This window comes from Tamandua tetradactyla, chromosome 5 (assembly GCF_023851605.1).
Source record: "Tamandua tetradactyla isolate mTamTet1 chromosome 5, mTamTet1.pri, whole genome shotgun sequence".
NCBI lineage: Eukaryota > Metazoa > Chordata > Mammalia > Pilosa > Myrmecophagidae > Tamandua > Tamandua tetradactyla.
This window is the reverse complement of record NC_135331.1, coordinates 79,955,331-80,027,419: the sequence shown is the minus strand read 5'-3', so window position 1 is coordinate 80,027,419 and position 72,089 is coordinate 79,955,331. Positions and strand designations below refer to the sequence as shown.

The following is a 72,089-nucleotide window of genomic DNA, read 5'->3' as shown; positions in this document are numbered from 1 at the left end:
AATTTTAAAAAAAGGCCTAAAATAATTGAAAAGGAGAATGAGAATGAATGTTGCTGCAGACATTATTTTGCTGGATAATTTTATATTTTTTTAAAAAATATTTTTATTGACAAATCATCATACACATACATTCTATACATGGTGTACAATCACTGGTTCATATCATCACATAGTTGTGCATTCATTGCCATGATCATTTTTAGAACATTAGCATCACTCCAGAAAAAGAAATAAGAAGAAAAAAGAAAAACTCATACATCCCATACTCCTTACCACTCCCTCTCATTGACCACTAGTATTTCCATTTACCCAATTTTTTTTTTTACCCCTTATTCCCCCCTATTATTTATTTATATTTTGTCCTTATTTTTTTCCTCATCTGCACATACCCTGGCTAAAGGAACATCAGACACAAGGTTTTCACCATCACAATCACATCTTACAAGTTTTATCAGACACAAGGTTTTCACCATCACAATCACATCTTAAAAGTTATATCGTTATACAATTTTCTTCAAGAATCAAGGCTACTGGAACACAGCTCAACAGTGTCAGGTACTTCCCTCCAGCCACTTCAATACACCATAAACTAAAAACGGATATCTATATAATGCATAAGAATAATCTCCAAGATATTTTGAAATCTCTCAGCCACTGAAATTTTATTTTGCCTCTTCCCTCTTTTGGTCAAGAATGCTTTCTCAATCCCATGATGCCAGATCCTAGTTCACCCCCTGGAGTCATGTCCCACATTTCCAGGGAGATTTATACCCCTGGGAGTCATGTCCCATGTATGGGGGAAGGCAGTGAGTTCACCTGCTGAGTTGGCTTAGAGAGGCCAGTCCACATCTAAGCAACAAAAGAGGTTCCCTGAAGGTGACTCTTAGGCATAATTATAAGTAGGCTTAGCTTCTCCTTTGCAGAAATAAATTTCACAGGAGTGAGCCCCAAGATTGAGGGCTTGGCCTATTGATTTGGTTGTGCCCACTGCTTACGAGAATATCAGAAATTCCCCAGATGGGAAAGTTGAATATTTTCTTTTCTTCCTAGTCCCCAAGGGGACTTTACAAATACTTTTTTATTCACTGCCCAAATTACTCTGTGATTTACTGGGGCATCGCAGTGACCTGGACAGACCAACAAGATCTCATGCCGTATTCAAGGTTCCATGTAATTATGGTGTTCAACTAAACTGACCATACAAGTTAAATTAGGTAATGTGTTATACAGAATATAAGTTTTGCACCAAATAAACATCTCTCCCTTTGGTCTCACACAGAAGTTGAATATTTAAAGTATGGACGATATGATCCTTTATCCTGTATTCTGGGTCATTTTACCTTAATGTAATAATTAATCATTAATGCAATAATTAAAACCCTTGGATTTGGCCTCGGATATTAGATGGTCTAAACAGAGAGCTTTATATGACAGTTTTTGATTGGCCTCATCTGATAGGTCACTGCAAAAAAATTGTTTTAAAGGAAAAATGAAGAGTTGACAAATCATCAACAGCCTCTCTAATCATTTATAATTTCTAAGCATTTCTAATTCATCTCTCAGCTCTTCAGTTTAGATTCTATGATGTAGGGTTTGCTAGCACTTCCCATAGTTTCAACAATTCTCAGGACTATAAAATTCTCAAGGAGCAGTTACAAGAAATGGATGGTCCTATGAAGAATAGTTAGTGCCTCATTGATGTCAGATCCTACCACTAAAGTAGCTAGGCAAACATCTTCATCTCTACCAGGTACCATCTATGCATATGTGTTTATGGCAAGTTCTCTTTAACCCAACATTTTGTGACTATTACATTTTAATTAAAGAAGCAGAACCTATTGGTTGAAAAATCCCCCAAAGCAATGTTAGTTCATTTGTGCATCACAACCAAAAAGTGCGCATGACAGCTGACATTTTATTATCAGGCAGTTTATCCACAGCAGCGCTGCAGGCCAGGAGCAGCCTGCAGATTGGGCATCTCTGGGAAGGTTCTGTGGCTCTGTAGCTGTTCTGACGTGGGGTGAAAGTTTAATGACCCCTGAGGCGATCAGAGGAGGTCTTTAGGCGAGAAAGGAGCTCACCGTCTGGTGAAGAGAGCAGGAGAGGATCACCTGGCACCACAGGCTCAAGGCCTGGCAGGACACAGGATGGAGCTCCCCAAGAAACCTGCCTCTTTGGCCTATTTTCTTTTCCTCACTTTTTGACAGAGACAAAGAATGCAAGACATATGTCACTTCCCTTCCTTCTTGGATTTAGGAAAAACAACAGAATGCCGCAAAGCGGCAGCATGCCTTCAGCCTCTGGCGATAACCTCGGGGACAGGACACTGGTGACTTCAGAACCCCTGTGCCATTGGATGTGGCCTGCACACTATTCTCACGAAGTACTGGGGACACAGTGGTCACAGTGGTGTCTGCTCATCTGTCTTTTTTTTTTTTTTTTTTTTTTGCATCGGCAGTCTCCAGGAATCAAACCTGGGTCTCCAGCTCTGCAGGCAAGAACTCTTGCCACTGAGCCACCGTCGCACCGCCTTCATCTAACTTTTTAGAAAAAGCTGGAAATCAAGATTTGAGAAAACGTAAACTCCTTTGTCAAATAATTCAAGAAAAAATAAGCGTTCTGCAGGTCAACAGTGTGTACATATTTTCAGATAGGACCTGCGCTTAGGAAACCTCTATGAAGCCAGTGGCTCTGTTTCCATGTTGGGGTAGTCGGAGGGCAGAACCTCTGTAATAACAAAAAATATAACTGACAAAACATTCTTAAAATAGCGAACCCTATTGTAAATGATGAACTATATTTAATGGCATAATTATAAAAGTGTTCTTTTATGAACTGCAACAAATGTAGCACACTAATGCCAGGTGTAAATAATAGGGAGGATAAATGGGAACTCTGCATTTTATGCATGATTTTTCTGTAAACATACAACTTCTCTAATAAACAATAAAATAAATAAGAAAGAGGAAAAAAAGTGTAACAGAAATGCTATCTTCTTCCTCCTCCTTCATTAACAAATTACCTCCGTACAAAATCTTTTGAATGGAGGATAGGAGCAGTCATTTAAGGCAGTTGACCTGAATTTAGAAGGACAGAAGGAAAAAATGTATCAGTAATCTCAAATTATTGCTTTTATAAAGACCTATTTCAATGCTTATATGTCCACCATGGCCCTCAGTGCTTTAAATGTGGTTCGAGTTTGTGAGAGAGAGGTCGTCACTAGGGCTGAGAATATCCTCCTCGGCTGCTTCGTAAGGAAGGGTCAGGCGTGAGTCTCATGTAACTCTCATGGTACTCATGTTTTCATATTAAATTCCTTGTTCAACAAAGCAGGCCATCGTCTCTTTTAACATAAATGTAAAGTCACACAGACCAATTGATTTGGAAAGCACTGGCACTAGTGCTTTAGCGACTCACAGTTAGAAGAGATTTTAAAACAGAAAGCCCCAAAGACTACATTAATGCTATCAAACAATAAGTAGAGCTTCAGTTACAGAGTATTCATTCGCCTGCTGTTAGTAATTCATTAATGTGCTGAGCTGTAAACCCATAATCCCTTAGGCTATTTCTTTCTAAAAAACTGGCCCACTCAATTGACAAGAGCATGTTTGTCCAACACTATGTCAAATTCTATTTTTCATCTCTTTCCTCCCCCTCCTCATCACCCTTTCCTCTTGCCTAATTGCCAGGGTTTTTGCTGACATGTCGGAGCCTTGTGATTCCCTGTCAATTTTCTTGGCTTGGATTTTTTTCTTTTACCTCTTTTAAAGGGGCATTGTGACAAGGGGGGGTGGTGGAGAAGGAGACAAACATGCTTCTTGATATCGCTTCCCTTAACTTTGCAGAGGCAACAATGTTTCAGTGGATGGGTTCCTATGCACCAGCTCCACCTGACTGCTTTCTTACCTGGTGCGTGACCTTCAGTTGAAAATTCCAGCAGCGTGCAACTTGTCTTTGGCAAATGAATTGTAAGGATGCCAGCTGCCAGATGTCTTCATTTTTAAAACACCTTCAAAACTGCTTCTGGCACAGTTCCATAAGCAAAACAGGCTAAGCTGTAACTGTAGTTTCCATGCTGTGAGCAAAAAAAAGAGGGGGTGGGGAAGCAGATGGAGGCAAGAGAAACTGTATTGCCTTCACATCTTGTTTCTATTTATTTATTTATTTTTGGGGTGCATGGTCTGGGAATCAAACTTGGGTCTCCCGCATGAAAGGCAAGCATTCTACCACTGAACCACCCCGTGCACCCTTGCCTTTACATCTTGAAAAACGAGTATAAAATGAAGATAATAACAGAATCCGGTTGCTTTTATCAGCAAATATTTTTTATGAAGAGTTTTCTGTGACCTATGATATATTCAATAAGCAAATGAATAATCACCTTAAACAATAAGATTATTGGAAATATTATAGTTTTATGAAACCAAAAAAAGATACATTTTCCTAAAAATGAGGACTTCTGGTTCTTAAGATAATAAATAAGACTAGAAAAAGCTATTAAATATCAAATAATCCTTTATTTTTTAGCCATCAGCCAAGCAAAATTTTCTTGCTGTCATCAATAGGATTTTGAAGTGGGGGAACTAACTGGGTGGCGAGAATAGCTCTCCAATTCCTACCTGTCCAAAGTCTGCTTCAAAACTTTCTGACAATTTAATTAATTATTTAATACACTATTTAAAGGTACAGACTTAGATAATATGGCACTCTGTAAACATTTAGAATGACTGACATTCCTAAAAATCTGTAATGTCCACATTACTAGGAAGTAACTGAAGACCATAAAATGTATACCAATTAGGTCAGATGATACAAGTCAGTAGGAATTAGTGAGAAAATAGTGGCCCTGAATTTGAACCTGATGTCTTCTATAAAACAAAAACATATTCATATCTGAGCCTAAAGCAAATTAACAACCGAAGTACAAGATAAATTATTTAATCATTATCTAATAGCTCTGATAATAGAAATGGTAACATTCTATATGAACTACCAGACGGAAGAAAATAAAAAGTAAACTGAGCAAGAAGAAGAAGAAAAGACATGCCAATGACTTATATTCTGCTTTCATTAAACACTGGGTAAATTGTGTTATCCATCTCATATTCACAACACATTAAATGATCCATAAGTGGGTTCAGGCAATGCACATAAAGAAATGGAAGACCAGATAGGAGAGGCATTGCAATGATTCTCAAGAAGGAAAAGAAAACACCTTTCTTCCCACCTATCAATGAACACAGAATTCTAAGGCCTGTTATAGTGAATCTCAACCAAGAGGCCTTATGGAATGGAAGTATGCTTTAGTTTTGTTTTTACTTTATTTATTTTGGAAGTATGCTTTTAAAAACACGAGGGGCTTAAGTCTTGGAGGTTATATGCCCCTGACAAAATCATAAAAAGGGTGGTTATGCTTAACTCTCAATTCTACAATCCTTCATGTATGTCTTTCAATTTAATCACATTCCCTTTACATGCCTTTCCTTTTCCTATCTCTGTGGACAATAATAGCATAAATACTTTTTTCCCTCTCAAACTATCCTTTCCATTCATATCTGTTTATTGAATTCCTGTCTGTCCTATAAGTTTTGATTCAATCGCAACCATGTCCATGAACTTTTCCCAATCTCCTCTACCTTTGTTGGTAGAAATCTCTTTCCTATATAATTCCTATATCATTGCTTTTTTTTTTTCATGTTCTTATCTGTCTGTCTGTCTAGACTGTGAGCATCTTGCCATGGAAATCATGTCTTATATGTTCTTAAAAACCACAGGACATTTACTACACCATGCACGTTATTATTCCTCAGTAAATATTAGAATAGACGAATGCCTTGTAGCCTTTGATCAGTCAACTCATGTCCTGTTCTCTCCCTATAGTACATCAGCCACTAGGCTTTTAAACTTAACTCCTCTAATAAATTCTATTTTTATTCCATTTGCTCTATCTTGTCCACTTTTAACTTGAGGATAAACAGGCATGATAATAGATAACAAGAAATGTGACTTCCAAGTAACGTATGTGTGATTTTAAAAGGAGCAAAGACTTTCAACAGCATCGAGTTAGGTAGAGGGATGAATTTTCTGGCCAGCCAGTGCTTTCAATTCATATCATAGACCAAATATACATAGACCTACATGCAAATATCTGTAGAGAAAAGAAATATTGATAGCAAAAAAAGGAATATTGAAAGTAAACAAAATCCAAAGAAAGTGAACTAAAAGATTAAATATATACCAAAATAATTTGAAAACCAAAAAGTATTCAAATATTTACCCCTTCCAAAGTTTCCTTCGAACTGAGAAATATATAAACTGTGTTCTTGAAATTGTGGCCTTTTTAAAAAAAAAAAATCAACCCTATTTTAATTTGGCTTCAAGTTTTCCAGAGGAGCCCTAGCACATCACCCTGAAACCTCATAAAAACTGCCAACAGGAGTTTGGCCTGAGCTTCCTGAAAGCTGCTCTAACTGATGGGACTGAAGGAGAACTTTGGCAGCAGCTAGAAGAAAAAAAGACACCCAGAAATTAAAATTGAAGTTAATTATAGTACTTAGGGATTTTCCCCAGACCTGATTCTTGATGTTCAACAAAGAAGAAAAGCTCTTGGTGTGACTTCCACATGACAATGCCGTCACTACACCTAAGCCTGCTCTTGGAGGTCCGGGGAGGGGACTGGGAGCTGTGCGTGTCATTATGGCTGTTTGGGGATGTGGCGTGGGGAGAGTATTTCTTCACCTGTAGCTCAGGACACAAAACAGATCAAGATGCTCTTTCTTATGTCCAACTGGATAGCTTTTATTTTCCAAACACCCAGAAACCTGTCTTGAGTTTTATTCTCCCAGACTTTACGGGAGCTCTGTGCTGGAGTTTTAGGTTCTTGTGACTAGTAGATAAACAGTGTTTGTCTTAAAAAAAAAAAACCTCATCAGACTTTTTTGTGTTTAATTTTGTACGGCTTAGGGTTTGATGACCCAAATCAGGGAGGCAGCACTCACCACTCCTAGCTGTCTGACCTGGGCAATTTACCTCCTCCATGAGCCTCAATTTCCTCATCTATGGAATGAAGAAGATTATGCATACTTCACATTATTGTTACGTGACCGCATAAATTGGCTATTTATTAATACCTTATAGATTACAAAATAGTCACAGTGACAACATATATTTACATTAGGTCACTTTAGCCACATGAACATGTATTTTCCTAAGAGTAGAGCATTTGATAAAATCGTGCTTTGACCTGTTTCCAAGTACATCACTAAGATGATTGAAAAAGCTTAGGAAATAAAATCATTCTTGACTTTTTTCTGTCCCCAAAAGAACTGATTGGTAAGGTGACATGGACAAAGTGGCCAAAACAATGTAGGATTTATTGGAAGCTCTACACCTTCCTACTTAAAGTGTGGTTTGAGGATTAACGATAGTCTGTCACCTGAGAGTTTGTTAGAAATGCAGACTCTTAGGTCCCATTCAGCCCTTCAGAAACATAATTTGAGTTTTTAACAAGATCTTCTTGTGATTTATATGTATGTTAATATTAGAGAAGCGCTGGCTTTAGAATTCATGAAAAAGGATTTTAAAAGTTAGGATACACGGGGTGGGCCGCGGTGGCTCAGCGGGCAAAGTGCTTGCCTGCTATGCCGGAGGACCTCGGTTCGATTCCCGGCCCCAGCCCATGTAACAAAAACGGAGAAACAGAATACAATAAAAACAAGAAAATGTTTAAAAATGTTTCCCTTTCTTCCTTCCTTCCTTCTATCCTTCCTTCCTTCTCTCTGTCTTTCCTTTAAAAAAAAAAAAAAAGAAAAAAAAAAAAGTTAGGATACAAGATGTAGATTATTCTATGGACAGAGCTCTTAACAGAAAGGATTGGTTCAAAAAGGCAAGAAAATACTCAAAACTAAGAAAATTGCCTATCATTGGAAGAAAAGAGATCAGCACCTAAAAAGTAGGAGAAGAAACAATATAGATATCAGGTCTCTCTGATGAGCTTCAAATTTTACAACAAATTTATAGAAGATGGAAGGAGGAGGAGGTAGTTTAAAGACGGCCATAAATCCTTTGCCACCCTTCTTACTGAGAGGTGAAATCTCATTCCCCTTCCTTATGAATCTGGGCTGGAGTTGGTGATTTGATTAAATTCCATGGAAGTGACATTCTGGGACTTCTGGGGTTTGCCACTTGCTGCTTAAGCCTCCTGGAATGATTGCTCTGTCAGAAGCTAGAGATCATGTAAGTTCAGCTGTCCTGAGATAGCCACACCATTAGAAAGCCTGAGCTTGTACCTGAAGCAGCTGCGTGGAGAAAGATGCCCGACCAAGGCCCAGTTTGTCAAGGCATCCCTGTCTCGGGGTCTGAGGTATGAGAAAGTAAAGTTTTCGTCTCCATGGAAAACTTTAGATGACTCCAATACTGAGCCATGAACGACCTCAAATAAGCAACACCCTGCTGGGCCAGTCAGCTGACAGAACAGTAAGAGGCAATGATAAATTGTTTCAAACCACTAAATTTTGGGGTGGCTTTATATGCAGCAATAACAAGAAACATAGATAAGGAGAGATCTTTACGATCTGCCCTGGTAAGGTGAAAACTGGGATGGAAAGAGTTGAAGTTTGCACAATACGTCATGGTCACTAAAAAGGGATGTTTTAAGTATGTAAGGAGTCAGGAAAAAGAAAGATGAGCTCACAAATGGCCAAAAGGCTTCTCAGGAGTTCACGTGCATTCTTCATTTTCAAGAAGAATGTTTTACACGCTTTATGGCATGGATCACACACTAGCAGCCCCCCGCCCTAATTCAGAGTCCTCAGATATGTTTTGTTTGGTTCATGTAGTATTTTAAAATTAATGAAATAGAGTTGATTAAACCATTATCCTAATTTATATCATGTTCAGTTCTCTAAAATTCCAAGGAGTCTATACTGAAAATCTGTATATAGATGTTACACTGTGATGATGTTTTATTTTTTAAATTTCAGGAGACATTTAAGAATCAGAAAACATTACAGAAAAGTCTACTGTGGAAGACTGAATCATGTCCTTTGCAAAGACATGTTCAAGTTCTAAGCTCTTGGGTGTGAACTCATTTGTAAATAGGACTTCCAAGGTCTTATTTGCATGAGGCCAAACTGAATCAGGGAGGGTGATAATCCAACATAGATGAAGTCCTTATAAGCAGAGGAAATTTGGAGGCAGTCAGTTAGGGGAAGCCAGGTGGGGGTGGGGGGAGGGAGGGAGGGATGGAGAGAGAAAGAGAGAGAGAGAGACATGTGACAGAGGCATAAATGCATCTACAAGCCAAGGAAGTCTAAACATTCCTGACAAATATTATCCTGACCTACAAATTCTGGAGAAAGCATGGCCTGGTAACACCTTAGCAGTGGACTTCTAACCTCCAAGACTACGGACAGTAAATCCCTGCTGCTTAAGCCAACCAGTTTGTGGCATTTGTTATAGCAGCCCTGCAAAACTAAGACTTCTATATTTTCACTTTCTTTTGAAAAATAGATCAGTAAAAGACCACACTCTTACATGGCAATCTACATCAGGGCAAGTATATATTTTCCAGTTTGCTACAGTTCCCACTGTTCCATATTGTTTATAAAGAAAGCTTATAATTAAGCTGTAATTTCTGGCAGTTCAGTTTTATTAGCCTACCCTTGTTTCACTAACTTAATTTTACTGCCTTAATCCTTAAGTTATTTGAATATGCAACATCTGCTATGGGGTATAAACATGATTAAAACAAAACAAGACAAAACACCTTTATAAAGTTAAAGAACATAAAACCAAACATTTTAAATGAGTTCAGGTCTTCAGGGCCATAAAAATTCCATTCTAAAATATTGTGGAAAAATGTGTAGGTGCCATTTAAGTTTAAACAAGGACCTTCCATTATGATTACTGTTAATCTGTTTTTAAAATTTATTTTAAGCTTGTTTGTCCATTTTCTTCCCTGGGGGCTGGCTTAGATCAGGCCTTATCATTTTTCACCTACAATACTGAAAAAAGCTCCTAACCAATCTCTCCACTGTCAGGCATTGCTGGCAGACCATTCATTCTAAGCGGAATATTGGTTCCATACACACAGAACTGATGAGCAAATGAATGAATGACCAATTGGTTCAATACACACAAAATGAATAAATGAATGGCCATTCATAAACTGAGTGTGCTGCTTTGTGAGCTACCTATTTTTCTGACATTGGAAATACTGAAGCACTGATATTTTTCCATTTCTTAAAAAAGAAACCATTTTAAGTCTTACTCTATTTTAAGATTTTAAGAGAACACACACATTGTGTTTACATTCTGAAAGGGGCTACCTAAAGCTATACATATTAAGCAAAACACATTTCTTTTCTCCACATCCTATGTAGGAATAACAGGAATATATGCAGAAGCGACAGGCAAAAACTTTATGATAAGTGAAAAAATTTGTAAGTTTTTTTTATTTTTGCTAATTTATTGCTTAATTGTGTTATTATTTTTGTTGATCCAATAAAATATTATAAAAAATTGCAAAAGAGGATGGAGAACCTTGCATTTCCCTGTTCTAATACAAAGTCTGCTTTCTCTATTGTGTGTATATACATATATGTACATGTACATATATGTGTGTGCATATATGTATATCTATTCCTATATATGTATATATATATTCTTCCAAAACTTATTCATATGCAGACATACATTCTCAGTTTGGCAGTGTATAATCTCAAATCTTGCTCTTACAGTTTTATCATGGTATCTGCTTATGAAGTTAACTTGGTTTGATATCAACTATTTGGTTTACCACAGTTTTACTCCCCATCTCTCACTTGCTAGACTTTAGGCTGCTTTCAGTTTTTCTAGTTAAAAATAAAGCTGTTAGGAACATGCTAGTGCTTAAAGAAATTTCAATCTCTTGAATAATGTTCTCAGGCTAAATTCCTACTAGTGGTATTAGTGGGCCAAAATGTTTCAACATTTAAGTCTATCCTGACAATTACATTTCCACAATTTTTTAAAAATAGGGCATCCATTTCAAGGAAACCTCAATTGCATTGAGTATTACTATGAAAAACTAGAGTTTTGCTAACTTGTTGGGAGGCAGAACAACCTCATGGTTATTTTTATTTTGCTTTGAATAAAGATGGGCATTGTCTCCATTTTTTTGTTTAGAAATTCTTTTTTGTGTGTGAATAGCCTGCTGACGTCCTGCTTATAGTTTTCTTCATAGACCATGCACTATTGTAAGGAATAAAAATCTACTGACACACAGCTACTGTTTGAATAAATTACTCAACTGATGAGTCAGTGGTAGCAGCTATGGAAATCCATGACTTACATGCATTCTGCAATCCTTCTACTGGAGGATGCTTTTCCTTTCTGGAGTGCCTAAGGTCACTAGAGATCAGGACCTGAGCTGGTCACCGAGTGTGCCGGTTTGAGAGTATTACATACCCCAGAAAAGCCATGTTTTAATCCTAATTCAGTCTTGTAGGAGCAACCATTTCTTTTAATCCTTATTCAATATTGTATGTGGAAGCTTTTGATTAGATTATCTCCACAGAGCTGTGAATCACCCAATTGTGGGTGTGACCTTTGATTAGGTAGAGATGTGACTCCACCCATTCCAGGTGGGTCTTGATTAGTTTATTGGAATCTTTTTTTTTTTTTTTAAAGAAACTACTCTTTATTTTAGACAACCCATTAAATTAAATTCTCACGTCTCCCCACCTCTTGCCCTTAGTCTTCATCTTTTAGTTGAAGAATAAAGCTTGAGAGAGGTAAAGGAAAAATAAAAAAGGGTAAACTTTATAGCACTAACAAGGCACTTTCATCAAAGCATAGCTAGTCATTTTCTGAAACTGGCATTTTACAGAACAGTCTTCTAAAAATTATTGATTGGGGTGAAGGTGGTGGGGAGAGCTCTTGAGACATCCATGCTCCAATGGTGTGAGAAATGGTGATTAAGTTTAGTTTTCTTTTACAGTAACAGGAATTCTCAGGGTCCTCAATATTCTAATGGGGGTTGGTCTCCCAAGAGGAGAAAGGGAGTATGAAGCATTTCCCAAGCTTTCTGTGCACTCTGTTTATGAAGCATACCAAAAATCATTTAAAGTATGCTGGGAAATATTATTTTGGAGGAAGATAAGTTAGAAAGCCTATTTTCTTCACATTTTCGCTCCCATTCTCTTGCCTACGCTAGCAAAAAAAAAAAAAAAAAAAAAAAAAGATACTAGAATTCAGACCACTAGTCATAGTAAGAAACCAAGGACAGGTTAGTTAAGGATGAAATGGAAAAAACAATGGTCTCCTCACTTTTTACTTCCACTCCCTCATTTTTCTTTATCTCACAGTCTAAGCTAAGCAAGATGTACATTTCCTCTCTTAAACAACCCTGCTTCTCTTTTGTGTCAGAGTGGCTAATTCATTACTACTTGCCCAGTGAAAATAAGTACGATAGAGGTAAGATGGTGGGCAAGTGAAATTTGTCTGATAATTGCTAAGACAACTCAAAAGGCAACGTATTCAAGGAGAGGACAGTAGCCTTAAGGAATCATACAAAATTTCCAGTCAGTACTTTTCCAACCAATGGTTAAATCTCTACCAACAAAGTTGAGAGTTTATGTAATTCAGGCCTGGGTACTAGCCTTTTCTCTTGGCTGAAACGTGGCCAGATTTTCCTGAGGCTCCATGAACAGGTGTTTGCCCTTAAGATTTATCTACCTCAGTGCTTCAGTTTGCTCAGTCTGCTGGGCGAGGCATAGTTCTGGCACTGATCTGAAACAGATTCCCTTCCTGAGACAGCTTGACCACATCAAAGGGTTGTAAAACAATCTCCATGGTTGTTAACTATTTAAACTTGCATTCAATACCATGTGGTGATAAGGATGAGGTGAAGGATAAGATTCATACCTTAGATCTTTCTTTGCAGGGCATGTTAGATGATAGGAGAGAAGGATTAGTTGCAAGGTGAATCTGAGCTCAGGCTTGGGAATGAAGGGAACTCTCTCCCATGTGGGTTAGTATTGCTAGGGGCTCCCTGAGCACTGGTATAAACTGCAAAGGTTTTACTCAAGGAAGGGGATGACATGGGCATCAAACCATTCTTTAGACAGTTGAAGATGGTCCCTTTCTGTAGCCAGGAAGACTGGCTTCCCTCCTTTGTCCATTTTTTTTTTTTTTTTTTTTTTAGCCCCAGGTGTTTCTGCGTGTACAGAGTAGTTTCCTGTAGGGGGATAGTTTCCTTGGCTTGGCCACTTCTGTAAAATCCAAACCACTCCAAATCCACAGGATCCACAATGGAATCATTGAGGAATTTCACCATCATAAACTTCCTCAGGGCCATCAGGTTTCTCTTATAGGACTCATTGACACCCCTCTCCTGATTTATATCTGCGGTTGCTATATACATTCCCTTTTATGGGCTCGTGCCAGTATTCTGCTTGCACCAGCCATTCTTGAACAGCTTTGGAGTAAGACCCAACAGTCAGTGTTTTTCTGATGAAGTCACAATATGTGAGCTCTCTCCTGGGCATGGCAGGAGTCCAAAAACGCCTTGATGTTGTCCTCCAACCAAGATCAGATTGATCATGGGAGGTAATGAACATCTCTGAGCCACTGCCCGCAGAAACTGACCTCCCTGGGAGAATCCCATAGCATTGTAACCTTGCTGCTATTTAGGATCCTTGGAGAGAATCTGACACACTGCTGTTAATTGGGAATTAACATTCAAGAAGAAGCTGTTCTCCACATCCTCCATCAAGGTTTCCCAATCTCCAAAGACAGGACATAAATTCCAGGTATTTTCTTCTCAACCATTTTTTAATAGCACCTATCCTTAAGGGGTTACAACAGCTGTCTCCCATCCCATGCCAGATCACCAGCAGAAGCTGTGTGGGTGGCTCAAGATGCCACAGCACCCAGGCAGCACAGGACACGGGCAGGAAAAAGATTACTGGAATCTTTTTAAAAAGGAAACACTTTGGAGAGTTAGATGCAACTGAAACAACAGAGTTTAGAGAAATGACAGAAGCCTCAGAGTTGACAGAAACTTCACAGAAGAGCTGACACAGGTACTGACACTTGGAGAGCAAGTGTTATGGATGTTTGGAGATGCTTGGAGCCCAGCTGAAGTTGCCAAGAGATGTTAAGCAAGCCAGAACCTGGAGAGAGCCAAGGGAGGCCAAGAGATGAAAGCCAGCCCTGGAGAAGCCAAGTGAGGAACCCCCATAGGAATAGAAGCTGAAAGCAATGTAGCCCAGGAGCAAGGGACCAGCAGATGCCAGCATGTGACTTCCCAGCTCACAGAGGTGTTCCTGACCCAGCGGCCTTCCTCCAGTGAAGATGACCTCTTGTTGGTGCCTTAATTTGGACACTTTCACTTCCTTAGAACTGTAAACTTCTAACTTATGAAATTCCCCTTTTTAAAAGCCATTCCAGTTCTGGTATATCACATTCCAGCCACTTGAAGACTAACATGCTGAGGTTACAACCCTCACCACTAACCTCCCCAAATTCCTATTCTATAAAGGATAGCTGCCAGGCCACCACTGTCCTGAAGGTCACCACCCTGGTCACTCTCTTAGTCTCCCCTGCCTTCAATCATTCTGGATCCCTCCTGTGGCCAGGCTTCCTGGGATGTTGCAAACGTATAGAGCTAACCTTTGATACAGATGTAACTAAACCACACAGAAACAGACACAACAATAAAAAGAGAGAGCAATATAGTGACCATGGCAAATGAGAGAGAAGGCTGAGAGAAAAAGAATGTGTCTAATTGTCTACCTCGCCCAGACCATCTAGCAGGTAGCATGGAACTCCTCTCCCTTCTACTCTCTGTTGGGCCCCTGTTCACTAAATAACCTAACTTTCTTGGACCTCAGGAACTGTAACAGATAATGTCTAAATTCCTTTCCTGCTATTAAATTCTTAACCCTAAAATATACAGAGATAATATAATGTATATGTTGATAAGAAATGATCCTATGTATTGGCATGATTCATTTATTAGCAAAATTTCTGGATAAAATTATATGTGGATTTTAAATTGTTAAGACATAAGAGAATTGCTCTTCTAGAAGTTTTATGCAAATTTGTACCCCCACTCTCAGTATTTGTAAGATCTTGCTTCTTGACGTGCTTTTGAACATTGAGTATTATGAAGTATCTTAATTGATGCCAGTAATATCACTGAAAGAAATTTACTCCACTGATATTCTGGAAAAACTGTGCCAAGATATGTGCATAAGCATATTCATTGTAGCATTTTCTATAGTAGCCAGAAGACAGACACAATCTAAGTATCCCCAAATAAGGGCTAGATTCAGTAAGTTATGGTGAAATCATAAAGAGGAATGCAATGTGATTGTTAAAATAATTAAATAAATCTATATAAGCTACAATAATGAGAGTTCTAACAGATATTAAGTGAAAAAGACAAGGTCCAGAAAGCCTCATGATCATATGGTATGACTCTATTTGGGATAAACAAAAAGGACATAGAGATCTGGTATATGATAGCTTTTTTTGGAAAGGATAAACAGAAGATACTATTAATTATAGTTATCTTTGGGGAGCAGCACTGTTTCTTGGGGTGGGGTTTGAGAGGGAGGTTTCACAATTAGTCTCTATCTCTCCTAACTGCTTGTGGTAGTTTGAAACTGTGTGTACCCCAGAAAAACACGTCCTTGAATTTAATCCATCCCTGTGGGTGTGAACCATTGTAGTAGGATGTTTTAATGAGGGTACATTAGTTAAGGTGTGTCTCAGCCCAGTCAGGTTGGGTCTTAGTTCTATCACTGGGGTCCTTTACAAGCGGATGAAATTCAGAGAGAGAGAGAAAGCCACAAAGGAAGCAGCCAGAAGCTAAAGCCAAGGGAACTTGGAAGAGAAGGGAGAGACCAGAAGAGGCTGCCATGAGCATTGCCGGGTGATTAGCTGAGGACCAAGGGTCCAGCAGCCAGCCCCAGAATGCCGGTCTTGAGGAAGGAAACACCGCCTTGATGATGCCTTGATTTGGACATTCTCTTAGCCTCACAACCATAAGCAAATAAATTTCCATGGTTTGAGGCAAACCATTGTGTGGTATTTGCTTGATCAGCTTGGGAAACCAAAACACTGCTTGAGCATTTTTATCAAGTGCATGGCTTATTTTATTTTATGAAAAGATACAATTTTTAAATGTAATGATTGCTAATCCCTTCAAATCGATATTTTGTTTTCAATGTAAAGCTCACTAAGTAACAGTGCAGTATAAATAAACTAAAAATATCCTCCATTTGCTCTGTCACCAAAGGAAGAAAATAGGAGAAAGAAATGACTCTATGGGAAGAACATTCTAAGATTTAGCATTACCTTTAGTATCGATTATGATTATACAAACATGAAGGATGTAGAGCATTCTGTTATTTTGTTGTTTTAGGGTTGTAAAGTCCTCATGAAGCCACATGTTTGATTTAGAAATATCTGGATTGCTCCGACTTATGATTTAGGGAGCAATTATTGATTTTTCAGTAGGAATCTTAGGTGTGAAATAGAATTAAGACCAGTGTTCTTCAAATAGCAATCTCCTCTAACATATTTAAAAGCGTCTGATTTGCAAAAATGTGTCCATACACAACTTAGTTCTGAAAAATGTGTGCCACACCTGTAGTTAATGCAGGAGATTACTTCTCCATGTACTGCACTTTGCTTGTTTTTCAAATGGGACCCAGATGTCATTATAGGTCATGGCAATGCACCTCACAACTTGTGAGAGCATACTTTAGGAATCTATGAGCCTCATTTCCAGGGAACTGCAGAATTTGGGGCAATACGTTTACTAGCTGATAAAAGTGGATTTTGAGACAGTACCTGATACCGATATCATCTTTGGATAAATGATACACTTACATATGACATACATTACATATTCTATATATTTATTTCCCCAGAGTGTGTGTATGTGTATGTGCATGCACACACATACCATCTATAAGAAAATCTGAAAAGAAACATAGAAATACTCCAAACTGTTAAAAGTGATTACCCATGGGAAATGGGATGGATGTAGTGGGCTGAAGGAGTAACTCGTATTTTACCATATAATTCATATGCTTTGATTTGTGTATTTTAAAAAGCAGTTGTTGCTTTTATAATTAAAAAATGAATAAAGATAAGCCAACAAATAACAAGATGGAGACCAAAGTTACGAAACTGAGCCCGATACCCAAATGTATCATAGAATATTGTATTGGTTGAGTTTGCACTCTTTTAAAGAGGAAGAAAAATATTTTTGGGATCCTTATGGCTAAACAAGTTCTGGTTTTATCACAAAACTGAGGTCAGATTTTCCAAGAGCAGGCTCAAGGGAATGGATGCTCTGCCAGCAATCCTTTACCCTTTACCTCTTTCCCGTAGTAGTCATTTTCTAAAAGTAGTGAGTGTACTTCCAGCAAAGCTCACCAACTGAGGAAATACACTATTGATTGTATTTTAAAATGTAAAATAATAAATATGTCATCATCACAGCCATTTTTTTTTCTAAAAGTCCTCTCCCGGGTAACAGGCATAGTTTGAAGAAAGAACTCTGTGAAAAAATACTTTTGGAAAATGGTGCATTTAACAATGTTAAACAAGTTTCTTTATAGCAGAACTGCTTTAACACACAAGAGCAGGCAGATGAAGTATACAGAGTTTTTCAGACTGTTTGATAACAGTTCTGTTCTTAAACTTTGTATCTCAGGCCAGCACAGGGCCTGCCTGCTGTGGAAGCCTCAGCTAAAGTCTGATGAATGAGGACATGGGCGGGAGTAGTTAACATGAGGAAATAGAACCAGAGGAGACTAGAATCTGGAGTGTGTCATCATTTTCCTGCTACTCGGAAACGCTGCACTGTCTGTCTAAATCACTGTAAATGAGCATTGATGTCAAAATCTAAATTTTGACAAATGGGACTTATTTCTACCCAAAATAGCCTGTGGGTTTTTGTTTTGTTTTGTTTTTGTTTTAATTAAGATAGATTCCCAAAGTCCTGACCCCAGGGATTTGATTCAGATGATCTGAAGTGGGATCCAGGAAGCCTATTTTCAACAAGCAGGTGAGTCTGACCCTTCTGACCAGGCATCAGGCTGATTTATGAAAATGAAATAAAAAATACTGATTCATGGAAATAAAATGTAGAGTTTTATCCACTGACTAAAAATGAAATGGGACAAATTAATTTACCCTGAAATGATCTGGACTTTCAAAGTGAAACACACAAATAGGAATCAATAAAATCTCAGAAATGGTTTATTTAAGCACATGCTATAATTCCAAATGAAAAATCAAACTGCTGAGGACCTCTCCTTTAGACTAAAATTTATCCTGCTCATCTTATGTACTGCAAACCAACTTACTGCAAAGCTTTCTCTCTTGGCCTGTGCTTGTCATTTTCTCTTGGTCTAGGGCCAAAGTTACTATTCCATGAATCCAGAGCATGTCAAAGTTAGTTCAAGTCTGCAGTAGCTTGAAGTGAAGTGGTCCAGGATGATATGTAAAACAAGGGTAGACCTTAACTCATACACACTTAGGTGTGCCTCCTCGTTCTGTTAGTTATTACTTGTATGATTTTGAATGTGTTACTGAATCTTTCCAGTTCTCATTTTCTCATCTGTAAAATGCAGTCTTATCTGTATTGATATCAGTTGTTGTGAAGATTAAATTAAATGAGGTGATATAGTAAAAGTGTATTAAGTACTAGCTGTTAGTTCTTACATATGCATTGATTTAACATCTTATGTATATATAGTATTTCTTTTCTAAGTTTTTTAGCGTTTGTTCAATATGCTAATGAACCCATTTCTTTGTCCTGACATACAATAAAGTTGAACAATTTTGTATTATTACACAAAATTATCTATTTTTTAATTTGGAATTTATTTATTGATATCTATTTCATTATTTAAATTAACAGAATCTAATAAACTCTCAGAAATGAGCCTGCTTTTGGAATATTCTAGAGAATAGTTTTTCTTTTTTATTTCTTTTCAATTTTAAAAAAAATTTATTTTATTAGGGAAATTAAAAGTTTATGTAAAAATCACACAGAAAATACAGATTTCCCATATTCTACCTTCTATTATCAACATGTTACATTAGTGAAGTGTCTTTGTTACAATTGATAAACAACTATTACTATAATTGTATTAACTATAGTCCTTAGTTTATATTAGGGTTCAATGCTTGTGTTACATGCCCTGTTTTTTTTTTCTAGTAACATACAAACAATTAAAAATTTTCCCTTTTAACCACATTCAAATATGCAATTCAGTGCTGTTAATCGCATTCACACTGTTGTTCTACCATCTCCACCATCTTTAACCAAAACCTTCCATTGTTTCAAACAGAAACTTTGTATATATATTTTTGTTTTTTTGGCTGCATGGTCCAGGAATTGAACCCAGGTCTCCGGCATGGAAGGCAGGCATTCTAATTACTAAATAATAGTAGTTAAAAATAAACTACCCATGCACCCCTAGAAACTCTGTATATTTTAAGCCTTAACTCCACATGGAGTCCACTGGTGATATATAGTCTAGATTCTGACTCTAGGAGTTTCCTTATTCTAATTTTTCACATTAGTGAGATTATGCAGTATTTGTCCTTTTGTGTCTTGCTTATTTAACTCAACATAATGTCTTCAAGGCTTATCCATGCTGTGAAATGTATCAGAACTCCATTTTTTATGGCTGAGTAATATTCCATGTGTGTATATACCACATTTTGTTTATCCATCGATTGGTTTATGGACACTTGAGTTGCTTTTATCTTTTGACAATTGGGAATAATGCACTATGAACATTGGAGTGCAAATATCTGTTCCAGTCTCTGCATTCAATTCTTTTGGGTATATACCTAGAATTGGGATGGCAGAGTCAAATGGTAATTCTATACTTACTTAATTTTCTGAAGAACCAACAAACTGTCTTCTACAGCGATTGCACCATTTATTCCTTGTAAATAGTAATGAATAAGTATTCCTATTTCTCCACATTCAGTTCAACACTTCTAATTTTCTGTTTGTTTTTTTTTAATAGTAGACATTCCAGTGGAGGTGAAACGGTATCTCGCTTTTTTGTTTTGATATGCATTTCCCTTAGCTCCTGAGGATGCTTCCCTATGTTTTCTTCTAGGAGTTTTATAGTATGACTCACATATTCAGGTCTTTCATCCACTTTGAGTTTAATTTTGTACATGGTGTGAGGTATGAATCTACCTTCAGATTTTGTATACGGAGGTCCAGTTTTCCCAGCACAATTTGTGAACAGACTATTCTTTCTTAATTGAGTGATCTTTTGACCCCTTGTAAAAATCACTTGGTCACAAATATGAAGGCTGATTTTTGAACTCTCAACTCCTTTGGTCTATGCCAGAACCCTGCTGTTTTGATTACTGTGGCTTTGAAATAAGTTTTAAGATTGAGAAGTGTGAGTTCTCCCATATTGTTCTTTTTCAAGATGGCTTTAGCTATTTGGGGCCTCTTACCCTTCCATAAAAATTTGATAATGGGCTTTTCCATTTCTGCAAAGAAGGTTGTTGGAATATTGATTGGGATTGTGTTGAATCTGTAAATTGCTTTGGGTAAAATTGATATCTTAAGGATATTTAGTCTTCCAATGTAAGAACATAGGTTGTCTTTCCTATGTAGGTTTTTTTATTTTTTAGCAAGATTTTGCAGTTTTCTATGTACAAGTCCTCTACATTCTTGGTTAGGTTTATTCCTAGATATTTTATTCCTTTAGTTGCTATTATAAATTATTTTTTCTTGATTTCTTCTAATTGTTCATTTTTAGTGTATAGAAACAGTACTGATTTTTTGAGTGTTGATCTTATACTAACCACTTTACTGAATTCATGTATTGGCTCTAGGAGCTTTCTTGTAGATTTTTCAGGATTTTCTGGATATAGGATCATGTTATATGCAAAATAGGGGAAGAGTTACTTATTCCTTTCCAATCTGGATATCTTTTATTTCTATTTCTTGCAAAAATGCTTTGGCTGGAATATCCAGTACAATGTTGGATAACTGTAATGACCATGAGTATCTTGTCTTATTCCAGATCTTACAGGGAAAGATTTCAGTATTTCATCAAGTATGAAGTTGCGTGTTTTCCAAATATGGCTTTTACCACATTGAGGAGTTTCCTTCATTCCTAGTGTTCTAAGTGTTTTTATCCAGAGGGGTGCTGGATTTTGTCAAATGCATTTTAATGTTGTAGTAGATTGATTTTCTTATGTTGAACCACCCTTGCATACTTGGGATAAATCCCACTTGACTATGGTGTATAATTCTTTTTGTGTGCTGTTGGATTTGGGTTGCTAGCATTTTTTTTTTTTTGATGATTTGTTGCATCTATATTTATGAGAGATATTGGTTTCTAATTTTCTTTTCTCGTGGTATCTTTATTTGGCTTTGCTATAAGGGTGAGGTTGTTCTTATAGAATGAATTAGGGAGTGTTCCCTCCTCTTCAATTTTTTTTAAAGACTTGGAGCAGAATCAGGGTTAATTCTTTCTGAAATGTTTGGTAGAGCTCAACTGTGAAGCCATCTGGTCCTGGGCTTTCTTTGTTGGGAGGTTTATGGTTACTGATTCAATCTCTTTACTTCTTATCAATCTGCTGAGATCTACTGTGTGTTCTTGAGTCAGTGTGGGTAGCTTGTGTGTTTTTAGGAATTTGTCCATTTCACTGAGGCTACCTAATTTGTTGGCATACAGTTGTTCATAGTATCCTTTTATGATCCTTTTCATTTTTGTGGGATCTGTAGTAATGCCCCCTTTTCATTTCTGATTTCATTTATTTGCTTCCTCTTTCTTTTTTCTTTGTCAGTCTAGTTAAAGGTTTGTTAATGTCATTGATCTTTTCAGAGAACCAAATGTTTTTGTTAATTCTATTTTTTAATTCTTTATTCTATTCATCTCCATTTTAATCTTTGTTATTTACTTCCTTCTGCCTTCTTTGAGTTCAGTTTGCTTTTATTTTTGTAGATCTTCCACTTGTGAGGTTAGATCTCTGATTTTAAAACTTTCTTCTCTTTTAATGTAATTTAGTGCTATAAATTTCCCTCTCAGCTGACTTTGCAGCATTCCATAAGTTTTGGTACATTGTGATTTCATTTTCTTTCACCTCAAGATATTTGCTAATATCCTTTTAGATATCTTCTTTGAACAATTGGTTGTTTAAGAGTACATTGTTTAATTTTCATGTATTTGCCATTTTCTCAGTTCTACCTCTGTCATTACTTCTAGCTTCATTAAATTGTGGTCAGAGCAGATACATTGGATGATTTCAATATTTTTGACCTTGAGACTTGTTTTGTGTCATAACTTATGGTCTGTCTTCAAGAATTGTCTATGTGTACTAGAGAACACGTATGTCCTGCTGTTCTCATATAAAAGTGTTCTTTATATGTCTGTTAGGTCAAATTAATTTATGGTATCTTTCAAGTCTTCTATTTTCTTATTATTCCTCTGTCTAGATTTTATACTTATTATTAATGGTGGTGTATTGAAGTCTCCTAATATTTATGTAGAACTATATATTTCTCCCTACCAATCTGTCAATATTTGCTTCAAATATTTGGGTCTTTTCTTTTAGGTGCATATATTTCATAATTTTTATTTCTTATTGTTGAATTGACCTCTTTATCAGCAGCCAGTGGACTTCTTCATCAGTTTTTTTACTTGAAGACTATTTTTGTGATATTCATATAGTGATCTCAGATCTCTTTTAGTTAAAATTCACATGGTATATATATTTATTTCCTATCCTTTTACTTTCAACCAAATTGTATTTGAATTCAGGTGAATTTCTTGTATATACTATATAGTTGGGTCATGGATTTTATCCATTCTGCCAATCTCTGCCTTTTAACTGTGGAGTTTAAGCCTACAGGTACATTTAATGTAACTACTGATAATACAGGACTTTGTTGTGTCATTTTGCTATGTTGTCTTTGTAACAATAATATTGGTTTGGAGCTGTATGTAGCCCAGAAAACATGTTCTTAAACTTATTCCACTCATATGAACCATTATAAGTAGGATGTTTTGAGGTTGCTTCAGTTAAGGTATGAACCACCTCAATCAGGATGGGTCATAATCCTTTTACTGTAGTCCTTTATAAGTGTAATGAAATTGAGACGGAGAGAAAAAGGCATGGGAAATAAGAGGTTGAAATTCACTGGGACCTGGAAGATAGTGGCGAGGTTGGGAGAGGCCTCCACATGCAGAGCCTGTGACAGAGGCGCCCAGGGCCAGCATCACTGGCAGCCAGCCGCAGAAAGCCAGACTTTGGGAGGAAAGCGACACCTTCGTGAAGCCTTGATTTGGACTTTATCTTAGTCTTACAACCATGAGCTAATAATTTCCTATTATTTAAACCAACCCACTTCACGTTATTTGCTTGAGAAGTCCAGGAAAACTAAAACAATCTTATACCTTCTTGGTCCTTCAATTCTTCCATTAATGCCTACATCCATAATTTGTATTATACCACTTCGACTCCCTTCTCATTCTCTCAGTATATATTTTTCATATATTTTCTTTTCATGAGGCTAAAATCTAACATTCTGGATCTCTAGCAATCACATTTTATTTGATGCCAACTTAATTTCAATGGCATATACATACAATGTTCCTCCATCCCTCCATCCCCTCACCTTTTTGTTGTACTTATTTCAAATTATATCTTTATACATAGACATTATTACTATTTATGCATTTGCATTTCAGAACTTGAAAGATATAAAAAGTGGAGTTATATATCTGAAAATGTAATACTATAGTAATGACACTTATACTTTCCCATTTGGTTACCTTTACTGGTGGTCATTACTACTTTTGCCCCTTTGATCCACTGTCCTTTTTTTTCAGTATGAAGAACTCCTGTCAGATGTAGTTATAGAGCAGGCCTAGTGATGACATACTTCTTCAGCTTTTGTTTATCCACAAATGTCTAAACCTCTCTCATTTTTGAAAGACTGTCTTACCAGATATAAATTTTTGGTTGGCAGTTGTTTTCTTTCACCACTTTAAATACTTTGTCTTACTGCCTTCTTGTCTCCATGGTTTCTGATTAATCTTGTTTATATTCCCTTGTACAAAAACACGTTCCTCTTTTCTTGTAGATTTAAAAACTCTTTCCTTGTCTTTGGCATTCAACAGTTTGACTACAACGTGTCTGGATATAGTTGGCTTCAAGTTTATTCTGTTCGGGCTTTGGTCTCTCGAATGTGCATCTTTACAACTTTCATTCAGTTTGGGAAGTTTTCTGCCATTATTTGTTTGAATATTCCTTCAGTCCCTTTCTCTCTTTTTTCTTCTTCTGGAACTCCCATATTGCATATATTGGTTAAGTTGATGGTGTTCCACAGGTCCCTTATGCTCTGTTTGCTTTTCTTTAATTTTTCTTTTTTCTGTTCCTCAGCCTGAATCATTTGAATTTTCTTGTCTTTGGGCTCATTGATTCTTTGTACTACCAACTTGAATTTGCTGTTTGGTTCCATTTTACTATTTCCCTATTTTTTGAGATTCTCATATTGTTCATTCATTGTTTACCTGTTATCTTTTAGTTCTTTCTCTATATTTTCTTTTATCTTCTTGAACATATTGAGGATCATTTTTAAAAAATCTTTGATTTTTACTTTAAAAGTATGATTCTTGTTGATGGTTTCTGGATTTTTATCTTGTCCTTTGGATCAACCATCTTTTCTTGTTTCTTTGTCTTGTAATATTTTCTTGCACACTGTATATTTTAATATTTTTAAATTTCGGTTTTGGCATTTAGTCCCTGAATTGTCTGTTCCTAAGTTCATGTTCAGCTAACATTTTGTCAAAGATATCTTTGAGTGCCAAGAGCTAAAAAAAAAATCAAGCAGACTAATACAAGAAAACTCTTTTCACAATCTTTGCAAACTGCCTTTGTACTCGCTAGTTCCCTTCTTTGGAGTTTAGCCCTCTTGTTAAGAAGATCAGATTGAGGCAAATATGAAGCACCAGGTCCTCTCTGATTTTTCTCTTTTTTTATTTTTTTTAGAATATCATACCATTTTTACGACTGGGGTGAAACATGAAACACCAGAAACTAGAGTGTTCTAAGCCATGAACAAGACTTTTTCCTTAAGAACAAGTAAACAAAAATAACAAATATAAATCATATGCTAGAGCCAAATAAAGTACCTGATAGCTATACAATAAAAATAACTAAATTACCTGGACCCTATACTTTTTAAAATAACCTAATTTGGGTCCCTAACTTTTCTTCCTTTCTATACATTTCTAAAGTACAATATGATTACTCCATAACATACATCCCTGTACTGTCTACATTGTTTTTATACATACAGTCATTAATATATCCCAAATTAGACAGTGAATTTCTTTGAGGAGAGAGATTATACCATATTTATCATGACACACTGAAGGGAACAGTTTTCAGGCTGAGAAAAATGCCCATATCAAGGCATCCTCAGGTGATGCTTCTTCCTGAAGACTGGCTAGTGACAATCCTGGGTTCTTTTTTCTCATGGCATGGTACATGGCAGCCTCTACTGGTCTCTCCCTTCTTTTTGGGTTTCATTGCTTTCAGCTTCTTGCTTCTGTAGCCTTCTTCCTCTCTGTCTTTTTCTTCCCCTCTGGATGCTTGATTGTTTAACTTACAGAAGGTAATCCTACATCCTGAGTGTTTTGATTTAATTGGCTCTTACACCACTTTTGCTGCACACAAGTGCTTCTACCTGCAGGGCAAGCTCTGGAGTGAGACCCTGAGATGAGTTTCTTGGTTCTGTCTTTCAGACTGCCATGCAGTAGATTGGCACTAACATTCAGGAGCCCACAGTGGGCATGCAGGCTGCCTCCACCCTGCACAGGGAGGGTTGTGGCAGAGGCCAGTAGGGGTACTGTAATCTCCTACCACTTTTAAAGTTGTGTTTTCTTAACTCAGCCCTTTCCAAGTTACTGTTTTCAGGGTTTTGAGAAGATAATCCTGCCTGTTTTAGCTGGTTGTTGATAGCTTCTGTGGGACAAGAGTACCCTGGAGAGTCTTATGTGGCCACTTTGGTTAACTGGAAGAACTAGAGGATAGTTTAACTACAAATATTCTGTTTGTTGCCCCAGTAAGCTTTGAAAATGACCTGTGCCATCTGGTAGTTTAGTATGTATGTAAAATTTCCACACTTCCTCTTCCATTTGGAAGTAGGATAAAAATAGTTTTTTAGACTTTATAACTTCATCTGAAAAATGTGGCAACTGTATTCCTGATTGTCTTTTAGCACTGAAATAGAAACACCAACTCACAATTTCATGGGTTATGTTAAATGTGTAAACTCTCTTCTAAACCCTTATCTTCTGTAGTGACCAAAAGACTGAAATTCTTCCCTATTCTAAGGGAATAGAAATAACCAGTAAAATCCCTTGAGCAATCCAAACATTCAGTCAATTGAGTAAAATTAATCCCAACTCTCTTTGTATCTCTCTTTTTTTTTTTTAAAGAACGAATTGTCTAGAGGTTACATGGCTATAGGTCTTGATGATTTGGTGATAGGATGTAAATTGAATACCAAAATTTCAATCGGCATAAACCCTCCTAAATTACCAGAACTTTCTAGCCAAATGTAGGGGTAAACTTTAATTGAAGACAGAAGAGTGCAATCACAGAAAGACAAGAATTATTCTGGATTCAAATCTAACAACTCACTGTTAAGCCAATTTTCATTCTAGATATTGGGTTTGCATTCGTTGTCCTTGATTCATAACTCAAATACCATGTGTCATGGTTAGGGACAGGTGTCAACTTGGCCAAGTTGTGGTACCTGTTCATCTGATTGGGCAAGCGCTGGCCTGTCTGTTGCAATGAGGACATTTCATAGGATTAGGTCATGATCACGTCAGCTACATCCACAGCTGATTCCATTTGTAATCAGCCAAAGGGGAGTGTCTTCTGCAATTAGTGATGCTAAATGCAATCATGGGAAGCCTTTTAAGGAGGACTCAGAGGAGACAAGTCCCATTCCTGCTTTGGCTGGTGAGCCTCTCCTGTGGAGTTTATCCAGGCCATCCAACGGAGTCATTGGCTTCACAGCCTGCCCTGTGGATTTTGGACTCTGCTTTCTTACAGTCACGTGAGACACTTTCATAAATTTTATATTTGCAAGTGTTCCTTGTTGATTCTGTTTCTCTAGAGAACCCTAACTAATACATCTTGGTACCAGGAGTGGTTCTTAAGGAACAGAATCTTAAAAATAGGTTTTTATGAATGTTTTTCTACTCTGACTGGACTCAGAGACACTAAGGACTCTGATTCCCATAATCAGAATGACACTCCCAATCCATGGACTGAGTTGGCAAAGGATAGAGTCAAAATATCATCATTCGATTCTCCTAATGCTTCGCTTGTATGAAGCCAGACTCTGGGGGATAATGTTTTTGACACCTTTACAAAGTTTTGTAGAAATAAGAGTTATAGAGATGTTGGTTCGTTGTTGTTAGATACACTGTCTACATTAAAGGGTGAAAGGGATGGGCTTAAGGCTTCAAACGAGAAGCTTAAGCGCCGTCTGAAAGATGTAGAGGTTTCTATGAGTATCCTGAAGGAAAATCTTATTTCCTGTAGCCGTAGACTTGAGATCTCTGAAAATCAGACTCAGAATCTTATTGTTAGAGTAGCAACTTTACAACGTAAACTGAAATCTCAGTCTTGCATGGTGTCTGCCGTTAAAGTGAGGGCATTGATTGGAAAGGAGTGGGACCCTGAAAAATGGGATGGTGACATATGGATTGATAATGATGTTGGGGGTGAGGTTGAAACCCTAGACCATGCTGAGCCTTCTTTAGATAACCCTGTAATAGTCTGCCCTGAGGACATAGCCGCCCCACCTCCTGCCTGCCTTGAGGAATTGGCCACCCAACCTCCTCCTGAAGGGATTAGCCCTAGAGTTATTATTCCTGTTTCACCAGATGAAACTGCAAATGAAAGCCCTGAAGCAAATGGCTTGGAAGATATTTCTAATTCTTTTCATGACCCACCCCCACCACCCCTCATTTCTTCTAGACCTATAACTAGACTGAAGACCCAACAGGCCCCTAAAGGTGAGGTACAAAGTATCACACATGAGGAGGTATGTTATACTCCAAAAGAACTGTGTGAGTTTTCCAATTTATATAGACAGAAATCAGGGGAATATGTGTGGCAATGGATTTTAAGAGTGTGGGATAATGGTGGGAGGAATATAAGGCTGGATCAGGCTGAATTTATTGATATGGGCCCTCTAAGCAGAGATTCTGCATTCAATGTTATAGCTCGAGCAGTTAGAAAAGGTGTTAACAGCTTGTTTGGGTGGTTGGTTGAAACATGGATCAAAAGGTGGCCAACATTACCTGAGGTTGAAATGCCAGAACTGCCCTGGTATAATGTAGATGAGGGGATCCAGAGGCTTAGAGAGATTGGGATGTTAGAGTGGATTTATCATGCAGAGCCTGCTCTTACACCCCAGGAATGTCCAGAGGATGCACCTTTTACCAGAACAGTGAGAAATAAGTTTGTGAGACTAGCACCATCATCCCTCAAGAGCTCTGTGGTTGCACTTCTCTGTAGGTCAGATATTACTGTAGGAACTGCTGTCACTGAGCTGGAATCCTTAAACACAATGGGGATGACAGGATCCCGAGTTGGCAGAAGCCAGGTGGCAGCACTTAATCACCAAAGACAGGGTAGACACGGCTATTATAATAGACAACAAACTCAAAGGAGGCATCAAAATTATATGACACGCAGAGATTTGTGGCATTGGCTAGTAAATCATGGGGTGCCTAAAAATACAATAGAAGGGCAGTCTACTAAATTCTTGTTGGAGCTGTATAAACAAAAGAGTTCTAGGTCAAGGGAACAGAAGTCTAACCTGAATTACAAAAACACAGAGTCACGGCCCCTTAACCAATTTCCAGACTTGAAACAGTTTACAGACCCTGAGCCCCTTGAATGAAGGGGAGGCCAGGTCCCTATGGGGGAGAAACCTGTTACACTGCCACAAATTTACACTGTTAACCTTCCTCTAAGTCTTCCCCACGGAGACCAACGGCCTTTTACCAGGGTAACTGTGCATTGGGGAAAAGGAAATGATCAGATATTTTGGGGATTATTAGACACTGGTTCAGAAGTGACATTAATTCCAGGCGACCCAAAACGTCACTCTGGACCACCAGTCAGAGTGGGGGCTTATGGAGGCCAGGTGATCAATGGAGTTTTAGCTCAGGTCCGTCTCACAGTGGGTCCAGTGGGCCCCCGGACCCATCCTGTAGTTATTTCCCCAGTTCCAGAATGTATAATTGGCATAGACATACTGAGCAACTGGCAGAATCCCCACGTTGGTTCTCTAACTCGTGCAGTGAGGGCTATTATGGTGGGAAAGGCCGAGTGGAAGCCACTAGAACTGCCCCTACCAAGTAAAATAGTAAATCAAAAGCAATACCATATTCCTGGAGGGATTGCAGAGATTACTGCCACTCTTAAGGACTTGAAAGATGCAGGGGTGGTGATTCCCACCACTTCCCTGTTCAACTCTCCTATTTGGCCTATGCAGAAAACAGATGGGTCTTGGAGAATGACAGTGGATTATCATAAACTCAACCAGGTGGTAACTCCAATTGCAGCTGCTGTTCCAGATGTAGTATCATTGCTTGAGCAAATCAATACATCCCCTGGTACCTGGTATGCAGCTATTGATCTGGCAAATGCTTTTTTCTCAATAGCTATTAGTAAGGGCCACCAGAAACAGTTTGCTTTCAGCTGGCAAGGTCAGCAATATACTTTCACTGTCCTACCTCAGGGGTATATCAACTCTCCAGCCCTATGTCATAATCTTGTTCGCAGAGACCTTGATCGTTTCTCCCTCCCACAAGACATCACACTGGTCCATTATATTGATGATATCATGTTGATTGGACCTAGTGAGCAAGAAGTAGCAACTACTCTAGACTTACTGGCAAGGCATTTGCGTGTCAGAGGATGGGAGATAAATCCAACAAAAATACAGGGGCCTTCCACCTCAGTAAAATTTCTAGGTGTCCAGTGGTGTGGGGCATGTCGAGATATCCCTTCTAAGGTGAAGGATAAATTGCTGCATCTGGCCCCTCCCACAACCAAAAAAGAGGCACAATGCCTAGTTGTTCTTTTTGGATTTTGGCGACAACATATTCCTCATTTGGGTGTGCTACTCCGGCCCATTTATCGAGTGACCAGAAAAGCCGCTAATTTTGAGTGGGGACCTGAACAAGAGGAGGCTCTGCGACAGGTCCAGGCTGCTGTGAAAGCTGCTCTGCCACTTGGGCCATATGATCCAGCAGATCCAATGGTGCTGGAAGTGTCAGTGGCAAATAGAGATGCTGTCTGGAGCCTTTGGCAGACCCCTATAGGAGAATCACAATGCAGATCCTTAGGATTTTGGAGCAAAGCCTTACCATCTGCTGCAGATAACTACTCTCCTTTTGAGAAACAGCTTTTGGCCTGCTACTGGGCCTTAGTAGAGACTGAACGCTTAACCATGGGCCACCAAGTTACCATGAGACCTGAGTTGCCTATCATGAGTTGGGTGTTGTCTGACCCACCAAGCCATAAAGTTGGGCGTGCACAGCAGCACTCTATTGTAAAGTGGAAATGGTATATACGAGATAGAGCCAGAGCAGGTCCTGAAGGCACAAGTAAGTTACATGAAGAGGTGGCACAAATGCCCATGGTTTCCACTCCTGCTGCCACATTACCTTCTCTTTCCCAGACCAGAGCTATGGCCTCTTGGGGAGTTCCTTACAGTGAACTGACTGAGGAAGAGAAAACTCGGGCCTGGTTTACAGATGGTTCAGCATGATATGCAGGTACCACCCGAAAGTGGACAGCTGCAGCATTACAACCCCTTTCTGGGGTGTCCTTGAAGGACAGTGGTGAGGGGAAATCCTCCCAGTGGGCAGAACTTCGAGCAGTGCACCTGGTTGTTCATTTTGCTTGGAAGAAAAACTGGCTAGAGGTGCATTTGTATACTGACTCATGGGCTGTTGCTAATGGTTTGGCTGGATGGTCAGGGACTTGGCAAGACCATAATTGGAAAATTGGTGACAAAGAGGTCTGGGGAAGAAGTATGTGGATAGACCTTTCTGAGTGGGCTAAAAACATGAAGATATTTGTGTCCCATGTGAACGCACACCAGAGGGTGACTTCAGCAGAGGAAGATCTTAATAATCAAGTGGATAAAATGACCCGTTCTATGGATACCAGTAAGCTTCTTTCCCCAGCAACTCCTGTCATTGCCCAATGGGCTCATGAACAAAATGGTCATGGTGGTAGGGATGGAGGTTATGCATGGGCTCAGCAACATGGACTTCCACTCACCAAGGCTGACCTGGCTACAGCCACTGCTGAGTGCCCAATCTGCCAGCAGCAGAGACCCACACTCAGCCCCTGATATGGCACCATTCCCTGAAGTGACCAGCCAGCTACATGGTGGCAGGTTGATTACATTGGACCACTCCCTTCATGGAAGGGGCAGCGATTTGTTCTAACTAGAATAGACACATACTCTGGATATGGGTTTGCTTTCCCTGCACACAATGCTTCTGCCAAAACTACTATCCATGGGCTTACAGAATGCCTTATCCATCGTCATGGTATCCCACATAGCATTGCTTCGGATCAAGGAACACACTTCACGCAAATGAAGTGCGGGAATGGGCACATGCTCATGGAATTCTCTGGTCTTACCATGTTCCCCATCATCCAGAAGCAGCTGGATTGATAGAACGGTGCAATGGCCTTTTGAAAACTCAATTACGGTGCCAACTAGGTGGCAAAAACTTGAAAGGCTGGGGTAATGTTCTCCAGGAAGCTGTGTATGCTCTGAATCAGCGTCCGCTGTATGGTTTTGTTTCTCCCATAGCCAGGATCCATGGGTCCAGGAACCAAGGGGTGGAAATGGGTGTGGTGCCACTCACTATTACTCCTAGTGATCCACTAGGAAAATTTTTGCTTCCTGTCCCTGCTACCCTGAGTTCTGCTGGTCTACAGGTTTTAGTTCCAAAACGGGGTGTGCTTTCTCCAGGAGAAACAACAGTGATACCACTGAACTGGAAGTTAAGATTGCCACCTGGTCACTTTGGGCTACTTATGCCTCTGGATCAACACACCAAGAAGGGGATTACATTATTGTCTGGGGTAATTGACCCTGACTATCAGAAGGAAGTAGGACTGCAACTACATAATGGAGGTAAAGAAGAGTTTTCTTGGAATATAGGAGATCCCCTGGGGCATCTATTAGTACTACCATGCACTGTGATTAAAATCAATGGAAAACTGCAACAACACAATCCAAGCAGGACCACTCAATAATGGCTCTGAGACTTCAGGAATGAAGGTTTGGGTCACCCCACCAGGCAAAGAAACACGGCCAGCTGAAGTGCTTGCTGAGGGGAAAGGGAACATGGAATGGGTAGTGGAAGAAGGTAGTGATAAATATGAACTTCGACCACGTGATCAGTTACAGAAATGAGGACTGTAATGCTGTTTTGTTCATGTTATACTATTTAAGTTGTAAGATATCAAGTTTAAGAATGAATGTTGCCCAAGGATTTTCACTCTATTCTGGAGAGATTTAATGTGTTTCCAGTTATATGCAGGACAGTTGAGTATTGTAAGGTAAAAGAAAAAATGTGTGCTTATTTGTTTTCATTTGGAAATTAAGTATGGTCTAAGGTGATATATATATATATAGGTGCCAAGTTGACAAGGGGTGGACTGTCATGGTTAGGGACAGGTGTCAACTTGGCCAAGTTGTGGTACCTGTTCATCTGATTGGGCAAGTGCTGGCCTGTCTGTTGCAATGAGGACATTTCATAGGATTAGGTCATGATCACGTCAGCTACATCCACAGCTGATTCCATTTGTAATCAGCCAAAGGGGAGTGCCTTCTGCAATTAGTGATGCTAAATGCAATCATGGGAAGCCTTTTAAGGAGGACTCAGAGGAGACAAGTCCCATTCCTGCTTTGGCTGGTGAGCCTCTCCTGTGGAGTTCATCCAGGCCATCCATCGGAGTCATCGGCTTTGCAGCCTGCCCTGTGGATTTTGGACTCTGCTTTCTTACAGCCATGTGAGACACTTTCATAAATTTTATGTTTGCAAGTGTTCCCTGTTGATTCTGTTTCTCTAGAGAACCCTAACTAATACACCATGTGAGACAGTAAGTTGAATTCACACTATATAGGAAAAATTCTAAAAAGAAATTTCTTTTTAATTTACATATCCAGAGAATACAAGGTTCAATGGTAGATTTTTGTAATTTCTACCAATAGTGCTTGAGCTTAATTATTACCAAACAGGTTGTTTTTATCCTGTCCTCTTGGCTACAGCACCCTAAAGTTAATGTAAACTAACACATTTGGGCTCATTAAATTGTGTATTTTTCTAGACATGTTGCCCTGCTTCTCAAAAAACTTTGAAGTCAGTTTGGTAAAATGGACACACTTCTGTATATCCTGTCCATGACCAGGAAGGCCTTAAAAAAAAAAAAGGAAGCATCAAAATCAATTGTTTTCAATCCTGGTTGCACACTGAGATAATTTTTGGAGTTTCAAAAATACCTGACACCTTGGCATCCACTCTCAGAGGTTTAATTTGTCTGGGGTAGAAGTTTGGTATAATTTTGCCCATCTGGGGTACAGCCTGGGCATTGAGATTTTAAAAGCCCCCAGCAAAGTGCGGAAGCACTGATCTCAACACTGCTTCTTGCTTGAGGACATTGAAAACAGCCTTCCATCCTTCCCTTCCAGGGGGACGTTACAGAGGTGAGCAAATTCGGGTTCTTGAGATGGGGAGTGTGCTGGTCTGAAATGATGTATGTACCCTAGAATGCCATGTTTTAATCCTAATCCCATTTTGTAAAGGCAGCCATTTCTTCTAATCCCTATTCATCATTATATGCTTGAAACTGTAATTAGATAATCTCCCTGGAGATGTGATTTAATCAAGAGTGGTTGTTAAACTGGATTAGGTGGGTCTTGTTAGTTTCTGGAGTGCTATAAAAGAGGAAACATTTTAAAGAATGAGAGAGATTCTGAGAGAGCAGAAAATGACATAGCCATGAGAAGCAGAGTCTACTAGCCAGTGACCTTTGGAGATGAAGAAGGAAAATGCCTCCCAGGGAGTTTCATGAAACAGGAAGCCAGGAGAGGAAGATAGCAGATGAAGCCATGTTTGCCATGTGCCCTTCTAGCTGAGAGAGAAGCCCTGACTGTGTTTGTCATGTGCCTTCTCATTTGAGAGAGAAACCCTGAACTTCATCGGCCTTTTTGAACCAAGGTATCATTTCCTGAATGCCTTAGATTGGACATTTTTATAGACTTGCTTTACTTGGGATATTTTCTAGGCCTTAGAACTGTAAACTAGCAACTCATTAAATTCCCCTTTTAAAAAGCATTCCATTCCCGGTATATTGCATTCTGGCAGCTACCAAACTGGAACAGATTTTTGTACCAGGAGTGGGTGCTGCTGTGGTTTGCAAATACCAAACATGTTGGAATGGCTTTTTAAACGGATAAGGGGAAGATTTTGGAGGAGTTGTGAGGTGCTTGATAGAGAAGGCCTAGAATGCTTTGAAGAGACTGTTGGTAGAAATGTGGACTCTAAAGATACCTCTGACCAGGCTTTAGATAGAGATGAGGCATGTGTTATTGTAGACTGAAAGGAAAGCGACACTTGTTTTAAAATTGCACATAATCTGGCAAAGTTGACTAGTGGCTTTGGTTGGAAGGCAGATTTTAAAAGCCATGAACTTGGATATTTAACAGAAGAGGTCTACAAATTAAATGTTGAAACTGCAGTCTGGTTTCACCTCACAGCTTTTAGTGAAATGTGACAGGAGAGAGAGATAAGCTAAGAACTGAACTCTTGTGTACAAAGAAACCAGAAATTGATGTTCTTGGTTTCCAGGAAGGGATACCCTAGAGAATAGTGCCCTACGTGAGGTCTTGGCCACATGTGAAACCAGTCGGCCATTTCAGAGAAAGCCAGGATCAGACATGGAGTTATCCAGGAAGGATTTGTGGAAACTCCTTATGTTTGGTGGGCATGATCCAAGGCTACTGAATAGAAAGCCAGCAAGAGTGCTGTGGGACCTGTATAAACAGAGCCACTGCCAGTCTGGACCTGGGGGTTCAGAGAAGGGACACATTGGAGGAAAAATAACCTCAGAGGCAAAACAATGGAGGCTGAGGTCTGAAGTCAAGAAGCCTAGGGCCAGGAAAGCGGACCCACCCAAGTCCATGGAGAGGGTGAGCTTGCCCCAAAGGCAGAGGATGGGCCTTCCACCTCATTGCAGTGGAAGAGTCACGCCGCCTCAGGCCTTGGAGAGGATGAAGCACATTCTTTGGGGTTTGGGGAGAGCCTGACTGCCACCACATGGAGGGGTTGAGCATGTGCCCTGGAGAAGGCAGAGAGCCCAGGTATGACTCCAATGCTTGGAGAGGGTGGTACCCAGAAAAAGATGGTCTCTCCAATGTCCCCCAAGATTGCATTTGAGAGAGCGAGGCCTCTGTGTAGGCATTTGGAAAGGGTGGGACTGCAGCTTTCTAAAGCCCTGAAGATAAGTGATTCTCAGACTTTGAAATCTAATGGACTTTGTTCTACAGGTTTTCGAAACTGTGTGGGTCCGGTGACCCCTGTGTTCTTTCCTCCCTATGGAAATGCATATATGTATCCCATGACTGTTCCTCCTTTGTATGTTGGCAGCAAATAACTTGTTATGAGTGTTCAAAGGTCCAGAGACAGAGGAGAATTTGCCTGAGCACAGACCACGCTTGTACCCAACTTTGATGAGACTTTGTACTGGTTTTAATATTGTATTGCATTTGATTGCTACTGAAATGCTTTAAAGTTTTCTGATATTGTGATAGAATTAATGTATTTTGTAGATGGAGAAACATGTCTTTTTTAGGGAGATTATCCTGGATTATCTGGGTGGGGCTAATGTAATCACAAGGGTCTTCGTAGGAGGGATGCAGGAGGCATCAGAGTGACACAGAACATTGTGCCAACAGAAGCAGAGGGACAGAAAGAATGAGATCTGCTGCTTTCTGGGTTGAAGATGGAGGAAAAGGCTTAAACCTATGGATGGAGACAACCTCCGGGAGCTGGCAAGGTTGAGGAAACAAACTCCCCTTCGAAGCCTCCAGAAGGAACCCAGCCCTCGGACCTATTGTAGGTTTCTGGCCTCAAAAACTGTAAGATAGTAAACTTGTGTTACTTTAAGCCAGTGCTTTTGTGGTAGTTTATTACAGCAGCAAGAGGGAAGAACTATAGGGAAAGATAGATTCTGGCTAGAAACAATCTGAAATGATCTGATGGGGAGGTCCGGGCCACTTAGCTATTTAAACACCAGAAAAATCAGGAAGCAAAAAACAAGACCAAATTGTTACGATCCACATTTTTCTTAAATTTTAAACACATTTCTTATATATTTTCTAATCCATATTTTCCTTGTATGCAACAATGCTTTCATTGTGTAAAATCTTTACAAATAGAAACTGTTTTAAGTTATAACTGTGAAGGAAAACATCAGATTAAAGTAAATAAATCAAGATCTGGCAAACATTTCTGAAATGCTGCCCATCATAGGAAGGTCGACTGGCTGGATAGATTTACAAATCCTGGTGTGACCCTGGGAACGTCAAAGTTCTTATTTGGTGGATACTTCAGAATCTGAGTGGCTGTTATTTTGAAGACACAGTTTTGGGAGCTGAAAATAAGTACCTATAGTCTGTATTGCCTTCCCATCTACCACCAGCAACTTCTGATAAACAGAAGGAGGGTCACTGATTGCAAGCACGAGTCGTGTATTTTAATCTTCCAAGCCTGTCTTGCCCGACCGTCACAGGTTTAGTCTGGAGAACTTTCCAATTTCACGTTCTAACACACTTTGAATATCAAGGGACTAGAAAATGCACCTTTTATCCTACAGTTCTAGGGTAAAAAGGACTTTTTTTTCCCTCCCACTCCCTGGTGTATTTGCATTCTCTCTGATATGAGATGAAATCTCTGCTGAGGTCCCTCCCCTAAACACACACATACACACACAAGGACACACATTAGGACGGGATTCTTTCTTAATTAGAAAAATTTTATTATTTTGAAATAACTTCAAACTTACAGGAAAGTTGCAAAAATAATATAAAAACAATACATATTATTCCAATATGTCAGCTCAACCAGCTACCCTGATTTACTAACTTTTGGAATTTTGCAAAATTTATTATACCATTTTATCTACCTACCTATCTGTCTCTTTATCTGTTTTCTAAACATTTGGGAGAAGGTTGCATACACCATGGTCTTCAAATACTTAACAATGGTCATTGTCTTTTGACTGGTTTAGAATATTAATCTTAAAATTAATTTAGCTCATTTATATAAAATGCCTAGGAAGGTGGTGCATTTATAATGGCTGTTCAATAAATCTTAGTTCTGTTTCCTGTAGAATATAAGAAAAAACATGAGGAGCTGGAAAGTCTGCACTAGAAGCCAAACTCAACCACTGCAATTTGTGTGGTTGTGGATAACTGCCTTAACTTCCTTGAGCTTTGTTCAATTCACAAGTATGTGCGAGACAATATAAAAACATGTCCCTACATTATTTTTACTAGCATGCATAATTTCTAATACAATATTATAGCTTTACTATTAGGGCTGAGTTTGGGGCTGCCAGCCAATTCCAATGCAGACACAAGCCTCATCAATGAGTTAACACTCTAAGCAGATTTCTACCAGAACAATCAGCTTCCAATCATAGAAGGTTTTCTAGCCGTCTAGAAAAATGTACATCCTGCTTAACCAAACAATCTTTTCTCACTGATATTTTATATTACAGTATACAAGCTCGGTTGTCTAAAGATGAAAGAAATGTTGCTACAATCTCCCTCCTAATACCCCCAGACTATACTTTCCAGCTACCAGATAACATGACCAAAGACCTGATGCACAGAAAGAGAGTCAGGGAAGGTAGAAGTCATGGTGAATTGGATGAGCCAGGACTGCTGTTGACGCTCCTGGGTCACCGACAACTCCAAGGGGGCCGCAAAATTATGCAAAAACAAGCAAACAAACCACAAAAACAGCAATCAAAGCACATTTAGTTTTCTCTCTAAATGCATCTTTATGTGACTCCCAAAATGCTGAAGGGGTATGATGGAACTCTAACAAACAGCAAAATGTTGCAATCTGGACAGTTAATTTGGACATAAACAAGCACAAATGTACATTTCTAAAGGAGCACCTCTTCCCACAAAACCCCAAAAGTTCAGCTTCTCAAGACTAAGCCAATCTGTTCCGTAACTGTTAGCAACATACATATTTTGTATAATAACTTGTTTTCTGAAGCAATATTGGAACCTGGACTGCTCATTTATTGTTCCCACGCTTCTGCAGCTGGAACCCCTTTAACTCATCACAGGATATTTTAGCCTGATAAACCTTTCATTTTATTGTTAAATGGTATATTTTCATTCCAGGTGAGTTTGCCCCCCAAATAGCAAGATCTAGTTACATCAGACCTTTGAGGTGCTCATATGTCATTTGTATATCAAGAAAAGTCCAAGAGATTATTTTCATCATTAATCTTTGCTACTAAGAAAATGGAATATAAAGCAGCAGCCTTAAAACCAGAGGTGGGCATTTTACTGCTAACACTTTTCCATAGCTCCTTGATGAAGATGATCTACTAAAGCAAGACTTCTGCATGATCTATTAATAGAGAATGAGGATTAATGAAGGATTATGTCATAATGAGTCTGCCTGCAGAGTAGTAGCTTCAGTTCTGGTCCTTTGCTGCCAAAATACAGTTCTCATTTCCAACAAACAAAGTCTATCTGAGAGAAAGCACAGAGCCTCTTTAGAACTGGAAAGTCCTGTGCATAATAATGAATGTTTCACTCTTCTTTTGCCAAAGAACTTCAGCACTTTCAATGTCACAGGTCAACGCTGTGATTCAGAGGGCCTGATCCTTATCTAAGCTTTTGCAACAAAATTAGAATGTGCTGTCGTCTTATTAAAGAAATGTTTGTTCCTCCATCAATGAGCTGAAAAGAAAGCAGCTCAATGTACTTTTGCAAATTACAGCAATAAACTGCTTGAATTAACTGCTTTATTACAAATATTTAATTATTCTGAGGGTTAAATATCCAACAGTTTGGAAGGCAAAATTAGCGTCCACTTGATAACCTACTTCATTTAAAATCTGTTACAACGGTGAATTTTTGTTTTTATTTTTATTTTTAAACAATCCCAATGTTCACTTTTCTTCATCATGAATTGAGGCAATTCCTATTTTTAATGAAAAAGGAGAATACATACAACCCTTAATTTTGAAGTAAGTTGGCAAGAAAATCAAATTTGTCAGCTGTGAAAAACTACAAAAGGCAGAATTTGTTTTCAGGACATGAATAGGTAGGAGACTGAAATGTGACTCAAAACACAAAGTTAAGGCTGGTCACATTTTAAGTAAAACCTTTTTCAAATGTGAGGCCATTTTAAAAATTATTACTGTTAAAATGATTGCTGTTTAAATGTTGTTTAAAGGATACTACCTTTCTAAATAAAAAGGACTATAAATTAAAACATTCCATCAAAAGAAAGCTTAACAAATACATATTAAACAAAGAAGAAATGTCCTCAAGGAAAAGTTTTTTTATTCCAACAAAATAAAATTCAACTCATTAATCTAATTCTGTTCTTCATTTACTAGTTTTGTGGTACCAAAGCAGATGAAAATGATTTTTAAAACTGGTCATTTTATCTGGGTTATAGTCTTAAAATAAGAAAGTAGAGAGCATTTTGCCACAGGGCAAAGAACAATGTTAACAAGAGCAGAAAATGGATCATCCAGGATATGTTTCAACAGAGGGAGATATCAAAGCATCATTGTCGTCTCTCTCCACTTACTGTTTGGATTCACTAATCTACATCACTGCACTGACCATTCAGTGCCAGAAAATCTGCCATGTAGGTCTCGACTTTTCATAGCAGCTCTTAAATGTGTATTCGGAAACTACAAAGTGCTGAATATATTTTCAGGCTCTTTATACCATGATTTACAACTAATGACCTTAAGCAATGTCACGCATGTAAAACAAAATTATGAGACCACCGTGGTTTACAGCTGAATAAAGATATAGAATCAAACTTCATTATCATTCAAATTTAATAGGGGAAAAGAAACACAATAAAAAAAAATCCATAGTAAACTAGATAAATCTATTTTGCAGTTTCACTTTGTAAAAACTATCCTCTTTCTCTTGCATTTTGCTATTACCGGCTCAGAGTAAGTAGACAATTATCTAAGCTTAATGCCAAAAGTAATAATGCACAGAATACATTCAAAATCTTTGCGGCCATTTCAGCTAGTGCCTGCAGGGATAAAACATTTATCATTTGCTCCTTAGCGCAATAGTGGGTTTGAAAATTTGGCTGCCCAGACTGACATTTAGTGAAATCATAGTTTTAACTTGATTCAGATCCCAGCACAGGAAACCCTGATCCTGGGCTGACTGTGCTGGCAGCACTCCTCCTGATAGCCACATGAGCTGCAGGCTACTTTCTGTCCCACCACTTCCCATCAAAGACGTCCTTTTACTGCCCTGCTATAGTTGGCACACTGCCCTTTGCTGGGCCCCAACGGATCGTCATCTTGGATGTAACAAATTAGTACATTCTCAGAATAATAATAAGTGCAGGCATGAAAACACTATTGTTTTTATTTGGAAATGAAATAGCTCACTTCAGATGGGTAACTTTTCCAATGTATCACCACGGACAAGAAAAAAAAAATCTTTTCTGAAAAGAATGGTCAATTCCAGGAGAGATATGACACATCATTTGCTATAAAAATGTAGGGGAAAACAAAAAATAGAAAAATTGGCATTTGTTGTAGCAGTTTAAAGAAACTAGAGGGCTTGAGGGAAGTCCAAATGTAAAACAAGTACTGTTTTCATTTCAGAGTATCATTAGAGGAATAAGATTAGAAATGAGTACAATATGGAGTTGATTTTTGATACCCATTTGCCATCCTTTAACTGATTTTTCTGCATATAATTGCAATATATATAAATAAGGGTCTTTTAAAGTGACCATCAGATATATTAGAAAAAAATTAAATGTGGAGAAGCTAAAAACACTACAGAAAAACATAAACATGCTTTCATATGTTAATGATCATGTCAAAATTTACTTTCAGTTTTTAGAACATCTGATACGTGATAAGTGTATTTTCATTCTCAGAATTTTTTTTATTATGTTCAATAAGAAGAGGCAAAAGTTAATATTTACAAATTTACATATAAGGCGAACCTATTCAAAGCAGAGCCATAAAATTTATAGGAAATACTTTTCCTCATTGTTCTGGAAGGGCCATCTCTAGTTCTCCATGTCAAGAACTCTGAAAAATATAACTATGAAAACCGTTGTCATGATAGTCCTTATGACAGTTTCGATGGAGGGTTACTGATGATTGAATAGCAAGCATATCTGTTAAGCACACAATAAGATGAAATTAGAACTGCCAAGAAGTATGAAATAATAAAGTAAACAAATATTTATTTTCAACATTCCAGATATTGTCCAATTTAGATTCCAGCTGAAAACTGTAATCTAGAAATCAAAATAATCATTAATATATTTTGCTTTTGCTCTAGCCCTGACCACTTTAAACAAATTATGAGATTTTATGTGAAAATGTACCACAAATTTACTAAACTTTCTGGTTCAAATGAGTTCAAGAATATCTCATTATAAATGGAGACAGTCCTGAAAAGGCAGCCAAGCATGACTAAAAAGATCACTCTTTTATACAAAAAAATAGCCTTTTTATTTTACCCTTTGTTGAAAAGACATTTGGTCAGCCACAGGGGAAATACATAATCTACTTTTATATTCAAATAAATTATTTGAAAACTCTATGGTTTATAATAACCCTAAAATAATTCTGGATTGAATATACATATTACATGGGTTTATGTGATCTTAATCATTGACTTGTTTTCATGTGTTAGAAATGCTTTCGGTAATTCTTTTTAAATGAGAAAAACACCTTCATGCACTTTGATAAAAATTAAGTCAAATTTCTGAAATGAAATGCACGTATTAATGTAGGATAGTTCTGTAAATTTAAGCATAAAGTCATGTTTGAATATTATAGCTCTTTTCTTGTAACAGTCTATCAATTTGATCTAATATACATTCCAACACACAATCTGTCTGGTAACATATAAAAAATTATGCCATCATAATTTGTTTATTTTAAAAGACAAGCAACAACACATATACATTTCAAGATTTAAAAAAAAACTCACTCCACCTATATTTGCAAGTTTCAATTCCGTGAATTTTCATTTCAGCATTTTGATGAACTCTAAGTTATGAGTTGTGAAATATCGATCTTCTTCAAGGAACCAAAGATGCCAGCAGCAAATGATTTTCATCCATTTTACTTTATTAAGACATTGTTTCTTTCATTCAGTTACTCAATATTCAAGATTTTAAAACAGGAGAGAACAACATACACTGAGAGAGGTAAAGCTTAAAGCAATTAGCTTTTTCTTAAATACTTTAGCCCTTCTTATTTAGATTTTTAGGAAACAGGCAATCATACAATGAATTTCAAGCAGCCATACAAAGCATTTTAAAAACTGTTTCTACAGTTTTAATTTCCTTTCATCCTTGTACATATAAAAGAGAGGAAGTAGCCATCACATTCACGTCTTATAATTGATCCCGCAGATAGCCCGAAAAGTTTTTTAAGCTTTCCACCTATTTTTTTTTCTCTGTCTTTCCAAGGTATAAATGAGATATTTCCAGCTCTGATACATAAGACCAAAATGTAAAATGTCGACTTGACTTGCACATTCGGGGTGCCTCCCTACACTCTTTCACTCTCCCAGCAAAACAGAATGAGTATCTGTGCTAACCACACATTTTGGGACAAAAGAACTGATTCATGGGGGTGGAGAGACCACACACCATTTATAAGGTTTGTTCAGTTTACAAGAAAACTATTGTCAATGCTTTGTTGATTCATTATGAATGACCCTGTGTGACAAATAACAAGTGGCCACCTCCTTGCTGAGCTGCACCAGAATGCTTAGTGCACTCAAGGGAAGCCCAGGGTTGACTGCACTGCCTGTTATTTAAGGAAGCTTGGAACTGTAGGTATATGAGATAGCTCTGATCCCAGAAACAGCCATCAGGTTGAAGATTTGATGAAACCAAGGCTCTGGGACCCAAAAGCTCATGCATATAGCATAATGCTTGCTTGCTACTGCTCTACAAAACTCTGATGTGAAGAACCCAATTCCACTAGAGGGAGTGAAAAGAGCTCAGAGAGGATCATAGAGACACTGACTCTTTGCAGGATCCCACCACTCGACCATTTTAGTCACCTCAAAATCTTCTGTCTCCCCACCTACAAAATGCGACTAAAATATTTTTTTAAAGGAAAATCACCTTAAAATCTTTTGTTGGAAAATGCTATACAGTGCACAAGTATTATCTTCACCATCCATTGAACCTTTGTACTTTTTTCTCTGTCCTGAGGGAAATAATAAATTGACATATTTTCTATCATCAGAGATCCTTTTAAGACCACAATGTGATTGCACTCCAGTGCATCTCACACTTATCCCCATTAAAAACACACAAAGGGGCAAAAGCAGGGAAAGAAATAGGTAGTCATAAAGGGCAGCTCAGATATACTGTGGTACAACATGGGAGCTCTCTTCTGACCTGCCCTAGTCTCTAAGACACTGTAACTACCACAAAAAGCAGCTGGCAAATCGGCCCTGCATACATTCCCGTTGAAACTGGCTTCTCTGTGGGTAAAAGCACACAGATTGCTCTCCCAAGTGGCCATTGATTGCACATCAGCTACATATTTTCCTACTGCTCCAACAACCCTGAACGGTGTCCTGTATCTTTTTAAGTGGTTGGTTTAGTTGGAAACACAGAAAGAAATCTGCTCCTGTTGTGGAGCCGACATAGAAGCCCTGTAGGTTTTTCTTATTCTTTTTCTTTTTTTTTCCTTCAAGGAATAAAGGGAACTTAAAATTAAACCCAGACCTCCATGAAGAAAAGTTCCTGGTTGACCAGAGGGAGTGAGTCCTTCCACTTCATGCTTCTCTAGTGCTACCAGCTAGAGGGTTTCCCTTGCCTCCAAGTGGTTTTAGAAGGTGAATAAAGAGATGCTTCAAGGCAGTAGGGAACTGACACTTTTTGGTTGGTGGTGGGATATTCATGGATAAACCTCTGAGGAGGACACTTTGGCAATATCTACTAAAACTCGACTACCAGGAATTTATTTGACGGCTCTGCTCCCACATGTGTGAAGCAACACATGTGCATGGCTGTTTATTGTAATACTGTATGCAATAGTAAAAAATTGGAAACACCATAAATGTCCATCTCTAGGGGTTGGTTATATTATAGTGTAAGCATACAGTGAAATGATATACAATGTAAAAAAGAACCAGAAACTGATTCCAAGATAGAGTGTTAAGATAAGGAAAAAAACGAGGTATAGGTGAATATGAACTCTAAAAGATTCCTGGTGTAAATAAAAGCGGGGGAGTGGGAGATTTATACACATTGCTTGTAGGCTCTCAGAGAAGAAGACTCATGCTTGTTTTGCTCACCCATGTGTCCTTAGGGATAGGCACTTGAGAAATATCTATAAAATGAATGAAAGACAGAAGTCAGGGAGAACAGTGGAGGCCTATTACAAATTCAGGCAAGACTTGAGGGAAGGGATGAGGTGAATGAGGAAGTGAAAGAGTCAAGCATAGATTTAGGAAAGAAAAAACACAACAAAATCTAGATTCAAAGCTTTATACAGAACTTAATGATAGAAAATGTTATGGAGAAAATGGAAATAGTAGAAATGATTAATGGTGGGATCGAGGGTGATTTTTCTTCCTTGCTTCTTTATTCTTTTACCCTCTTGTCAACTTTTCTATGACTATGCATTAATTTTATGATTTAATATCATAAGAAAATCCTGCATTTCACTTAAAATTAAATCTATTGCACTTGGTGGCCCTTTGGATGCAAGGTTAGAGAGAAGGAGGAGTCAAGGATAACTCTGAGATCTCTAACTGGAACAACTAGATAGACAGTGTTGAGGTTAACTAAGATAAGTAATTGAGGAAAAGATAGGGAGTGGACATCATGATCGGATGTTCCTCAGGTTCATGCTGTGACACGTGCCTTAGGGTGTCCTAAGAAATCTTTCCATGTTTCTGTAACTTCCACTGTGGAACTATCTGGGAGCTAGTCTTATGACACAGTTGATCATGTTTTCTACAGAAAGCTAAAAATTGTACATAGTAGTATTGACTTTCACCAGCATTATTTCTATTGACTTGTAAATAAGTTCACTTCTGTAGGACAAAACTTCCTGTACTCACAGACTCTGTTTACACATAAACAGCTGAGGGTAAGCAAGACAGTGCTTATAAAATTTGGGACCTTCAGAATTCCTGATACTCTCACAAGCAGTGGGGACAACCAAAGAAATAGGCTGAGCCCTCAATCTTGGGGTTCGCTCATATGGAACTTAACCCCGCCAAGGATAGTTTAAGCCTACTTAAAATTAGGCCTAAGAGTCACCCTCAGAGAACCTCTTTTGTTGCTCAGATGTGGCCTCTCTCTCTCAGCCAACACAACAAGCAAACTCACTGCCCTCCCCCTCTATACATGGGATGGACTCCTAGGGGTGTGGACCTTCCTGGAAACATGGGGCAGAAATCCTAGGATAAGCTGGGACTCAGCATCAAGGGTTTGAGCAAACCTCCTAGACCCAAAGGGGAAAGAGCAAAATGAGACAAAATAAATGGCTGTGAGATTCCAAACAGAGTCGAGAGGTTATCCTGGAGGTTATCCCTACACATTATATATAGATATCACCTTTTTAGTTAAGGTATATTGGAGAGGCTGGAGGGAAGTACCTAAAAATGTAGAGCTGTGTTCCAGTAGCCATGTTTCTTTTTTTCTTTTTTTCTTTTTTTGCATGGGCAGGCACCAGGAATCAAACCTGGGTGCCTGGCATGGCAGGCGAGAATTCCACCTGCTGAGCCACTGTGGCCCACCCTAGCCATGTTTCTTGAAGATGATTGTATAATGATATAGATTTTGTAATGTGACTGTGTGATTGTGAAAACCTTGAGTCTGATGCTCTTTTTATCTATGGTATGGACAGATGAGTAAAACATAGGTATTAAAAATGAATAAATAGTAGTGGGAACAAATGTTAAAGTAAATTTAGTAGATTGAAATGCTGGTGATTGGTGAGCGGTAGGGATAGGGGATATGGTATGTACAATTTTTTTTCTTTTTTCTTTTATTTCTTTTTCTGGATGGATGCAAATGTTCTGAGAGGTGGTTATAGTGATGAAAATACAACTGTGTGATGATACTGTGAGTTATTGATTATATACCAAGAATGGAATGATCATATGGTAAGAATGTTCATGTTCGTATGCTGCTAAGTTTAAAAAAATTTTTTTAATAAAAAAAAAATTGGGACCTTCTATTTGGATCCTCAGGGTCCCCTGTCCTTCTTGATTGTTCGGGGTTACACAGATATTTCCCATCTTTATTGGCTCCCTCTGCAACCTGGAGGCTGTCCTGCACACATCTGTCCAGCAAGGCCTCCCCGCCCCGGCTCTTCTCCCTTCCCTGTTCTCCTGGGTGGGTCTCCCTTCTCCCTCCCTCTCTGCCCTTCCCTAAGATGAGCTTTGTTCTCTGTAGTAAGAGTCTGTTTACTAAGTGTCATTTGGCACCAACTTCGTTTCTCTTCCATCAAGAGGCTTCTATTTTGGTGTGGCAACTGACCAGTGATAAGTGCTGTGATGGGGTGAATGCATGGTTTTATGGGATACCTGCTGCTAAGTAGGCTTCTGGGAGGGGGTGACATCTACACAGAACTTGAAGGATGTGTAGATGCTAAGAAGGTGAGGGGCATGGGAAGGCAGGAGTAGGAGAGCATTCAAGGATGAGGAATCCCACTACACTTTTCCTAAAGCCCTAAGTTTTGTTTTTGTTTTTTTTTTAGCATATGGGTTATTAACCTGAAAACATTAGAATATACCATTTTACCTCCATTACAAAGTCTCTGACATGGAAGCATATCATTTGCTAATAGAGAATTTCCTACTTCTCTGAATAAGTTAGGTCAAACCTCTCGAGAGCAGAGACTTAGTCCAGTAAAGCAGTTTCCAAAGGGGTCGCCAGGACTTCATGGTTCCCCAGAAAAAATAAATGGTCAAACGGATTAGGAAAACTTGCCTTCTGTACTCCTCTCTCACAGCTTTAGTGAGAACATTGGCTATAAAAATCTTGGAAGCATTCTATAAGAAAGATCTCATCTAATTTTGTGTAAACCAGAGTTTCCCATATTCATTTTGCTCTACTGCCTTCCCCCCCTTTGTATGGAACCCCATTCCTATTCCAGGGAGCTAGCAATTCATGGAACACAGTTTGATACTGATCTAATGGTAATTTCCTCAAAAGCCAATATTCTTCCTATTATTATTGTCATTGTGATTATTTACTGAGTACTTACAATATGTCAAGGACTTTGTTAAGGCTTTAAAATACTTATTTCGGCTCATTTTCACCTTAACTCTGTGATGTAAGCACCGCTGTCCCGTCATTTCACAGACGAGCAAAAGGAGGCCTTGAGAAATTAAGAAACTTGCCTAAAGTGGCAAAGTTGACATGTACTCATCTTGCCTTGGATTCAGGAAAGTATTTCTTTTTTTTTTAATTAAATTAAAAAATTTTTTTAATACTAAAAAGCACCAAACACAAACATTCGTAATTTTTGATCATTCCATTCTACGTATATAATCAGTAATTCACAATATGATCACACAGTTGTATATTCATCATCATGATCATTTCTCAGAACATTTGCATCTATTCAGAAAAAGAAATAAAATGAAAACAGAAAAAAATTCATACATATCATACCCCACACCCTTTCCCTTCACCGATCACCAGCATTTCACTTGAAATTTATTTTAACATTTGTTCCCCCTATTATTTATCTTTATTGCATATGTTTTACTCATCTGTTGACAAGGTAGATAAAAGGAGCATCAGACACAAGGTTTTCACAATCACACAGTCACAATGTGAAAGCTATATCATTATACAATCATCTTCAAGAAACATGTCTACTGGAACACCGCTACACATTTTCAGGTAGTTCCCTCCAGCCTCTCTACTACATCTTGGATAACAAGGTGATATCTACTTAATGTGTAAGAATAACCTCCAGGATAACCTCTCAACTCTGTTTGGAATCTCTCAGCCATTGACACTTTGTCTCATTTCACTCTTCCCCCTTTTGGTTGAGAAGGTTTTCTCAATCCCCTGATGCTGAGTCTCAGCTCATTCTAGGATTTCTGTCCCACATTGCCAGGAAGGTCACACCTCTGGGAGTCATGTCCCACATAGACAGGGGAGGGTGGTGAGTTTGCTTGCTGTGTTGGCTGAGAGAGAAAGGCCACATCTGAGCAACAAAAGAGGTTCTCTTGGGGGTGACCCTTAGGCCTAATTTTAAGTAGGCTTGATCTATCCTTTGTGGGGTTAAGTTTCATATGAACAAACCCCAAGATTGGGGGCCTAGCCTATAGCTTTGATTGTCCTCACTGCTTGTGAGATTAAGAAATCTCAGCCAAGAGAGAAGAGACAATCTAACTCCCCACATCTCCTCCCCAGGACTGACATCCCTAAGCTGTAGCAGGTACTATTATTCCTGGACATAGAACTATGCAGAATTCTCACGGCACTGAGGAAATCCTATTGTGCTACAGCCCTGTCTAAATTTCCAGGCAGAGGATCATTCAGGAAAAATGACCCTTTGGTATGTTGTTGAAGCATTTGTATTAGGAAACTGGAATCATTACACCTAATTAAAGCGTACAGAAATGGTTTCCTGATTAATTACATGGTTTGTTTTTTTTAAAGTTTTTTGTCTTTAATTATATGAAAATCTTCCTAAACAATATATTTTATTACACTTATTTAATAATAACATAACACTTATTCATAGTGGAAAATTTGTAAAACATGAGAAATATGAAGAAAATGAAAATAATACTTAATTCCAGTTTCTGTGAGAGCCCTGTCACTGTCACAGGCTTTTCAATACACTTACATAATCACACATCTTTATATATTCTTCATAAACTTGGAATTATGCTATATTTACTATTCAATAATCTTCTTTAAAATGTAATGTGGTATCATAAACATTTTTCTATGTCATTCAATATTTTTCTAAAGCATTTTAATGGCTAAATGATGTTCCCTTATATGCTATACAAAGATTTATTGTGAGACTATGCTATTGCTGAGCATTTTGCAATGTGATGTTTACAAAATTTTTAGCATTATAAATAACCCTGTGATGAATAACCTTGTATGTAACTTCTAATGTATATTTCTGTTTATTCTCTTGGTGGAAATTTAAAAATATTGGTTTATAAAGGATGTATGTACATTATAAATACACTTAACCATTTTGCTATCCTTTATATAATGCTATATATAGTAGTATATATGCCATAGTATTATCAAAATAAATTAACAAACCCAAATTCCTGAACACCTCGTATAAATACCTCCATAAATTAGATCCTGAGCTATCTTCATCTTTATGTCTAACCTCTCTCCCTATCTTTTCTTTCCACCCACATCCCTCTTCACACAGCTCCTAAAGCAATTTGAGCTTTGTGCATAGGAACACTTGCTATTCTTAAATTATTTACGTATTTTCATAGATCTGAGCCTTTGCACCTTCTGCTGTCTCCACCCAGGGTGTTTTTACAGCCCATCAAATGCTACCCAGTCTTCAAGGGCCGTCCAATCTGGACGAATACGTAACCTCTCTGCACCTCATTTCACAGCTCCAAAATGGAGATGAGCATATTACTCTCTCCTAATATTGTTTTAAGGAGCAATGAGTTAATACCTATAAAGGGCTTAGAATAAGTCTTGTCCAGGCTTAAACAAATGCTCACCAAATGCTGGTTGCTTGCTAGTATTACTAGGCAGACTGTCTCAGCTGTGTTCTGTAACCAGTTTACCTAGAAGTTTTCATCTTTGAGAGGCCTCCAGCTCCAGGAGTTCATGAACTGGTTGTAGAGGGAAGACTCCGGAAAGGGCCTCAGAGACCACCCAAGTTGGTCCAGTGTCCATGGTCTGCCTGTGTCAGAATGACCTGGTTAACAATGCAGATGCCTGGACTACGCCCAGTCTCACTGAGCTAGAACTGATGGTGGGGAGCATTTTTATCACGCTCCCAGGGGGCTAACAAGTATAGTCAGGTTTGGAAACTGCTCATTCTCAAAGCCTCACCTAAAACCCTAGGCCTGCAGATGAGAGAACTAAGGCCAGGAAAGGTTAAGTAATTCTCCTTATATGAAAGTGGAACAAAGCCCATCCAGCTCATGGAGTGAGAGAACTGCCGTATCTCACATCACCAGTGAAACACAAAGGATTTCAAGGGTGTTTCAATGATGTGGTGGTTCCAAGCTTTTGAGCTGGAATAAAGGAAGAATGTGAGCTCAGATCAGGCTTAAAATGTGATTCCAGATCTGTTGGCAGGAAAATTGATCTAAGTTCGACCTAAGTGTTGTCTCTCATTTATAGTCAAAACATGAATCCCAATGCAGCATTGATCCGTTCCTGAACAGTGAGTGACACTCCTGTAAACACACGCCCACAGCCTGCAGGACAGTACAGTTGCTCCTATAAGACATTTCTCTTTTATCTTGTCTACTGAGTTTGACATTTGTCTTTTGGCAGAAGATGCATTATTGAGACAAGGAACAGAAATGATGCCTTCCTTCCTTTTGGAATCACATGAAGAAATTTCATCTTATTTTATTTTTGGGGTGAACGGATTTGTGAAATGAGGGATGATTTCCTGTATAATTACTTTCTGAGATACATATTTCCATTTGAGAAAAAGCCATGCAAGGAACTGAAGTTCATTCTTAATAAATCAGACTATTCATTTTATTCAAGGACAACTTCTATTTTTAAAAATGAATATAGTTGATTCTGAATTCAAATCCAATGGCAGTATTAGATTACCACACCCACTGATTAAATCATGTTATTGGAACAGAGCTCCAATTTTAAATAAACAAGATTAAGATCTTTACAAAAAGATAACGGTACTATACTTCCTGTTGAACCACATGATGTATTTCCTGAATGGAAAAGAGATTTATTCACAGTTGCTACTCAAAGAAATAAGAAAACATGGTGTCTAGAGGACACCTCTGTTGCTGTCTATTTTTGTACTTTTGCATGTTACTATTATTTGAGAGAACATAAATTATGACATAATAATTTACCATAAGTTTATCTTGGGCCCTGGATGGCAGGGGCACAGCACACCATACCCACAGGCACCTGGCAGGCATGGCCCGGTGCCTGCACTGTGTAGAGTATTTCTCAGAAACAGTAACTGACCTTCAACCCACTGGCTAGAGGCACAGTCTTGGTGCCTTTTGGCGTCCTCTCCTCAACACCAGAAATATGTGAAAGCGATGTGGCCACATTTACAGTATCCATAAGCAACAAAAGGATTGCATCTTGGGGTACACAATCTTTCGGGAATCATCAAGAGTATCCCTGTGTGTTCTGTACTTGCTTCCTATCATCTCTCCTATTTCGGTTGCCCCATCAATTCATCCCTCCTCGCCCCCACCATCCTATTCCCTCTTCTTGACATACTCAGAACCTCTAGTTTCTGTTTGGCTTTGGCTCCATGATGCCATTTTAATGTTTTTATTTGTTTGTTTTTGTTTTTGTTTACATGGGCAGGTACCAGGAATCGAAACCAGGGCTCCGGCATGGCAGGTGAGAATTCTGCCTGCTGACCCACCGTCTCACCACCTCCATGATCCCATTTTGAAATGTTATTTCCTCATTCAGCAGAATTTCAAAACTGTTTTTTTTTCAGTTAAAATTTTTATTTTGAAAAAAATTCAAACTTACTTACAAGAGCAAAAATAATAAAAAACTGATACATAAAACTCCAATATTTTCTCTATCCAGATAACCTGATTGCCATAATGTTCATTAACATTTCGCCATATTGTTCTATCATTCTATCAACTGACCTACCTACCTATTTGTCTATACGTTTACAATACATTAGAGGGTAGGCTACACACCCAATGCCCCTTGAACACTTAATATTTGTGTGTGTATGTACTAAGAACAAGGATATTCACTTATGTAAACTCATTGAGTACAGTTATCAAGTTCAAGAAATTTGACAATGATATAAAGCATATGGTCTTCATTGCATTTTCTTCAACTGTCCCAATAATGTTTTTTGGGCATTTTCTCCTCCCAAATGCAGTTAAACATAATATATGATCCATAAGGTCCATTCATGTTGTTACATACTTCATAACTTTATTCTGTCTTACAGCTGCATAATATTCCATCTTATGTAAAGGTCCTTATGGACCTTAAGGACATTATGCTGAGTGCGATTAGCCAGAAACAAAAGTACAAATACTGTATGGTCTCACTGATATGAACTGACATTAGTGAATAAACTTGGAATATTTCCTTGGTAACAGAGACCATCAGGAGATAGAAATAGGGTGAGATATTGGGTAACTGGAGCTGAAGGGATACAGACTGTGCAACAGGACTGAATATAAAAACTCAGAAATGGACAGCACAATACTACCTAACTGTAATGTAATTATGTTAAAACACTGAATGAAGCTGCATGTGAGAATGATAGAGGGAGGAGGGCTGGGAACATAAATGAAATCAGAAAGAAAGATAGATGGTAAAGATCGAGATGGTATAATCTAGGAATGCCTTGAGTATATAATAATAGTGAAATGTACAATGTACAAATTTTAAAAATGTTTTTGCATGAGGAAGAACAAAGGAATGTCATTATTGCAGGGTGCTGAAAATAGATGATAATTAATACTTTAAAATGTCACCTTATGTGTGAGACTAAAGCAAAAAATGTTTATTTGTTACAAAATTTATATTTTGACTAGAGCATTTCCTAATATAACTCATGTAGATAGTTTGATTGAATGTCATAAGTACTTGGAATCTCAGGTAGGACATGAGATTTTGTTGGTTTGTCCAGAGTGATGCCTTGATGAATCCCAGAGTGATTTGATCAGTGACTGGAAAAGTATTTGCAAGCCCCCTTCGGGGAATGGTGAGAGCGGGGAGAAATTCAACTTCCCCAAGTTGAATTCTTGATATTCTCACAAGCAGTGTGGACAACCAAAGCTATAGGCTGAGCCCCCAGTCTTGGGGTTTGTTCATATGAAACTTAACCCCACAAAGGATAGGTCAAGTCTACTTAAAATTTAGGCCTAAGAGTCACCCCCAAGAGAGCCTCTTTTGTTGCTCAGATGTGGCCTCTCTCTCCAGCCAACATGATGAGCAGTCTCACCACCCTCCCCCTCTCTGTGTGGGACATGACTCCCGGTGGTGTGGACCTTCCTGGCAATGTGGGACAGAGATCCTGGAATGAGCTGAGACTCAGCATCAAGGGACTGAGAAAACCCCTAGAATGAGCTGAGAATTAACATCAAGGGACTGAGAGAACCTTCTCAACCAAAGGGGGAAGAGTGAAATGAGACGAAGTGTCAATGGCTGAGAGATTCCAAACAGAGTTGAGAGGTTATCCTGGAGGTTTTTCTCACGCATTAAGTAGATATCACCTTGTTGTTCCAGATGTAATGGAGAGGCTGGAGGGAACTGCCTGAAAATGTAGAGCTGTGTTCCAGTAGCCATGTTTCTTGATAAAATATATATATATATATATATATATATATATGATGCAGTTCAGAATCATGTACTATATTTAGCTTGTCTCTTTAGTCTCTCTTTTTATAATTGTGCAAATATATACACCATAAAATTTCCCATCTCAACATCTCCCAAGCATACAATTCAGTGGGATTAATTACATTCACAATATTGTGCTACCCTCACCACCATCCATTACCAAATTTTCCCATCACTCCAAACAGAAACTTTGCACCCATTATACATTAACTGTTCATTCCCCATTCTGCTCTCCCTGGCCCAGGTAACTTGTACACTACTGTTCATCTCTATGAATTTGCAAATTTTAGTTATTTCATATAAATGGAATCAAGTAATATCTGTCTTTTTGAGTCTGACTTATTTCACTCACCTTAATGTTTTCAAGATCATCCTATTGTAGTGTGTTTCAGAACTTCATTTTGTTTCATGACTGAATAATACTCCATTGTACAAATACAATTTTATTTATCCATTCACCTGATATGGACACTTTGCTTGTTTCCACCTTTTGGCTACTGTGAATAATGCTGTTATGAACTCTGAGGTGTTTAAGTCTCTACTTCCAATTGTTTTGGATATGCACCTAGAAGTGGGACTGTGGGTCATATTGTAGTTCTACGCATAGCTTTCTGAGGACCCACCAGTCTGTTTTTCACAATGGCTACAACATTTCACATTTCCACCAACAATCTACTAGGGTTTCTATCTTTCCTCATCCTCAGCAGCACATATTATTTTCCTTTTAAAAAACATTTTTATAGAAAATAATAGTCATGTTAGTGGGTGAGAGGTGGTATCTCACTGCAGTTTTGATTTGCATTTCCCTGATGGCTAATGATGTTGAGCATCTTTTCACACATTCATTGGCCATTTGTAATTCTTCTTTGGCAAAATATCTATTCAAGACTTCCACCTATTTTTTAATTGGGATGTTTGTCTTCTTGTTGTTGAGTTGTAGGATATTAAGCCTTCGTCAGATACATGGTTTTCAAATATTTTCTCCCATTCTGCTGTTTTTCCTTTAAATTTCCTGATAATGTCATTTTATACACAAAAGTTTTAAATTTTGATGAAGTTTCATTCATCAAACTTTTCCTTTGTTGTTTGTGCTTTTGGTGGAAAGTTTAAGAATCCATTGATTAATACAAGCTCTTAAAGATATTTCCTTATGTTTTCTTCTAAGATTGTTAAAATTATAGCTCTTACATTTAGGTTATTGATCCACCTTAAGTTGATTTTTGTATATGGTATGAGATAGGGGTCCATTTTCATCCTTTTGCTTACGGATATCCAGTTTTCCCAGCACCATTTGTAGAAAAGACTCAAAATTTTGCTTTCATCTTAAAGGTCTCAAAAATGTAGTGGCTGATGTGCAGTTTTCACTAGCTGCAAAATTCATTTAATCTACTTCCATGGGCCAGATTGTTACATATGGATTCCTAGCATGAAGGAAAACCTCAAGTCAAAGTACACTACCTTGTCTGAGGCAATGGGTGATCTATAGTTATAACTTATGATGATAATTTCACCTAAGTATGTACCATCTTAATTTCTCATATTCCTTGTACAATAGGGGAGGTATTCTGTGTAATATTTTCACCTGATCCAAAAACTGTCACAAGTAGGATGAAACTGGTCATACTGAGACCAGCCAAAAAAACTTACAGATTTGATCAAAATGGCAGAGTGAGAAGCTTTAGGGCTCTGTTCTCCCACAGAAGCTTTGAACAATCAGCAAGAACTGCAGAAACATCTTTCACAAAGCTCTAGGGAACAGTTAAAGGACTGCAGTAATAGAGCAAGAGGCAAGTTAAGAAAAAGACTACTTAAAAGTGGTAGGAGGTTGTGGGACTCTAGCCGGTCCCCTCTCCACCCCTAACTGGCTCAGAGTGGAGCTAGCTTGTGCTCCCAGTGCAGATCCCTGGTCCCAGTTTCAGGGGAGCAGAGCAACCCTCATGCACATACTGAGAGCATAGTTGTGTGATCAATCTATCTGGTGGTTATCTGAGGAACTTACTGTCCTAGAAATTGCCCTGTGTAGAAGGTAGCTCCGACAGGTCTCCTACAGAATGCTGTGGGGGAGCAGTCAAGTAGATGCCTGAGGCAAAGGACTGCTTGCTGTAGGACACATGCAGTGTGTGGGACCAGGAAGAAACTGCTTTCTAGGGAAAAGGGGACTTCCTATTCATGTAAACAGGGGAATCCTGAGAGTCAAACACATATACTCAAGATGAGATACTTGTGCAGAAAAGGGATCAGAGAGACCCCTATGCTTTGGCCTGGAGCTAACTCTTGGTAAGGATAAACTCTGAAGGACAGCAATTGCACAGATCCATCTGCAAAGATTGGAAAAAGTGTTTTATTTTTCCATTATTATTATTATTATTATTATTATTATTATATTTTTGTTAGCTCCTGACATACAAGGAAAGCCCTGTCATAACACTGGCTGGATATAAGCTTAAGGAACAGATGCCTTGGAATAGAAATTCCAGCAATAACAGAAAAATATCAAAATTTCCCAGGTTACAACCAACATTTGCAAAACATAAAAATAAAATGGTCCTAAATATGCTCAAAGAGCTAAAGGAAAATATGTACAAAGAACTAAAGGAAATCAGGTAACTGTTAGATACCATAAAGAGAATATCAATGGAGGAATGGAAATTATGGAAAGGAACAGATATGAAGACAGCAGTATCAGAAATTTTAAATTCCCTAGACGGGTTCAACAGCATATTGGGACTGGAAAAGAAAGAATCAGTGAACTCTTTCAATTGGACATTATAACTATCCAGCCTGAAAGCAGAAAGAGGAAAGAATGAAGAGAAGTGAACAAGCCTAAGGAATGTGTGGGACATCATCAAGCTTACCAATATATACACTGTGGGAATCTCGAAAGGAGAAGACAGAAGGGGGCAGAAAGAACATCCAAAGAAATCATGGATGAAAACTTCCCAAATTAAATGAAAGACATGAATACGAACATCTGCAATGCTTAAGAAACTCCAAACAGGATAAACCCAAATAGACTCACACTATGCCATGTTATAATCAAACAGTCAATTGCCACAAATAAAGAGGAAATTCTGGAGGCCACACGAGAAATGTGTCATATACAAGGGAACGTCAACAAAATTAAATGCTGACTTCTCATCAGAAACCATGGAAGCAAGAACGTAGTGGGAAGACTTATTTAAAATGTTGAGAGCAAAAAATTGCCAACCAATAATTCTATACCTGGTAAAACTGTCTTTCAAAAATGAGAGCAGGATTAAGACATTCTCATATAAAAGCTGAGGGATTTTGTTACCACTAGATTGGCTCTGCAAGAAATGCTAAAGGGAGTTCAGCAGGTTGAAAGGAAAGGACAGAAATCAAATGAATAAAGCCACCTGAAGAAATGAAGATCTCCAGTAAAGACAAGGAAACATGGGTAAACATAAATGCCAGTACTATTATACTATTGATTTGTAACCCCACTTTTTATTTCCTATGGGTTCTAAAAGAAAAATTCATAAAATGTGATTATAAGTGAATGGTTTTGGATTCAATGTATTATGACAAGAATAAAAAAAGGTGAGGGAAAGAAGTTTATATATATTATTAAAGTTAAGTTGGTATTAAAGCAAATTCAATTGTTATAGAATTAGGACAGTAAATTTAAGCCCCATGTTAACCACAAAGAAAATATCAGAGAATATACAAGTTCATAGAGACAGAAAGTAGAGTACAGGTACCAGGTGAGTGGTGAGTGGAGAGTTAATGCAAATGAGCGTAGGACTCCTGTTTGGGGTAAAGGGAAAGTTCTAATAATAGATTGTGGTGAGGGTACTGAAATATCATGAATGTGGTTAATATCATTGAATGATGGGCTCAGGAGGGGTTGGGAAGGGAAGATTCATGTTGTATATAAGTTTCCACAATAAAAAATGAAAAGAATAATGACAGTTAAATGTAACACATAATACTGGTTGGAATCTAAGGGTAGAGAAAAGCCTCAAAAAGACATTGCTGGAAAAAGGAAAAAATAGGAATCAGTCTGTAAACTCTATGTCAATGTTAATTTTCTTGAATTAGATAGCTGCACTTAAGATAGTTCCATAACTGAATATCCTTGTTCATAGGAAAAGTACATGGAAGTATTATGTGCTCAAAGAATAAGATGTGTACAACCAGTCTCAAATGTTCAAAAGGTAAACAGACAGCCAGACAACGATGTGGCAAAGGTGCAAAATATTAAGATTGGTAGTGCGGGGTATGTGGGAGGGTGAGGGTATACTGGAGTTCTATGTATGGAGTTTGCATTATTTCTGCAACTGTCCTGTAAGTTTGCAATCATTTCAAAATACGAAGTTTTTAAAAAACTTACAGATTCTAACAGGCTTGTTAATTTTTATAGCCCAAGTGATGAATATATCATATTTGTGAATTGTATTTTTTAAAAACTGGAAACTGAATTTGGTATTATCAGTTCAGTCCCTATCAGTGCTTAGGATGGCAAGACTTCTATAGTCTGCATTCCCATCTATGTATTTCAGTAATAAGCAAGACTTCTATATTGTGCATTTCCATCTATGCATTTCAGTACAGTTTTATTTAGAAAAAAGAAGACCTAAGGGGCAGTTCCATATTTAACTGGTTTTCCACAGTGACTCAATACTGTTTCAGTTATATTGGAAATAGAACATTCCCGTTTATCTTCCATATGTGGATGAAATTGTCATATTCTATCAAAATTCACCATGTTAATGTGACCCATTTTCTCAATGTATCAAAATAATTTTTAATTCTAATTTTTGCCAACAAGTTGTTGGTGTTTTCAAGCTTAACAAGCTTGTAATTCTGTTATCAAGGTCATGCATACAATAGCAAATCATTCTAAGACAAATCCTAGAAATATACTTAATATACTAAGACTGGCAATGCAGTAATATTAATTTGCTTTGTCAGTCACCATTCAATCAGCTGTGCCCTCTGAATTGCTACAGCAGTTTTTATATCACCAAGTTACAAAAAAGAAAGAACAAATTTTAAAATATTTTGTGTTGTTTGTTTTTTGACTTTGTATCATTTTATCCTTACTAGAGAAGTCAATTAACCTGATGAGAGACAGATGATATTTGTTGATATTTGCTATTGACATTCTAATAACATTTGTAGGAATATTACAATTTATTGATATCTTGGTGTAAACTGCCTACTTTGCAGACTGCCAATAATTTCAGGCTATTCATTTAATTTTCTATTATACCTTTGCCAAATCACATATGACCATATTTATACAATATTTAATTATTCATTTAATGCTGTATACCTAATTTGAACATCTTAGACAAAATATGCAATACAAATGAAGAGAAAGGAGTGGTTTCTTGGTCATTTAATGAGACATAAAATACTCATGATAAGCAAACATTTAAAATGACTATTCCAATCCTTTGAAATGTTACCTAATACACTATGTATTAAACAGGCTCTACTCTACTTTAAAATAATCAATATTTAAATTAGAAATGAAAATTAGAAATTCTTTTACTTTTGTGTATCAAATAATCTTTGAAGGACAATAACCTATAGCAATTTATTTTTTATAAAAGGAGTATTTGTAGTTACTTTATCATCCACTTTTTTTTTCAGTAAAAGGGGAATTAAACTATTACAGGACACCTTGTTAAGTAATTATATAGCAACATCACTGTGCAATTAAATAGCCATCAGTCCCCGCAGCTGAGAAATTTCAGGTAATTATTCAAAGATAATTTAATAGGAGAATTACTGTATTCAAGCAAGCATTAGCTAGTAATCTACCTCAATTAAAGCATCCAATTAATTTCAGAACCTTGATAACAGTTACCTTTGGCAAAAATATCCTTTCCCCTCATTTGATCCCACATATATAATATTCTTTAAACATTGTATAAAGTTAATTTACTTCTCCTAAAAGTATAGTCTATTAACAATAGTCTCCTGAGAAATTAAATAAATGCAACTATGAAAATATTCCTTTCCCCCCTCTCTCATCTGTACCTGCCACCCAGCCTCTTATGTAGAAATTGAATAAGGCAGATTTGGATTTTGGAGTAACAACTTCCTCAGTTGTCATCACAAAGAACAAAAAGCATACTAGCAATGGAAAACTTCCAGAAAGGGCTTTAGTTTTCAGACTGATTAGCCCACTGGAAAACTGTCCTTGGAAAATGTTCTCCTATCAATTTGGTGGTGATGTTGGTGGTGGATGTAATGATATATGTCCAAGACACTTCTGGGTGGAATTTTGTTTGCTTGCATTTTTACCTGAGTGTTCATGCTTAATAGAAAAAGCCCTCAGATTTGAGGGTTTTGACAAAGATGGTTGATGATTAGTCATCAATACTGATCTCGATGATTCAGTCTTTCAAGTTGTCCCTTAACCCTCCTGAGTTCGACTCACTCACAGCCCTATCAGTTTCTGGGGTACACATTACTCAGCCTTAATGAGCCTTGGATATGGAAATGCCTGGTGCAGTGCAAGGCACTTCTTACAGGCCGTTCTCAAACCAAATGGGAGTGTCCTTTTCCCTGAGGATCTCACATTCTGGATTTTCCAGAAAGGAGAGCACATGGCCAGTATCTTAAACTCACTTGCCTCAAAATTAAATTAAAAGTAGAATAATGTTGAGGGTGCATGGGTGGTTCAGTGGTAGAATGCTTGCCTTCCATGCGGGAGACCTGGATTTGATTCCTGGACCATGCACCAAAATCAATCAATCAATCAATCAATAAATAAAATAAAAGTAATATAACTTCGATGAAAATGGAAAAAAGCTACATTGATTTGGCTGTGCATATTGTCAGGTGGTTAGAAATGCCAAAATGCATAAATATTTTTGCCTCTGGATGTCAACACTCAGAGCTCCTGAAGTTCCCATAGCAGCTGTGAAACTGAATAAAGACCATGCAGATGTCCACTGATGACCCAGAAATTCACAGGCTCACTTCCCCACATCCTCCTCATTCAGCTCCAATCTTTGCCTTTGACTCTTAGCTTTATACCTTAGATACCTTTCTGCGTTTACTTCCTTGCACAGATGCTCTGTGTGGACTGCTCACCTGATCTGACCTGCTGCTCTCTCAGGCTTCCTGACTTCGCAGGTGCCGGCAGCCGATCACAGTTTTAGGCACTGAGTTTCCTGCTGGCTCAGGCTCCCAAGACTCCACCCAACCCATCTCCATTTGTCAGAGGAGGAGACAGAGCCAGATTGTTGGTCTGAAAACATATCGCTCAGGGCTGACTTGGGTGAGGTGAGTGAGGCTGAGTTATGCAAGTGATGATCAGATCCTGTCTGTTTCTCTTTTTAAAAAATATATGTTATCGTTGTTGGGCACACATCCAGTTTCTGACTACTGCTGCTGCAATTTGCCTACACTTCCCAGATAAAATGGTCTCTAAGTGACTGCATCACTCCACTCCTTGTCATCACCTCCCCAAATTCCTAATGCATCCAAAGGTAAATTTTTCACCTCTCAATGTATAATCGTATCTTTCACACTGTGGTGCATTTTCTAGGAGCCAAAATTAAGTCATCCTCATCTGCAAAGCTGTAGCATAGACATTGTAAATAGCTTTCAAAATACCAATTTATTTTTAAGATAGTTTCATTCTCCACAAGGTTTGACTTTTTGTTTTTGATGGGGGTTTTAGGCTTTGGAAATTCCTATGAGAAATTTTTATGGCTATTCACATGGCCTCCTTTAATTTTAATTAACTTCAAATGCAAAAAGGCACCTGTGATCCTGCGGCTTCCCAGAGAAGCCTGGGAGCTGAATTTAGCAGCTCTTTGGCATTGGCATGTAACAGGTTAGGTCATGTTCCCTGGGCACATGGCACCACGCCTGGCATGTATTAGGCTCAAAGCATGTCTAGTACATGACCAGTCCTTCTGCTGCTCTCTCCTGCCCAGGTGCATGTCTTACATGGTCTCACTGGCATACAGTTAGACCGCTGACTTAAAGTTGTGTTATACCAAAGCACTATTTTCCCATTACGTTGAAATTAACCAGCAGGAAAGATGAACCTTTCTAAAACAAACAGGAAAACAAAATTTCAATTTGAATGGTCTAAATTTCAGTTCATTTGGACTGGAAAGAATTTCAGAATTGAAGAAAAATAAAAGAGAGAAAATTAAGTTACCAGAGAGAAATCAAAGTGATATTCCCTCCCACAAATTGATTTATTAGAATATATTGATGGTGAGCATGTCACAATTTATAAGGTTTCTGCTTTGTTGCTTATGCAGGCATCATCAGTACCTGGTAATGTTTACTAACTAGAATTGTGATCCTGTTGACATCCAGAGTCAAATTATACGTTTATCAAATCCCTAATCAACAGTGCGTTTCCAGCACACATAATGCAAATGATTAAAGCAGGTAACAATTTCTCCAAAATAATCACAAGATACCCAGAGGATTTAATTCACTTTATCTCAGCAACTCTTACTATTCTAATTATTACTGCTTTTAGGTGTTACCTCTTATTTTCCTTTAAAATTACAAATGGTATACTTTACTTTCTTATCATGTCATAGAACTCTGTTATTAATCACATTTTGGGAAAATCCTTCAGAAGATTTAATAAGAAATTTTAAATCCCCAGTGGATTTTCCATTGCTACAAATTCCCTAAACCCTTAAATAAAGCAGCCCATAATTGATTAATAAAAAGCTAAGTAATTTTGGAATTAATATAAATTCCTGGGGCCCCATAATCACAACTAGCAGGTCAGTCACAGCACTGCTCAATTAATATCCAGGTAAATAATCTGGAAATCGACAAGCCCTATAAGGGGATTTTCAGCATTTCCAAATTGTTAATCCACAATAAATGCCTCTCAGAGGCTGGGCACAGCCCAGGCCTTTTCATGTTTTGAGTTTCTGGTTTATTAAAAATGCTTAAAAACAGAGTTACCAAAATTGCTCACATTTAAAATGATTATGCCTAATACATTCATGTCATAAATGCTCACACAAATTACAACGTTATATGATTGTCTATATAAAAATCTTATTTATGGAAATGTTCACTGGCTGTGTAGCTCAAGTGGCCTGGCCTGACTCTGCAACCTTTGTACCTAATGGTGACTTTTCTGATGCCCTGCAGGCATCTCTGTGACTCAGCAGGTCAGGCCATGCAGCTCCTCAGCGCACCTGAGGCCTGGGCCAGAGGGCCACTGTCTCCCCCTACATCACTGGGCTCAGTGCACAAAGATAAGTGACCAGTGTCTGCTCCCTCTAGTTCTCTTTTTAACATTTCTGAGAAAGAGTGCATTACAATTATCTAGGAGAGCCCATCCCAGTGCTTAAAATCATTCACACTCTTCAAAAGTGATCTTCTATAAGTCACATTTTTTTCCATTAAAATTTAGGTTCATCTCCTTTCAACCAGACCTTGTCAAATATTTGTGATTCTGCCTTGTAGAATTTGCAAGTTTATTACGTTACTCCCCCAATCCCACTTGTGAGTGTGTCATGTATGTTAAATAGCTCAAACTCCTTTACATTTCTTCTGTGAGTCTTAGGATATTTTTATGTTCTGAAACACTGAAATGATCACATTCAGTGCTTTGAAGAGAAAGATAATGAAGGGAAATAATGTGATTGGCACATTTTTTCAAATGAAGAAATACATGTGATCGATTTAATCACAGGTAGCTTTGTAAAATTCTCAGATATAGAAATATCACTATTTACTAGATATTGTAGAAGATACTACATTTAAAAAACAGGCCTTCATTTAGTATTCTTAATATAAAAATAGCTTTTATAAATCAATGAGGAAAAGAATAACATGGCAAAAGAAACGTGGGCAAAAGGCAAGAACAGGAAATTCTGTACCTCTCTCTGTACTTCTAGCAGGCAGGTGTGGTGGATTAAAGCTGTAATGCAGAAAAGCGTGTTCTTAAATCTAGTCCATCCTCATGGATTCCCCTATTTCCCATGGTAAATAAGATTTTTTGATGAAACTACTATACAGTTAAGGTGTGACTCACCAGTCTGGACGGGACTTAGTCCTATTATGAGAGTCCTTTATAAATGACATGCATACCCAGAAAGAAGCCCGCTGAAGGAAAAAGCTGGAATCAATGAAAGCCTGTAGAGAAGAGAGAGCCCAGATGCTGCCATGTGCTGTGCTGTGTGGCAGAGACACCCAGGGTTGCCAGCAGCCAGTCTTCTGAAAGAAAGCATCACCTGAAAATGCCTTGAATTGAACATTTTCCTGGCCTCAGATTGTAGGCTAACGAATTTTCATTGTTCATGCCAACACTTCCATTATATCTACTGTGAGCTGCCTAGGAAACTAAAAGAGTGTAAATTGATAGTATCTTTCTCGAGAGCAATTTTACACTGTGAATTACATGCCTTAATATTTCAAACCTTTAGGACAGTAATTCTACTCCTAAGAATTTCTCCTAATGAAACCATCATGATGTGTGGAGATATTACATACAAGGATGTTTATGACAGCCTCAGTGTCTCTAATAAGGAGGCTTGTTGAGTATAAAAATGGCCAAATGAAGGAAAACCATGTTCCATTAAAAATGATGCTGTAAAAAATTTTAATGACATAAAATTTTTTTCTAAATGTATCAAGTTGAAAAATGCAGGTTACAAACCAAAAGCTACAGTATGATACTGTTTTTTTTTAAGTATGTGATAAACGTGTATAGATATAGTCTACAATATTTAGAGCAATTGCCTCTGGTTAGAGAGTATGCCAGAAATTTTTATTTTTTATATTTAGGTTTATCTATATTTTCTAAATTGCTTAGACTGAACAGATATTACTTTTTATAATTAGAAAAAAATAAGACTTATAGAGGAACGAAAGCACCCCATCTCAAGGAATATGCAATCCCATAGAAAAGCATTGATAACACAAATGATTTCTTTGATAATCAAAATCCACTTTTGTTGGTGAAAATCATAATTTAAAAAATTAGGATATTCATTAAATGTAAACCTAAACATGATTTAATTTTTGCATATTTAAAAGATTTTCCATTTAAACAGACTCACAGATTTTTGAAGAAAAATCTTTTATCACTCACTTTTTATTCAACATACAGCAATGATAATTATACAGAATTCTATATAGTTCACCTGTATCATGATTTCAGCACAGCTTGGGAAAGCCTGTAACTTTCCAGGAAATAAACACAAATGCTCTCCTCTAACCTGGCTAATGGTCAATCATGGGTTCATGGCTTTAATGATGTTGACGAGTAGAAAAAGCAGTGAATTTTCTCTAACCCAGAGTCCAGCTGCCCATCCATGCTGACCTCCTCTGGATGTGGGCTGCTCTTCACAGGCCCTTTACTGTTTGGACACCAGGTGGCCAGTGCTTTTTTCCAGGCCCTGAGCCAGGCCACTGAGTCCCACTGCGAGTATAGACACTGCTCTGATTCTTGCGTCTCTTACCTTATACTCAACTCCCGCCCCCCCCACCCCGACTAAACAGTCTCAGGAATCTCAGGCTCCTATCAGCAGTGAATTCCCGTTTTTCCTAAATATTTATTTTTATATCTCATTTTTATTGATTATACATTTTTATATAGAAAAGTTGGAATTATGAAAGATACAAAAAATGTATAGATAAAAAGTCATTCATAATCGCAATACTTCAAGGAATCACTGTTAACTCTTTGGTATATTTCTATCCAAATTTGGTATATTTCTTCCTGCATTTTTTTATACTATATGTATTTATTTTAAACTAATTGAGATGAATTATACAAAGTTTTTTTTTTTTAGGTGCATAGTCTGGGAATCGCACTCGGGTCTCCTGCATGGAAGGTGAACATTTTACCACTTAACCACTCATGCACCCTATACAAAGTTTGTACAATTATCACTTTATGACCATTCACCCATTAAACATTTTCCACTAAATGTTCTTCTGAATATAATTTTTATTAATTTGAGTTAACAATTATTACTTGATAATAATTTTAAATGATGGGCACAGTATTCATTCTGTCTCATAGATGCCCCATGGTAGCTTCTCTCCTAGGGCTGGAATCTGGGTTTTTTAAAGTGTTTAAGCATCAAAATAATACTATGATGAACATCCTTGCACATATACTTTTTGAAAACATATCTGATGACCCTCAGTTAATTCCTAGCACTTGGATTATTGTATCCAAGGGTAGGAATACAGGAATATTAATTAATGTTTGGGTGGATATTTGCACACACTTTCAAAACGATGGCCAGCTTCTGGCTTGCTCTTTTCTCAGTGCCAATTTAAGTGCCTTTCAGCCTTGTTGAAGTGCCACTAGCATCTAAAGGCAGAAGATGTATACTTCCTTAGCACGACTGGCAGCTCATATTGTACATCTATCTTTTTAAACAGAAACAGCTTAAATGGAAAGTAGAACAGTCTCCTCAGACTCTGTAGATATACTTGGTGAGAAGAGCAAATTTCAGTTATTGCAGAGCAGGTCTAAATATAGATTCTATATTGACTGATCCTTAGAACCTACATTTTTAGAAGACTTTGCCCATTTATTACTCATTGACCAAACCATATTTTTCTCAGGACAAACCCAATGGAGACGATCCATTTTATTTATTTCTGGTACTCGAATACTTCATTTGGGTGACGTGAGAGTGCTTAAGTAGTAGGCTTGGTACAGGACTCAGTGATCGTGGAATGTGTGATGATGTGCCAACACCTACTAATTTGAAGTTAAATTTTAAAGGCCCTTTTTTGCATCTGATGATAATTTTTGAAAGTTTATCTACTTGACTGCCTAGTAACTCTGACATAAAAAAGTAAATCCCCTTTTTAATCAACCAACCACCGAGAATGAATTGTTAATGTGGACTTAAAGCTTTAAGAAACTTTAAGTTGAAGAGAAATTTAGATCTACAAACTTACTGAGGTAAAAATATTCCTTCATCTTACTTAAATCTAAGGTGATTTCTTAACTCGCAACAGAAACCTGATTTACTCTTGTCAACATATCAAATATTGGGGCTAAAGGGACTTAAGACTAAATGAGAAATTGACGTCTTACTAAAAGGCTAGACATTAAGTACCCTTGGGATACTAAGAATTATTTGGCTTGATTCTATCAATGTAAAGCCCAGGAAACCGAAATAACAGCAGAAGATGCAGGGGAAAGGAAGACGGTCGTCCAGTTTAGAGCAAGACATTCTCTCTAGCTTTAGTAGTGTAATAAAAAGGCACCTGCTATGGCTTCAGAAGTCCTGCATGAGTTTTTAATTATAGCTCCATCATTTACTTCTTGTGAGAACTTAAGCAAATCACTTTACTTTTCTAGGTTTAAATTTCTTCTTTTGTAAACTAGACAAAAACAAACAAAAACAACAACAAAAAAACACCTAACAGGGTTGTTGAGATTAAAGTTCTTTCAATGCTATAAAACTCTATACCAGTGGTTCTCAATGGAGGGTGATTTGTCCCTCCAGAAGGCATCTGATAATGTCTGGTAACATTTTCAGGTGTCACACCTGAGGGATGGAGCATGCACTACTATGTCTAGTGGATATGAGCCAAAGATACTTCTGAGCATCCTATGGTGTACAAGATAGTCTCCTACAGCAAAGTATTATCTGGCCCCAAGTGTCAGAAGTGCTGAGGTTGAGAAACCTTGCTCTATATGATTTTTATAATTATGATTTACTATGAGCTCCCAGTACATTTGACTTCCCCAAATTTTTAGGGGAAGTTTAGGGTTTTACTAAGAGCTCCCTTCTTTGATCAAATCCCAAGTAATGCAACCACAGTAATTACTTCTTTAGCACAGGGCTTGATCTAGTTTATTCCTCTTCTCAAGCCAAGTTGTACCAATCCTTTGTCTGTTAAGAAAGACTTACAACCCATGGCACAAACAGGTTAAACGTATGATGCCAGACTTCCATAGCAGTGTCATCTAGGAGTTCCATTTCACATGGAATGGTGAACACATTACAGGCCCAAGCGGGAAGTCAGCAGGCTGGCATTCGGGCAATAGCTGGAGGAATAACTCTGCCAAGCAGCTGCTCTGAGGAGAACACTTCATAAACTCACAGAAGCAGAGAGCTCTTTGACTAAGATGTCCGACTGATCCCACAGCTTTGTTTTCTCCATGTCTCAGTTTCTCCACTGGAGAACTGGACGTGGCAGGAGGAGTCCCAGTCACAGCGAGACTGAAAGCTCTCAAACACTGCTGTATAGCTGTTCTGCTGAAACTGAGTGGATGGCACATCACCCTTTCTGTTGGTGAAAGCGTCATGAAAGAAAATGACAACTTGTGTTTCTTCTCACATCTCCTGGACATGTGGCTTCATTTCATATGTTTGTAAAAGAAAGAGAAAATACCCCAGCCCCCAAGTTACCATCGAACATTCCAATTAATCTAGTCAGCTGCATTAAAACACCGAATGGTATGGTTAACTCAATGGTTTTTTTAAAAATCCAATTTATACCAGTTGTTTGATTCAGGCTGTGTCTAAACATACAGACCAGTGTGGCTGGTTAGGTCAGCCTATGGTTCCAGAAGCTGCTGAACAGACCTCAGTTGAAGAGATGCTGCTCATTCAGTCTCATGGAGGTACCACCTTACCTGGCTCAGTGAATCTCAGAATTATTTGTCTCTCTAAAATTACACAAGTGGTTATGAATATCCCAATTAATAAAAACAGTAATGCCTTCCTTTGCTTCACGGACAGGGATATGGCAAACAAGGAAAAGTGCACATGCCATTCAAGGGACACATGATTAACTGTAGATGATGCAGTCAGAAATCCTACTGAAAGAGAGAGCTACTTATCCAGATGAAATCACCCTCTATATCTGCTTGGTGCAGAACGTGTCTTAATTTTCCTGACATGTAAAGGAGGTAGATCTTGACCTCCAAATATATAAAGAAGGTAGTATTTTTGCACATTTGTTGTCAGATAATGACTTGGAGCACATTTTGAAAGACTCTTTGGAGGCCACTAAATGTGGACCATTCTTAGCTAAATTAATTTAAAACACTTCGAATACTTTAAAATAAAACGAATCCCTGCACTGGTGGGTTGAAAACTTTTCCTATCCCCAGGGAACTAAAATAATACCCTTTGGCACAGTAGGCAAGGTATTTTAGGCAATGGCTCTCTAGTGATAACAAGGCAAGTAAATTTTTAGGAATTCGGGATGCTAATCACAATGTCTCAAGATGTCACAAGAACACAGACTGATAGGGCCACAAGGTGCGGCACTCCTGCAAAGGAGAGGCAAGCGGGAGGGAGCCTGGCTGCCCGGTCCCACCACGGCTTGATCTATCATAAAGGTCAAGATAATTGGCCACATACAGCAAAATCAACACCACTTGCCCTTCCCCAGCCTCACAGATAAAGCAGAAACTCAGCTCCCTGCAGAGCTAAGTGGTGACTAGCCCAGACGGAGGAGGGGCAGGTCTGAAAATATGCATGCAAGAACATGAGGCACAGTAATGATGCCAGCAAAGTTAGCATTAAATATATTTTATGATCAATTGAGATACCGCAGGTTGCCCCCAAACATGCATGAAATACTTGCAGTGTTTTAGCAGACTGCATACTCCTTCAGGTTTACGGCATTCTGGTGTTTTTGGATTTTAAAAGTTCTCAATGCTATAAATGTACTTGTGTTAACAGATGAAACAGCAAGAAAATGCCATTTCTGGTTTAATGCCATCATTAAACTATGACTATTGACTATTTGAGAATTCACCTTCCCTGAACTGTCCCAATTAACTTTACTCAAAGCTGAGTATCAAAAATTCACATAGAAATACTGTCACTGAAAGTTGCCAAATAGATTGAGAGTTTGCATATCTAATAGAAATTTGTTACATATATATATTTATTTTAAATATATATATTTATATATTTATTTTAAATATATATATTTTATATATTTATTTTAAATATATATATTTTATATATTTATTTTAAATATATTTTATTTATTCATATATATTTATATTTATTTAAAAATATGAAGTCCCTGACGATGATGACAGGGACTCTGTCAATTTGTGCCAACCCACGATGGAGCCTATGGGGTCATTTTCCTGGGCTGGGATCTGTGTTGAGCACAGGAAGGCCCCTTGTTTCATCCATGTTCTTCTGTCACTGTCTTGACATTCTTATTAAATTTTGAGGGAGGGGCCCTGAGTTTTTATTTTGCACTGGGATCCACGAACTATGTAGCTGAACCTGATTATATGAACAATTTAATGCATATGGAAGGCTCTCCTTCTGGACTTCGTAAAGAAGTAAGGACAACCTATCAAAGGATAACCTAAACAGAATACAAGATAGCTTCAATGGGAGGGAAAGTTGAAAATGTTAAACACAAAAAATAATTATGGATTTTGAAGAAATGATTGAATCTCTCCACTCCCAGGAAGCTGAGTTAAAATCATAATGTAAAAAAAGCAGTTCTTTGATTGCTAAACAGGAGTCACTAAGAGAAAAAAAAAAATCCAATGTTTGAACCATAGAACATTGAGAACAAATCAATTTGAGTTCTTTTCTGAAGTTCATTTAAAAGGACTAACTGGAACCATTTCAAAGAGAACAGTTAAAGGGCTGCTGACGTATACTCAAGTTGGTCCTAATTAGCACTTGGAATAGGTTTGTCATAGTGTTCCAGGGAGAGAATGGAAGCATAAAACTACACCCAAATACTACCAGTGATTAAAAGTATGCTAGTGGGCGGGAGTGGGTAAAAGTATTTACTTAATAAAATGGAAGGGCTAAGCACACAGAAAGAGCTTGCAAGAGAAAAAATGAGTACTTTCAAGGAAAGTATAGGAGAAAAATAACTGAAAACAGTATGAAAAGAGTATTATAACACACAAAACACTCAAAGGAGTCACTCAGGACTTAGTACATGCGTACTAATGAGCACTAATAAGCTCTCCAGGATTTGAAGCCTAAGGCTATTAGTGTATTAAAAGTTCTCACACTTGTTCACAATGGGTTCTATCCAGGCAATCCTCCCTCTAGGAGGATAAATTGCATTCAAATGCAGAATAAAAATTAATGTATGTATAGTGTTTTATAATTTACATACATGATCTTTTACATAAAAGATATTTTCTGCTTACAACATCCCTGTAATGTGCATAGTACAATTTCACTTGACAGATAAGAAAATGAGACTCAGATAAGGAAAGTGAATTTTCTAAGAACACAAGTAAGGAGGTACTCAAATTCCAAAACTGTGCTTTTCCAAGCATAAATGTAGTGAATGGCAGGTAAGATGTCCTAATGTTAAAACAAGGTCAATGGCAAAAATAGTAATCACAGGGCCTTTTCTGAGGTCCACCCCTCAGTCCTTCCTTCCTCCTTCCTAACATCCATCTAACTATCCATCCATCCTTCTCAACATAATATTATGACTGAATTCTAGTTTTCAAAAGATGATCAGTGCCCTTCAAAGGTGATCAGTGTGCCTTTTGTCTATGTCTGCCATCATTATCCAATGTTTCTTAGGAATGACCTTCCAGTGTAGCCTTTCATCAGATGGATCCTTTTTCTATGTATAACTACAGCTGATGGTGACAGATTGAATATATAACAGAAATGGCCCTCATGTAACTCTCAATGTGTATGATTGGTGCAGCAGAGAGGCTGGAAGGTAACCAGGACTAAGCAAAAACTATAAGCTAAAAGACAGCCACATTGTGTGGACGTTTATGTTTGCCTTGCCACTTTGCTTACTCAATCTCTATCCCATCTCCCATTCACTCTAATGACATCATAGCTCTTAATTGAGATGCTGGCTAAGAACTTTCAAAGACCTTCAATTTTAACAAGGAATTTTATATAGGAGAAATAGAAGAAGACGAAAAAGAGGAAAGAAGGGAATCCTAGAAGAGAGAGGAAATATTGGGCATTTTCTTATCATGCATTTCCACTCTCCATTCCTGGTCTGAGTTCAAGATTCTAGTTTCTTCATCTCTCCATGTCCAGCTTGTCTATAAGAGAATGACCAAGCGAAGGCTTGGCACTCGAGCTCTGTCAGTTTCCTAATGACTGTTCCAGATTGTACACTTGTTTAGAGTCAGAAATATGAACTACAAATTCCTCTGAGAATACGCATAAGAATATCTTCCCTTTCTACACTACATTTTGG

At 38.0% G+C, this 72,089-nt stretch overlaps 1 pseudogene; it reads right to left on the bottom strand.

Annotated features, from left to right (window-relative positions):
- Positions 1-13,061: 13,061 nt before the first annotated feature.
- On the bottom strand, positions 13,062-68,066 carry LOC143683134 (palmitoyl-protein thioesterase 1-like; annotated as a pseudogene).
- Positions 68,067-72,089: the final 4,023 nt, after the last annotated feature.